Genomic DNA, 72,089 nt, shown 5'->3' on the forward strand with positions numbered 1-72,089 from the left:
GACTGATTGGTCGTCTGAGTAAAATGAGCCCGCCCCCTTGTCTCTATGACACTGTGATCCAGAGCTATGTTCAATACAAAATCCCTATGCCATTTCATTTCATGGGCCGTCCTACACCATTGTAAGTCAATGGGGGCAACTTTGGGCGGCTCCTGGCCCCCAGGGGTGCAACATTTACCCCATATTGAGGTATGCTCTTACAGAGCCTGCCAGACTCTTCAAATGTGGCAAATCACACGTTTCTGCGAAATCCTCGCTCGGAGCTGTGACGCGTCAAAGTTAGTCGCAATGTTAAGTCTATGGGATTTTTCGGCCGCTTTTTTGCCCCTGGGGCAAATACCGTACCCCCGATCGCTTATAAAAGTCATAGCACACGTGTCCTCAATAGGCCGTTCGATTTGACACCTCATTCGTGGGTCTACGCCAAACGGAGCGGGACGAGTTAGGTGCCGAAGTTTTGTACGGAGATATAAAAATAAAAGTAATAAAAATAAACTAGATAGGTACATTTCCTGAAGAAAATGTGAGTGGTGCTTGCCGTGGGAAAAGTCGTCAAATAGCATGCTTGAAAAGGACAAAAATTATGGTCATAAATAAATAAACCCAGAAGTCTGTACGATTTTCTGGTGCAGAAATATGTGATTTGTTACTAGGTTGCTAGGGTAAGCCCATGTGGTTGCTATGCAGTTACCAAGGTAATACAATACATGGCTCCTTTCCATCCTGAGTGAAATAAGTCAACCCGGAAGTCTGTAGTGTTTTCTGGTGCAGAGATATGTGATTTGTTACTCGGTTGCTAGGGTAACCCCATCTGGTTGCTAGGCAGTTACCATATTGATACTAATGAAGTGTCCTTGCCATCCTGGTTGAAATAAATCAACCCGGAAGTCTGTACTCTTTTCTGGTGCCGAGATATGTGATTTGTTTCTCGGTTGCTAGGGTAACCCCATCTGGTTGCTAGGCAGTTACCATAGTGATAGTAATAAAGTGTCCTTGCGATCCTGAGTGAAATAAATCAACCCGGAAGTCTGTACTCTTTTGTGGTGCCGAGATATGTGATTTGTTTCTTGGTTGCTAGGGTAACCCCATCTGGTTGCTAGGCAGTTACCATAGTGATAGTAATCAAGTGTCCTTGCGATGTTGAGTGAAATAAATGAACCCGGAAGTCAGTACTATTTTCTGGTGCAGAGATATGTGATTTGTTACTCGGTTGCTAGGGTAACCCCATCTGGTTGCTAGGCAGTTACCATAGTGATAGTAATCAAGTGTCCTTGCCATCCTGATTGAAATAAGTCAACCCAGAACTATCTACGTTTTTCTGATGCAGAGATATGTGATTTGTTACTCGGTTGCTAGGGTAACCCCATGTGGTTGCTAGTCAGTTACCATATTGATACTAATGAAGTGTCCTTGCCATCCTGGTTGAAATAAATCAACCTGGAAGTCTGTACTCTTTTCTGGTGCCGAGATATGTGATTTGTTTCTCGGTTGCTAGGGTAACCCCATCTGGTTGCTAGGCAGTTACCATAGTGATAGTAATGAAGTGTCCTTGCCATCCTGAGTGAAATAAATCAACCCGGAAGTCAGTACTATTTTCTGGTGCAGAGATATGTTATTTGTTACTCGGTTGCTAGGGTAAGCCCATCTGGTTGCTAGGCAGTAATCATAGTGATACTAATCAAGTGTCCTTGCCATCCTGATTGAAATAAGTCAACCCGGAAGTCTCTACGTTTTTCTGATGCAGAGATATGTGATTTGTTACTCGGTTGCTAGGGTAAGCTCATGTGGTTGCTAGGCAGTTACCATAGTGATACTAATGAAGTGTCCTTGCCATCCTGATTGAAATAAGTCAACCCGGAAGTCTCTACGTTTTTCTGATGCAGAGATATGTGATTTGTTACTCGGTTGCTAGGGTAACCCCATCTGGTTGCTAGGCAGTTAACATAGTGATACTTATCAAGTCTCCTTGCCATCCTGATTGAAATAAGTCAACCCGGAAGTCTCTATGTTTTTGTGATGCAGAGATATGTGATTTGTTACTCGGTTGCTAGGGTAAGCCCATCTGGTTGCTAGGCAGTTACCATAGTGATACTAATGAAGTGTCCTTGCCATCCTGATTGAAATAAGTCAACCCGGAAGTCTCTATGTTTTTCTGATGCAGAGATATGTGATTTGTTACTCGGTTGCTAGGGTAACCCCATCTGGTTGCTAGGCAGTTAACATAGTGATACTTATCAAGTCTCCTTGCCATCCTGATTGAAATAAATCAACCCAGAAGTCTCTCTGATTTTCTGGTGCAGAGATATAGTTACTGCTATACGGTTGCTAGGGTACTCTGTGTAGTTGCTAGGGAGTGGCTTGGCAGCTGCCAATCATGAATCTCCAAAGGCTGCTTGTCAGTATGAATGATATAAACCAACTCCCATGCCTCTGTGACATTCAGAATGGAAGATATCCCTCTATGGATTTTGGTTGTTAAGGTGCTCGACAATGGTTGCTAGGGAGGGGCTAGGAAGTGTTGAAGTGATGCATGATTGGCTGTTTGCTGTCCCGAGTCAAACGAGACCACCCTTGTGTTTCTATGACACTTCTATCCGGAGATATCCCTTTGATCTTTTTCAATAGAAGTCTATGGGACTTGTTGCTAAGGTGCTCTTAATGGTTGCTAGGGCGTGGCTTGATAGCTTCACAATGATCCAGAGAGACTGATTGGTTGTCTGAGTAAAATGAGCCCACCCCTCGTCTCTATGACACTGTGATCCAGAGCTATGTTCAATACAAATCCCTATGCCTTTTCATTTCATGGGCCGTCCTACACCATTATAAGTCAATTGGGGCATTTTTGGGCAGCTCCTGCCCCCAGGGGTGCAACTTTTACCCCATATTGAGGTATGCTCTTACAGAGCCTGCCAGCCTCTTCAAATGTGGCAAATCACACGTTTCTACGAAATCCTCGCTTGGAGCTGTGACGCGTCAAAGTTTGTCTCAATGTTAAGTCTATGGGATTTTTCGGCCGCTTTTTTGCCCCTGGGGCAAATACCGTACCCCGATCGCTTATAAAAGTCATAGCACACGTGTCCTCAATAGGCCGTTCGATTTGACACCTCATTCGTGGGTCTACGCCAAACGGTGCGGGACGAGTTAGGTGCCGAAGTTTTGTTAAGAGATATAAAAAATAAGAAAAATAAAAATAACTAGATAGGTACATTTCCTGAAGAAAATGTGAGTGGTGCTTGCCGTGGCAAAACTCGTCAAACAGCATGTTGTAACTTGAAAAGAAAAAAATTATGGTCATAAATAAATCAGCCCAGAAGTCTGTACGATTTTCTGGTGCAGAAATATGTGATTTTTTACTCGGTTGCTAGGGTAAGCCCATGTGGTTGCTATGCAGTTACCAAGGTAATACAATACATGGCTCCTTTCCATCCTGAGTGAAATAAGTCAACCCGGAAGTCTGTAGTGTTTTCTGGTGCAGAGATATGTGATTTGTTACTCGGTTGCTAGGGTAACCCCATCTGGTTGCTAGGCAGTTACCATATTGATAGTAATGAAGTGTCCTTGCCATCCTGGTTGAAATAAATCAACCTGGAAGTCTGTACTCTTTTCTGGTGCCGAGATATGTGATTTGTTTCTCGGTTGCTAGGGTAACCCCATCTGGTTGCTAGGCAGTTACCATAGTGATAGTAATCAAGTGTCCTTGCGATCCTGAGTGAAATAAATCAACCCGGAAGTCTGTACTCTTTTCTGGTGCCGAGATATGTGATTTGTTTCTCGGTTGCTAGGGTAACCCCATCTGGTTGCTAGGCAGTTACCATAGTGATAGTAATCAAGTGTCCTTGCGATCCTGAGTGAAATAAATCAACCCGGAAGTCAGTACTATTTTCTGGTGCAGAGATATGTGATTTGTTACTCGGTTGCTAGGGTAACCCCATCTGGTTGCTAGGCAGTTACCATAGTGATAGTAATCAAGTGTCCTTGCCATCCTGATTGAAATAAGTCAACCCAGAAGTATCTACGTTTTTCTGATGCAGAGATATGTGATTTGTTACTCGGTTGCTAGGGTAACCCCATGTGGTTGCTAGGCAGTTACCATATTGATACTAATGAAGTGTCCTTGCCATCCTGGTTGAAATAAATCAACCTGGAAGTCTGTACTCTTTTCTGGTGCCGAGATATGTGATTTGTTTCTCGGTTGCTAGGGTAACCCCATCTGGTTGCTAGGCAGTTACCATAGTGATAGTAATGAAGTGTCCTTGCCATCCTGAGTGAAATAAATCAACCCGGAAGTCAGTACTATTTTCTGGTGCAGAGATATGTGATTTGTTACTCGGTTGCTAGGGTAACCCCATCTGGTTGCTAGGCAGTAATCATAGTGATACTAATCAAGTGTCCTTGCCATCCTGATTGAAATAAGTCAACCCGGAAGTCTCTACGTTTTTCTGATGCAGAGATATGTGATTTGTTACTCGGTTGCTAGGGTAAGCTCATGTGGTTGCTAGGCAGTTACCATAGTGATACTAATGAAGTGTCCTTGCCATCCTGATTGAAATAAGTCAACCCGGAAGTCTCTACGTTTTTCTGATGCAGAGATATGTGATTTGTTACTCGGTTGCTAGGGTAACCCCATCTGGTTGCTAGGCAGTTAACATAGTGATACTTATCAAGTCTCCTTGCCATCCTGATTGAAATAAGTCAACCCGGAAGTCTCTATGTTTTTGTGATGCAGAGATATGTGATTTGTTACTCGGTTGCTAGGGTAAGCCCATCTGGTTGCTAGGCAGTTACCATAGTGATACTAATGAAGTGTCCTTGCCATCCTGATTGAAATAAGTCAACCCGGAAGTCTCTACGTTTTTCTGATGCAGAGATATGTGATTTGTTACTCGGTTGCTAGGGTAACCCCATCTGGTTGCTAGGCAGTTAACATAGTGATACTTATCAAGTCTCCTTGCCATCCTGATTGAAATAAATCAACCCAGAAGTCTCTCTGATTTTCTGGTGCAGAGATATAGTTACTGCTAAACGGTTGCTAGGGTACTCTGTGTAGTTGCTAGGGAGTGGCTTGGCAGCTGCCAATCATGAATCTCCAAAGGCTGCTTGTCAGTATGAATGATATAAACCAACTCCCATGCCTCTGTGACATTCAGAATGGAAGATATCCCTCTATGGATTTTGGTTGTTAAGGTGCTCGACAATGGTTGCTAGGGAGGGGCTAGGAAGTGTTGAAGTGATGCATGATTGGCTGTTTGCTGTCCCGAGTCAAACGAGACCACCCTTGTGTTTCTATGACACTTCTATCCGGAGATATCCCTTTGATCTTTTCAATAGAAGTCTATGGGACTTGTTGCTAAGGTGCTCTTAATGGTTGCTAGGGCGTGGCTTGATAGCTTCACAATGATCCAGAGAGACTGATTGGTTGTCTGAGTAAAATGAGCCCACCCCCTCGTCTCTATGACACTGTGATCCAGAGCTATGTTCAATACAAATCCCTATGCCTTTTCATTTCATGGGCCGTCCTACACCATTATAAGTCAATTGGGGCATTTTTGGGCAGCTCCTGCCCCCCAGGGGTGCAACTTTTACCCCATATTGAGGTATGCTCTTACAGAGCCTGCCAGCCTCTTCAAATGTGGCAAATCACACGTTTCTACGAAATCCTCGCTTGGAGCTGTGACGCGTCAAAGTTTGTCTCAATGTTAAGTCTATGGGATTTTTCGGCCGCTTTTTTGCCCCTGGGGCAAATACCGTACCCCCGATCGCTTATAAAAGTCATAGCACATGTGTCCTCAATAGGCCGTTCGATTTGACACCTCATTCGTGGGTCTACGCCAAACGGTGCGGGACGAGTTAGGTGCCGAAGTTTTGTTAAGAGATATAAAAATAAAAATAAAAATAAAAAGTATAATAAGTATGTGAGATTACAATAGTGATGCTTTGCAAGCACCACTAATAAAAATAACTAGATGGGTACATTTCCTGAAGAAAATGTGAGTGGTGCTTGCCGTGGCAAAACTCGTCAAACAACATGTTGTAACTGGAAAAGAACAAAAATTATGGTCATAAATAAACCAACCCAGAAGTCTGTACGATTTTCTGGTGCAGAAATATGTGATTTGTTACTCGGTTGCTAGGGAAAGCCCATGTGGTTGCTATGCAGTTACCAAGGTAATACAATACATGGCTCCTTTCCATCCTGAGTGAAATAAGTCAACCCGGAAGTCTGTAGTGTTTTCTGGTGCAGAGATATGTGATTTGTTACTCGGTTGCTAGGGTAACCCCATCTGGTTGCTAGGCAGTTAGCATAGTGATACTAATCAAGTGTCCTTGCCATCCTGATTGAAATAAGTCAACCCGGAAGTCTCTATGTTTTTCTGATGCAGAGATATGTGATTTGTTACTCGGTTGCTAGGGTAACCCCATCTGGTTGCTAGGCAGTTACCATAGTGATACTAATCAAGTCTCCTTGCCATCCTGATTGAAATAAGTCAACCCGGAAGTCTCTATGTTTTTCTGATGCAGAGATATGTGATTTGTTACTCGGTTGCTAGGGTAACCCCATCTGGTTGCTAGGCAGTTATCATAGTGATACTAATCAAGTCTCCTTGCCATCGTGATTGAAATAAGTCAACCCGGAAGTCTGTACGTTTTTGTGATGCAGAGATATGTGATTTGTTACTCGGTTGCTAGGGTAACCCCATCTGGTTGCTAGGCAGTTACCATAGTGATACTAATCAAGTGTCCTTGCCATCCTGATTGGAATAAGTCAACCCGGAAGTCTCTATGTTTTTCTGATGCAGAGATATGTGATTTGTTACTCGGTTGCTAGGGTAACCCCATCTGGTTGCTAGGCAGTTACCATAGTGATACTAATCAAGTCTCCTTGCCATCCTGATTGAAATAAGTCAACCCGGAAGTCTCTACGTTTTTCTGATGCAGAGATATGTGATTTGTTACTCGGTTGCTAGGGTAACCCCATCTGGTTGCTAGGCAGTTACCATAGTGATACTAATCAAGTCTCCTTGCCATCCTGATTGAAATAAATCAACCCGGAAGTCTGTACTCTTTTCTGGTGCCGAGATATGTGATTTGTTTCTCGGTTGCTAGGGTAACCCCATCTGGTTGCTAGGCAGTTACCATAGTGATACTAATCAAGTCTCCTTGCCATCCTGATTGAAATAAATCAACCCAGAAGTCTCTCTGATTTTCTGGTGCAGAGATATAGTTACTGCTAAACGGTTGCTAGGGTACTCTGTTTAGTTGCTAGGGAGTGGCTTGGCAGCTGCCAATCATGAATCTCCAAAGGCTGCTTGTCAGTATGAATGATATAAACCAACTCCCATGCCTCTGTGACATTCAGAATGGAAGATATCCCTCTATGGATTTTGGTTGTTAAGGTGCTCGACAATGGTTGCTAGGGAGGGGCTAGGAAGTGTTGATTTGATGCATGATTGGCTGTTTGCTGTCCCGAGTCAAACGAGACCACCCTTGTGTTTCTATGACACTTCTATCCGGAGATATCCCTTTGATCTGTTTCAATAGAAGTCTATGGGACTTGTTGCTAAGGTGCTCTTAATGGTTGCTAGGGCGTGGCTTGATAGCTTCACAATGATCCTGAGAGACTGATTGGTCGTCTGAGTAAAATGAGCCCACCCCCTCGTCTCTATGACACTGTGATCCAGAGCTATGTTCAATACAAATCCCTATGCCTTTTCATTTCATGGGCCGTCCTACACCATTATAAGTCAATTGGGGCATTTTTGGGCAGCTCCTGCCCCCAGGGGTGCAACTTTTACCCCATATTGAGGTATGCTCTTACAGAGCCTGCCAGCCTCTTCAAATGTGGCAAATCACACGTTTCTACTGAAATCCTCGCTTGGAGCTGTGACGCGTCAAAGTTTGTCTCAATGTTAAGTCTATGGGATTTTTCGGCCGCTTTTTTGCCCCTGGGGCAAATACCGTACCCGATCGCTTATAAAAGTCATAGCACACGTGTCCTCAATAGGCCGTTCGATTTGACACCTCATTCGTGGGTCTACGCCAAACAGTGCGGGACGAGTTAGGTGCCGAAGTTTTGTTAAGAGATATAAAAATAAAAATAAAAATAATAAGTATGTGAGATTACAATAGTGATGCTTTGCAAGCACCACTAATAAGTATGTGAGATTACAATAGTGATGCTTTGCAAGCACCACTAACTAGATGTGTACATTTCCTGAAGAAAATGTGAGTGGTGCTTGCCATGGCGAAACTCGTCAAACAGCATGTTGTAACTTGAAAAGAGCAAAAATCACGGTCGTAAATAAATCAACCCAGAAGTCTGTACGATTTTCTGGTGCAGAAATATGTGATTTGTTACTCAGTTGCTAGGGTAAGGCAGTGTGGTTGCTATGCAGTTACCAAGGTAATACAATACGCGGCTCCTTTCCATCCCGAGCGAATTAAGTCAACCCGGAAGTCTCTACGTTTTTCCGATGCAGAGATATGTGATTTGTTGCTCGGTTGCTAGGGTAACCCCATCTGGTTGCTAGGCAGTTACCATAGTGATACTAATGAAGTCTCCTTGCCATCCTGGTTGAAATAAATCAACCCAGAAGTCTGTAAGATTTTCTGGTGCAGAAATATGTGATTTGTTACTCGGTTGCTAGGGTACTCTGTTTAGTTGCTAGGGAGTGGCTTGACAGCTGCCAATCATGAATCTCCAAAGGCTGCTTGTCAGTATGAATGATATAAACCAACTCCCATGCCTCTGTGACATTCAGAATGGAAGATATCCCTCTATGGATTTTGGTTGCTAAGGTGCTCGACAATGGTTGCTAGGGAGGGGCTAGGAAGTGTTCAGGTGATTGATGATTGGCTGTTTGCTTCCCCGAGTCAAACGAGACCACCCTGGTGTTTCTATGACACTTCTATCCAGAGATATCCCTTTGATGTCTTTCATTAGAAGTCTATGGGACTTGTTGCTAAGGTGCTTTAAATTGTTGCTAGGGCGTGGCTTGATAGCTTCACAATGATCCTGAGAGACTGATTGGTCGTCTGAGTGAAATGAGCCTGCCCCCTTGTCTCTATGACACTGTGATCCAGAGCTATGTTCAATATAAAATCCCTATGAAATTTAATTTCATGGGCCGTCCTACACCATTGTAAGTCAATGGGGGCAACTTTGGGCAGCTCCTGCCCCCCAGGGGTGCAACATTTACCCCATATTGAGGTATGCTCTTACAGAGCCTGCCAGACTCTTCAAATGTGGCAAATCACACGTTTCTGCGAAATCCTCGCTCGGAGCTGTGACGCGTCAAAGTTTGACGCAATGTTAAGTCTATGGGATTTTTCGGCCGCTTTTTTGCCCCTGGGGCAAACACCGTACCCCCGATCGCTTATAAAAGTCATAGCACACGTGTCCTCAATAGGCCGTTCGATTTGACACCTCATTCGTGGGTCTACGCCAAACGGTGCGGGACGAGTTAGGTGCCGAAGTTTTGTACGGAGATATAATAATAAGAAGAAAAATAAGTATGTGAGATTACAATAGTGATGCTTTGCAAGCACCACTAACTAGATGGGTACATTTCCTGAAGAAAGTGTGAGTGGTGCTTGCCGTGGCAAAACTCGTCAAGCAGCATGTTGTAACTTGAAAAGAACAAAAATTATTGTCATAAATAAATCAACCCAGAAGTCTGTACGATTTTCTGGTGCAGGAATATGTGATTTGTTACTTGGTTGCTAGGGTAAGCCCATGTGGTTGCTATGCAGTTACCAAGGTAATACAATACATGGCTCCTTTCCATCCTGAGTGAAATAAGTCAACCCGGAAGTCTGTAGTGTTTTCTGGTGCAGAGATATGTGTTTTTTTACTCGGTTGCTAGGGTACCCCCATCTGGTTGCTAGGCAGTTACCATAGTGATATTTATCAAGTCTCCTTGCTATCCTGAGTAAAATCAGTCAACCCGGAAGTCTCTACGATGTTCTGATCCAGAGATATGTGATTTGTTACTTGGTTGCTAGGGTAACCTCTCCTTGTTGCTAGGCAGTTACCATAGTGATTCTAATCAAGTGTCTTTGCCATCCTGATTGAAATAAATCAACTCAGAAGTCTGTACTATTTTCTGGTGCAGAGATATGTGATTTGTTACTCAGTTGCTAGCGTAACCCCATGTGGTTGCTAGGCAGTTACCATAGTGATACTTGTCAAGTGTCCTTGCCATCCTGATTGAAATAAACCAACCCAGAATTCTCTACGATTTTCTGGTGCAGAGATATGTGATATGTTACTCGGTTGCTAGGGTAACCCCATCTGGTTGCTAGGCAGTTACCATAGTGATACTAATCAAGTCTCCTTGCCATCCTGTTTGAAATAAGTCAACCCGCAAGTGTCTACTATTTTGTGGTGCAAAGATATGTGATTTGTTACTCGGTTGCTAGGGTAACCCCATGTGGTTGCTAGGCAGTTAGCATACTGATAATAATCAAGTCTTCTTGCCATCCTGATTGAAATAATTCAACCCAGAAGTCTCTCTGATTTTCTGGGTCAGAGAAATGTGATTTGTTACTCGGTTGCTAGGGTAACCCCATCTGGTTGCTAGGCAGTTACCATAGTGATACTTATCAAGTGTCCTTGCCATCCTGATTGAAATAAGTCAACCCGGAGGTCTCTACGTTTTGCTGATGCAGAGATATGTGATTTGTTACTCTGTTGCTAGGGTAACCCCATGTGGTTGCTAGGCAGTTAGCATAGTGATACTAATCAAGTGTCCTTGCCGTCCTGATTGAAATAAGTCAACCCGGAAGTCTCTACGTTTCTCTGATGCAGAGATATGTGATTTGTTACTTGGTTGCTAGGGTAACCCCATCTGGTTGCTAGGCAGTTACCATAGAGATACTAATCAAGTCTCCTTGCCATCCTGATTGAAATAAATCAACCCAGAAGTCTCTCTGATTTTCTGGTGCAGAGATATGTGATTTTTTAGTCGGTTGCTAGGGTAACCCCATCTTGTTGCTAGGCAGTTACCATAGTGATACTAATGAAGTCTCCTTGCCATCCTGACTGAAATAAGTCAACCCGGAAGTCTCTACGTTTTTGTGATGCAGAGATATGTGATTTGCTAGTCGGTTGCTAGGGTAACCCCATGTGGTTGCTCGGCACTTACCATAGTGATACTAATGAAGTGTCCTTGCCATCCTGGTTGAAATAAGTCAACCCAGAAGTCTCTCTGATTTTCTGGGGCAGAGATATGTGATTTGTTACTCGGTTGCTAGGGTAACCCCATCTGGTTGCTAGGCAGTTACCATAGTGATAATAATCAAGTCTCCTTGTCATCCTGATTGAAATAAGTCAACCCGGAGGTCTCTACGTTTTTCTGATGCAGAGATATGTGATTTGTTACTCGGTTGCTAGGGTAACCCCATCTGGTTGCTAGGCAGTTACCATAGTGATACTAATCAAGTGTCCTTGCCATCCTGATTGAAATAAGTCAACCCGGAAGTCTCTACGTTTCTCTGATGCAGATATATGTGATTTGTTACTCGGTTGCTAGGGTAACCCCATCTGGTTGCTAGGCAGTTACCATAGAGATACTAATCAAGTCTCCTTGCCATCCTGATTGAAATAAATCAACCCAGAAGTCTCTCTGATTTTCTGGTGCAGAGATATGTGATTTTTTAGTCGGTTGCTAGGGTAACCCCATCTGGTTGCTAGGCAGTTACCATAGTGATACTAATGAAGTCTCCTTGCCTTCCTGACTGAAATAATTCAACCCGGAAGTCTCTACGTTTTTGTGATGCAGAGATATGTGATTTGCTAGTCGGTTGCTAGGGTAACCCCATGTGGTTGCTAGGCAGTTACCATAGTGATACTAATGAAGTGTCCTTGCTATCCTGAGTAAAATCAGTCAACCCGGAAGTCTCTACGATGTTCTGATCCAGAGATATGTGATTTGTTACTTGGTTGCTAGGGTACTCTGTTAAGTTGCTAGGGAGTGGCTTGGCAGCTGCCAATCATGAATCTCCAAAGGCTGCTTGTCAGTATGAATGATATAAACCAACTCCCATGCCTCTGTGACATTCAGAATGGAAGATATCCCTCTATGGATTTTGGTTGCTAAGGTGCTCGACAATGGTTGCTAGGGAGGGGCTAGGAAGTGCTGAGGTGATTCATGATTGGCTGTTTGCTGCCCCGAGTCAAACGAGACCACCCTGGTGTTTCTATGACACTTCTATCCGGAGATATCCCTTTGATGTCTTTCGTTAGAAGTCTATGGGACTTGTTGCTAAGATGCTTTAAATTGTTGCTAGGGCGTGGCTTGATAGCTTCACAATGATCCTGAGAGACTGATTGGTCGTCTGAGTGAAATGAGCCTGCCCCCTTGTCTCTATGACACTGTGATCCAGAGCTATGTTCAATATAAAATCCCTATGAAATTTAATTTCATGGGCCGTCCTACACCATTGTAAGTCAATGGGGGCAACTTTGGGCAGCTCCTGCCCCCCAGGGGTGCAACATTTACCCCATATTGAGGTATGCTCTTACAGAGCCTGCAAGACTCTTCAAATGTGGCAAATCACACATTTCTGTGAAATCCTTGCTCGGAGCTGTGACGCGTCAAAGTTTGATGCAATGTTAAGTCTATGGGATTTTTCGGCCGCTTTTTTGCCCCTGGGGCAAACACCGTACCCCCGATCGCTTATAAAAGTCATAGCACACGTGTCCTCAATAGGCCGTTCGATTTGACACCTCATTCGTGGGTCTACGCCAAACGGTGCGGGACGAGTTAGGTGCCGAAGTTTTGTACGGAGATATAATAATAAGAAGAAAAATAAGTATGTGAGATTACAATAGTGATGCTTTTCAAGCACCACTAACTAGATGGGTACATTTCCTGAAGAAAATGTGAGTGGTGCTTGCTGTGGCAAAACTCGTCAAACAGCATGTTGTAACTTGAAAAGAACAAAAATTATGGTCATAAATAAATCAACCCAGAAGTCTGCACGATTTTCTGGTGCAGGAATATGTGATTTGTTACTTGGTTGCTAGGGTAAGCCCATGTGGTTGCTATGCAGTTACCAAGGTAATACAATACATGGCTCCTTTCCATCCTGAGTGAAATAAGTCAACCCGGAAGTCTGTAGTGTTTTCTGGTGCAGATATATGTGTTTTTTTACTCGGTTGCTAGGGTACCCCCATCTGGTTGCTAGGCAGTTACCATAGTGATATTTATCAAGTCTCCTTGCTATCCTGAGTAAAATCAGTCAACCCGGAAGTCTCTACGATGTTCTGATCCAGAGATATGTGATTTGTTACTTGGTTGCTAGGGTAACCTCTCCTTGTTGCTAGGCAGTTACCATAGTGATTCTAATCAAGTGTCTTTGCCATCCTGATTGAAATAAATCAACCCAGAAGTCTGTACTATTTTCTGGTGCAGAGATATGTGATTTGTTACTAGGTTGCTAGGGTAACCCCATATGGTTGCTAGGCAGTTACCATAGTGATACTAATCAAGTGTCCTTGCCATCCTGAGTGAAATAAGTCAACCCGGAAGTCTCTAGTCTTTTGTGGTGCAAAGATATGTGATTTGTTACTTGGTTGCTAGGGTAACCCCATCTGGTTGCTAGGCAGTTACCATAGTGATACTAATCAAGTCTACTTGCCATCCTGAGTGAAATAAGTCAACCCGGAAGTCTGTACTATTTTGTCGTGCAGAGATATGTGATTTGTTACTCGGTTGCTAGGGTAACCCCATCTGGTTGCTAGGCAGTTACCATAGTGATACTAATCAAGTCTCCTTGCCATCCTGATTGAAATAAGTCAACCCGGAAGTCTGTACATTTTTCTGGGGCAGAGATATGTGATTTGTTACTCGGTTGCTAGGGTAACCCCATCTGGTTGCTAGGCAGTTACCATAGTGATACTAATCAAGTCTCCTTGCCATCCTGATTGAAATAAGTCAACCCGGAAGTCTCTACGTTTTTCTGATGCAGAGATATGTGATTTGTTACTCGGTTGCTAGGGTAACCCCATGTGGTTGCTAGGCAGTTACCATAGTGATAATAATCAAGTCTCCTTGCCATCCTGATTGAAATAAGTCAACCCGGAAGTCTCTACGTTTTTCTGATGCAGAGATATGTGATTTGATAATCGGTTGCTAGGGTAACCCCATCTGGTTGCTAGGCAGTTACTATAGTGATACTAATCAAGTCTCCTTGCCATCCTGATTGAAATAAATCAACCCAGAAGTCTGTACGATTTTCTGGTGCAGAAATATGTGATTTGTTACTCGGTTGCTAGGGTACCCCCATTTGGTTGCTAGGCAGTTACCATAGTGATACTAATCAAGTCTCCTTGCCATCGTGATTGAAATAAGTCAACCCGGAAGTCTCTACGTTTTTCTGATGCAGAGATATGTGATTTGTTACTCTGTTGCTAGGGTAACCCCATCTGGTTGCTAGGTTGTTACCATAGTGATACTTATGAAGTCTCCTTGCCATCCTGATTGAAATAAATCAAGCCAGAAGTCTCTCTGATTTTCTGGTGCAGAGATATAGTTACTGCTAAACGGTTGCTAGGGTACTCTGTTTAGTTGCTAGGGAGTGGCTTGGCAGCTGCCAATCATGAATCTCCAAAGGCTGCTTGTCAGTATGAATGATATAAACCAACTCCCATGCCTCTGTGACATTCAGAATGGAAGATATCCCTCTATGGATTTTGGTTGCTAAGGTGCTCGACAATGGTTGCTAGGGAGGGGCTAGGAAGTGTTGAGGTGATTCATGATTGGCTGTTTGCTGGCCCGAGTCAAACGAGACCACCCTTGTGTTTCTATGACACTTCTATCCGGAGATATCCCTTTGATCTGTTTCAATAGAAGTCTATGGGACTTGTTGCTAAGGTGCTCTAAATTGTTGCTACGGCGTGGCTTGATAGCTTCACAATGATCCTAAGAGACTGATTGGTCATCTGAGTAAAATGAGCTCGCCCCCTCGTCTCTATGACACTGTGATCCAGAGCTATGTTCAATACAAAATCCCTATTCCATTTCATTTCATGGGCCGTCCTACACCATTATAAGTCAATTGGGGCATTTTTGGGTAGCTCCTGCCCCCCAGGGGTGCAACTTTTACCCCATATTGAGGTATGCTCTTACAGAGCATGCCAGCCTCTTCAAATGTGGCAAATCACACGTTTCTGCGAAATCCTTGCTCGGAGCTGTGACGCGTCAAAGTTTGTCGCAATGTTAAGTCTATGGGATTTTTCGTACACCGCACCCCCGATCGCGTATAAAAGTCATAGCACACGTGTCCTCATTAGGCCGTTCGATTTGACACCTCATTCGTGGGTCTACGCCAAACGGTGCTTTGCAAGCACGACTAATAAGTATGTGAGATTACAATAGTGATGCTTTGCAAGCACCACTAATAATAAGTATGTGAGATTACAATAGTGATGCTTTGCAAGCACCACTAATAATAAATAATAAGTATGGCGAATAACAATAGTGATGCCTTGCCTTTGGCAAGCACCACTAATAAGTATGCAAGAGAACAATAGTGATGCCTTGCCTTTGGCAAGCACTACTAATAATAAGTTTAAATAGGATTTCAGTATGTTGGCTTTCTCAAGCCAACCTAATAATAATAATAATAATAAGTTTAAATAGGATTTCAGCATTTTTGCTTTCTCAAGCCAACCTAATAATAATTATAAGTCTAAAAAGGATTCCGTATGTTGGCTTTCTCAAGGCAACCTAACAATAATAATAATAATAATAATAAGTTTAAATCGAATTTCAGTATGTTGGCTTTCTCAAGCCAACCTAGTAATAATAAGTTTAAATAGGATTTCAGTAAGTTGGCTTTCTCAAGCCAATCTAATAATAATAATAATAAGTTTAAATAGGATTTCAGTAAGTTGGCTTTCTCAAGTCAACCTAATAATAATAATAATAACACGTTTAAATAGAATTTCAGTAAGTTGGCTTTCTCAAGCCAAACCCAATAACAAGTATAAATAGGATTTCAGTAAGTTGGCTTTCTCAAGCCAACCTAATTACAGTTGTAAAAATAGCTATTTCTTACCTTATAGCTCTGGGAAATTGATGAAAAATTGCATGTTGTTTCAGAGTCTTATCTTGTCACTGTGTTTTACATTTTGTTAAGTTTGAATTTTTCCCTCAAAATATACAGGCCAATTAGTACTTGTAGACCTCAACCAAAAACATATTAGATTATATATTTGGAAAGATTTGACATATCAAAATTCTTTGCTAACTTTTTTCAGGATGGTCTGCAGATGATGCATACCAAGTTTTGTGCAAATATGACAAATACCCTAGGACAACTTCGAAAAAGTAGGTTTTAAAAAAATATTTTCATGCAGAAACTGTCCCTATATACCTTGATGTCACCTTCGACAAAGAAACTGCATTCAAAGTCAGTCGGACCAACGGTTCCATAGTTTTTATACATTGGGCCAACAAGAAGCAGATGTTAGAAACAGTACAGTAAACTAGGATTAGCCTCTCTGTTAAGGTTGGTATGATCAAGATACGAGCATGTGGAGCAGAGAAATTGCTGCCCTCTCGAACATCACAGCACAAATCATTTTCCCAATAGAAATCTTTGGTCAAAAATCATAGTGCAATGAGCCCACATTGAGATGCAAAGGTACCAAATAATAATGGCCAAGAGAGAAATAGGCGTACCAAGTTTAGTTCCGATTGGCCTAATTTTACCCAACATAAAAGCATATTGGCTGATGGCAGCCATGTTTTAAAAAGATATGTGACTGTGCTCAAAGACCTTGATGGCAACTTGGACAAAGTGCAAGACAGGGCATGCAAAATTTCAAGTTGTTTGGACCAATGTTTCCATAGTTAGAGACATTTTAGTTTTTTTATTATAGCGCCACAAAGAGGTAAAGGTGTGCAAAAAATTTCCATTCACCAAATTTGGTGATAATAGCTCAACCCGTTCAAAACATAACAGTTTTAGTAAAATGGACACATCCACTACGAATCTTTCTGCACTGGTTTGATTCCGATCAGGCAAAACGACTAGGACGAATTCATTTTGATTTTGTTTTTCAAACAATCCAAAATAGCAGGAAAGCGAAGGGGCGGAGCAAAATTCTGGCAGGGGGTAAAACTCTTCAGCATGACGCAATGAATCAGAGGAAACAAAAAACTTGTTTCTTGCCCTTATGGTTCAAGATTTATGGCACAAAATTTGATCTTTGTTTTTTTTGTTCACAATAGTGCCAACTAGTATCTGAAGCATGTGTCTGTACGCCTGAGTAGTGGGGGGATTTGGAACCATCCTGCCAAGTTTGGAATCTCTACGACTTAAGGTCTCTGACGCCCAGACACTTTTAGTGCAGAAACGTTATTTTATAAAAATACAAATAATAATATGAAAATAGGAACAAATACAATAGGAACCCTGCTTGGACCCCTAAAATTTCAAAAGACATTGTCAGTATAAAAACTTTCTTCAAATAATTTTTTATGCATTGATATACTCATTAAAGCTATAGACGTAAAAGGATTTCTTATCCTGTGGCTCCCTCTGGTGGACAAAAATAGTATTACAGCTTTCATAAATCATAAATGGCTGATTATTTAAAATTTGCTGTTATCCCCCGTTCATCATAAATCAATGAAATGTATTATGATTCCTCAGAATGTCCTGTTTTCCGTATTTTTATAGTATTTTTTGTGCCAACAAGATACAGGACTATTAGTCATAATGGACCACATGGGTCAAATATATTGGATTGTATCTTCTAGACGATAACTTTTTATAGGCATGGTCTAGTGCTGACCTGGGAGTTTGGTGAAGATCTGATAAAAGCCCTAGGAGAAGTTAGAAAAAGCAGGGTTTTCAGTAAATTAGAATGGCAGAAATATCTTATAAAATGAAATAAAAATTAGATATACATGTTGTAGGACTTGACGCAAGGATTTAGTGGTAAAAAGCATTTTGATTTTAATATGCTCTGATGTGGAGTAATAAGCAAAAAGGTAAAAAAAAAAAAAAGCATAGCATAGCAATTTTCATCTTCATGGATCATACGGTTGCGGGGTTAAGAGCGTTTTTTTAGTTGTAGCGCCCCCTATGGGCAAAATGTTTCTCGACCTTGCGTGCACCCTCAGAATGTCTTGAGGATTCATTGGAAAAAATAATTTTTATCCTATCCTTTTCAGTTCCAAAGTTAAGACCACAAATGCAAAGGTGCTTATTATAGCGCTACCTAGTGTCCTACAGGCTTGTGTGTGGGTGTAGTGGGGGGATTTCTGACCATCCCACCAAGTTTTGTGTCTCTGCGACTTACGGTCTCTGACGCCCAGACACTTTTAGGGCAGAAAAAATTAATAAATAAGAAGAAGAAGAATAATAAGAAAATCGTAACAAATACAATAGGGTTCCCGAACCTTTGGGGCTTGACCCCTAATAAGAAAACTAACAGGAACAATAGGGGTCTTTTGCCCCTTCGGGGCTTGACCCCTAATAATAATAATAAATATATTAACATTGCTATTTCACTTTTGTCCAGTATATGGCACTTTTCTGAAACTGCTGAGGTATTATCTGGGCATGATGGTTATCATGCAAGGAAGCGTTAAAGAGTTATAAGCCAAAATAGCTATTATTCTATCTCCTGACCAGTAGAGGATAGTGTGCCAAAACGCTGCAGGTAACCTTGGGACTTAATGTTATAACACATATAGAAAGTTTCATCCCAATCCTTGAAAGCGTTGCAGAGATACAGCCTCAAGTTTAATTTTGAGCATTCTTGGTAGAATTCATTGAAGCGTCATTCGAAAACTGTATCGTTTATCAACATTTTGTGAATAATTCTTTGTCATGAGAGCCTTTAGATGATGCAGAACAATTCTCGTGCAAATCTGAGAAATAGTCTAGGAAGAGTTCGAAAAAGTAGCTTTACAAAAAAAGCTTGTCGGACAGGAAGTTAGCTCGATCGTGACATAACTGGTATCATTGTTCCTGGCATGAACCATGTTTTCTATCAAGATCCATCTCATTACACTAGGCAAAAGGAGTCAATCGCTATTAGCATTTATAGAATTAGCATTATAACATTTTTCAATTCCTTCAGAGCATGGTGCCAAAGACACATTCTGAGTTTCATAACGATACGCCAAGTCGTTGGTAAAATACACCATTTTATGACTAAAGTCAAAATGGCCAACAACCAAAATGGGCGACATAGGAAAATTTTGTATCGTTCAACTCAGTATGTAGCACTTGATCTAAAGAGACCATTTTCATTATCTTTCAGCAAAAGTGTTCAAATATTATAAGCCAAAAAAAAATTTTGAATACTGAAATGCAGGCAATTTTCATGCAAATTGTAGAAACAGTCTAGGAGGAGTTCGAAAAAAGTAGGTTTTCAAAACATTTAAATATGGCAGACAAGAAATTGGCTCAATCATGACATAATTGGTTTCATTGTTCTTTGCACATTGTTTCAATGTGTATGAACAACAGAATCCATCAAGACTAGATTCATGGGCCTAATGGTGATGACGTATACCGTTGTGTTGTCCCAATCCCTCAAAGTGCTATGGAGATACAGCCTCAAGTTCAATTTTGCGCATTCTTCGTCAAATTTGTTGAAGCGCAATTCAAAAACGGTATGGTTTATCAAAATTATGTGAATTGATTTTTGTTGTGCATGCCTCTAGATAATTCAGGCCAATTTTCATGCAAATCGGACAAACGGCCTAGGACGAGTTCGAAAAAGAAGGAGTTGAACGATACAAAATTTTTTCTATGTCGGCCATTTTGAATTTAGTCATAAAATGCTGTATTTCACCAACGACTTGGCGTATCGTTCCAAAACTCAGAATGTGTCTTTGGCACCATGCTCTGAAGGGACTCAAAAAGTTTTGGGACAGCGCCACCTTGTGGTCAAATCTTCCTGTCCGACACTTTTAAATGTTTTGAAAATCTACTTTTTCAAACTCCTCCTAGAATATTTCTCCAATTTGCACGAACATTATTCACAAAATGTGGATAAACAATACCATTTTCGAATGATGTTTCAATGAATTCTAGCAAGAATGTGCAAATTTAATCTTGAGGCTGTATCTCCGCAACGCTTTCAGGGCTTGAACCCCTAATAATAATAAATATAGCTGCTAGCAGCAATTAACAGGGTTCAAGCCTTTTAAGGACTTTCAAAGTATGCAAAAAAATGAATGTATTTGTATATATATATGTACTTTGTAAGTTACTGAATTTGCAAACTGGTGTTAAATATGACTGATGTCTTGTGTTCAACAATCCTGAAACAGGATAATTGTTATGGTGGTCATTTTTTTACTTTTTTACTGTTATAAATCCACAAAGCATTCAATCTCCAAAAAGGTTTTAGAAGCTTGATTATTTATTTTAGGAATTATAGACTTTTGGATACACGGTCAAACCCACATGATAAATGCAACCCCTAAATAACTAAATAAATAACTAAAGTTCAACTTTTCTTTGATAATTATTGACCTAAGGAGTCCTAGATGTAGTTCACAATAGCAGGTAACACTGGATAATATACAATAATTTACACACCATTTATACAGCCATTTTGCTGAAATATGATTGGCGGCTGGTGGCCAAGTTTTTCTTTGTCTGAGTCATATTGTAGAATATATAAGCATTATGCATTTGGCTCCTTCAAGAAGCATTCAAATTTTCAACTTTATTGATAATACAGTTGCGGATTTATGAGCATTTTTTAGTTATAGCACTCCCTATAGGCACATTTTTTCACGATTTTGTATGCAGACTCAAAATGTTCTGTTGTACATGTATATCGAGTTTTGTAACATTTGGCCTTATTGTTTGGTAGATATTGGTCAATACAAAAAAAATGGATGACACCTGACCAATTCGTTGGCTTATTTCTTCGTAACACTTTGACAAATCAAAATTTCTTTGATAAGGTTTTGTCAGGAGGGTTCATAGTAGACACACACCAATTTTTGTGAGAATGGGTTATATGCCCATGGAGTCCGAAAAAGTAGCTTTTTTAGAAAATTAGAATAGCGGAAACATTTTATAAAATACCATAAAAAGAAGATACAAAATTTGGAGAATAAAATAATTTTCAGATTATTCAAATCGGTTGCGGAGTTATTGGTTAAAATGTAAATGTCCTTGTTATAGTGCCACCTTGTGGCTTATTTTCATAAAACTTGGAACACAGCCAAATTCTAACACTGTCTATAAATATCTCAAGTTTCGTAATGGTCAGCCATTAATATTTGATGTTATTAGTTGCTGAAATTTGATTGGCTGCTGATGGCCATGTTTTATGTTTCGTCCGATTGATATTGTAGGATATGTTAGTCTTTTGGCCCCTAAAAGATTTTCAACTTTATTGATCATACAGTTGCAGAGTTAACAGTGTTTTTTTGTTGTAGCGCCCCCCTATTGGCAAAATGTTTTGTGACTTTGCGAGCATCCACAGAATGTCCTGTTGTCTATGTTTATCAAGTTTCGTAACATTTGGCCTTTTCGTTTGGTAGATATTGGTCAATACGTACAAAATGGACGATGCCTGACCAATTCCTTGGCTTATATCTTTGCAATGCATTGATGATTCAAAAGTCCTTTGCTAGCTTTTTGTCAGGAGTGTTCATAGTAGACACAATCCAGTTGTTGTGTGAACTGCACATAAGGCGTAGGAGGAAGTTCGAAAAAGTAGGTTTCGAACTCCCTTCGGGCTTGAACCCTAATAAAAATCTTTACAATTACAATAGGGATTCAGCCTTTCGGGCTTGAACCCCTAATAATAATAATAAAAAAAATCTTAGCAAAAACATCTAGGTTACGTATGTAACCTCCATACCCCGATGGAGGGAACGAGACGTTGTGTCAGAGAAGCGACACTAGGGGTCTCTCTTGAGTGCCGATATCCACCTCTGATCTATGAAAAAAGGCCAATGAGAAGTTGGCAGCCAGTATTTGCATATCCCGCCCCCGGACATACGGGTATTTAAGCGGTGCAAATACGGGAGTTCACTCAGGATTTTTCTGAGGATCCGGAAATGGTCCAGCTCAGCGACGTGGCGGGGAAGACACAATGTCTTGTTCCCTCCATCGGGGAACAGAGGTTACATAAGTAACCTAGACGTTCCCCTTCTGTCGCTCTCTCCACGTTTGTCAGAGAAGTGACACTACGGGTCCACTTATAAACGTGCCATGCGCTGAGCCGTGTACGTGAACTGCTGATACAGGAGCGAGCAGGTATTCTTACGTGCAGGACGACCAACTGTATCAGACTGCACATACCCTTCCCCAATGCCCCATTCAAGCCATCAGAATCCTTCTCGTTACCCTGGAGAGGGGAACAAGGTGAACGGGCCAGTGTGGCTGGGCCTCTTTTCTCTCTATGTTTCTCACATAGAGCAACTACGGCCGGGGCCCTTACACGCATTGAGGGAAGGGGTTTTTAGCCCTTCTTTCAGGGGGAGAAGACCCTGCAGAGGCCACACCTACCCCGCAGGGGAGGCAAAGGGTGGCAGATACCTCACATGGCCTGTTAGGACCTATGTGGAAAAGTTGGTGTGGTGGTAGATCCAACCTCGTAGAGGAGGGATAGCGTACAGCACGGCGACCGAGGCAGCTGTTACTGCCTAAGGGAGACACGGGAGTCCGCTTGTGAGGGGACAGTACCGCGGAATTACACACAGGGGGAGTCCGAACAGGAGGCCTTACCTGTGGAGCACCTATTCCAGTACAGGGTAGATTGGGTACCCGTAGTGGCTTGGGTCGGCGAGTTCCTCCGCTGAACTGCAGACCCAAAAGGGCTAGGGAGGAGTCAACCAGTGACCCGAAGATGGGATCTCCTGGGAACGGAGGCGTACTATTTTACCTCGGCTGAGGGAAAGGGCGCTAGGCGCAATCGATTCACCCGGTCAGATCGTCAGCGTGTTACCGAGTTCTACGGGCTCGGACCTGAGAAAACACGGGATGATACTGACTCAACTCGGAGATCGTAGAATCTCGAAAAAGTGTTAGGTGTTGCCCAGCCCGCTGCTCTGCAGATGTCTGCTAGGGAGGTGCCCCTGGCCAGTGCCCATGAGGATGCAATACCCCTGGTGGAGTGAGCTCGGACCCGCAAGGGGAGGCACGGCCTGGATGTGATAAGCCAATGAAATGGCGTCGACAACCCAGTGGGCAAGCCTCTGTTTGGAGACAGCGTTCCCTTTCCGCTGTCCCCCGAAGCAGACAAAGAGCTGCTCAGAGCGTCTAGTGCTCTGTGTGCGGTCCAGATAGAGACGCAAAGCACGTACTGGACACAGCAACGGAAGGGCTGGGTCTGCCTCCTCCCGGGTCAGCGCTTGCAGGTTCACTACCTGATCCTGAAGGGTGTGGTAGGAAACTTGGGCACATAGCCCGGTCGCGGTCTTAGGATCACGTATTTGTCTGCCGGACCGAACTCCAGGCAAGTGTCGCTAACAGAGAACGCTTGCAGGTCCCCGACCCTCTTGATGAAGGCGAGTGCGATCAGCAGGGCAGTCTTGAGAGAGAGGTCCCTGAGTCCAGCTGAATCTAGCGGCTCGTAGGGGGGTCTCTGGTGTCCCGTGAGGGCAATTGAGAGATCCCAGGAGGGAAACAGGTTAGGCCGGGAGGAAGTTAGCCTCCGGGCACCTTTTGGGAACCTGATAATTAAGTCGTGCTTACCTAGAGACTTGGAGTCTATCGTGTCGTGGTGTCCCCCTACACCTTGAGGGTGGAGGGGGACAGCCTCCTCTCCAGCCTCTCCTGTAGAAACACGAGCACTGACCTAACCACGCACTTCTGTGGGTCTTTAGCTCGGGAAGAACACCAGTCTGCGAACAGACGCCACTTTAGGACGTAAAGATGCCTGGTAGAGGGGGCTCTGGCTTGGTTGATAGTATCCATGACGGTCGATTGTAGGCCGGCTAGATCTTCCACATCCCGTCCAGGGACCAGACGTGGAGGTTCCAGAGGTCTGGGTGCGGGTGCCAGAGCGTGCCCCATCCCTGAGAAAGAAGGTCCTTCCTCAGGGGAATTCACCAATGAGGGGCTGTCGTGAGGAGCGTGAGGTCCGAGAAACAAGTCCGGGTGGGCCAGTAGGGGGCCACCAGAAAGACATGCTCTTCGTCCTCCCTGACCTTGCATAGCACCTGTGCAAGAAGGCTCACTGGGGGAAATGCGTACTTGCGCAGCCCCGTGGGCCAGCTGTGTGCCAAAGCATCTGCCCCAAGGGGAGCCTCTGTCCGGGCATACCAGAGCGGGTAGTGGGAGGTTTCTTGGGAGGCAAACAGGTCTACTTGGGCCTTGCCGAACCAGTCCCAAATCAGCTGGACCGACTGGGGGTGGAGCCTCCACTGTCCGCAGGGCAAGCTTTGTCTTGACAGTGCATCCGCTATCACATTGAGGTTGCCGGGGATGTGAGTGGCGCGCAGTGACTTGAGTCGCTGCTGACTCCAAAGGAGGAGACGACGGGCGAGCTGTGACATGTGGAGGGAGCATATTCCGCCTTGGCGATTTATGTAGGCTATGACCGTGGTGCTGTCTGTCCTGACTAGGACGTGCTTGCCCCGAATGAACAGAAGAAACTTCCTAAGGGCAAGGAAAACAGCCAGCAGCTCTAGGCAGTTAATGTGCCAACGCAGCGGGCCTCGGATCCACCGGCCTGCGGCTGCGTGCCCATTGCACACGGCGCCCCAACCAGGACCTTTGAATCTATTAACCAGCACTTTAACACACCCTGCCAACTCAGTTGACATGCCCATTATGTGGCAAAGAGACTCCCTAAGGTAATATTCAGCACACGTCTGCATTATCTTTTGAACTATAGGTGGTGCTGTCTCCAAACTGCTGAAGTAGCATCAGGACATAATGTTGATGAGGCATACCAATTTTCTTTTAAATCTGACAATGTATTAAAAAGCTATATCATAATTGTTTTTTAATATAGAGGTGAGCCAGTATGGTAGATATGGGTAAAACTGATATAGCTGAAATCTGCATGACCCAAGGAATCCACCAATCCCATAATGTTTGGACTTACGGTTTAAAAGTTACAGGCAAAAACAGCAATTTTTCTATTTCTTGACCCATATGTGTCACTGCAACCAAACTTTGCATGTGACCTCAGATTATGGTCCTCATGAAGCATACCAAGTTTTGTTTCGATATGACAAACCATTGATAAGATAAAGCATCGTATCGGGATTAACATCGAACTCATTAACTTTTAAACAAAGGCAACAATCAAAATGCTTATGTGTTCAATCTGTGCAGCTCAGTCTGGAAATTATTAAGACCTTGCTTGGCAGAATAGGGAAATTTTTTAAGGAATAGTAGCAAAAAACAAAAAAAAATAAGTATAATAATCCAAGAGTTTTAATGTGTAGGAGTCCATTTGAATCATCTGGAGGAGGATGCAAAAAAAAAGTGTTTCTAGAGGGGGTTCAAAGGGTTCAAAAGATATGCACAAATGAAAAGTAAGTTCTTGACATGGTGGTGGTGCTAAAGAGTAGGTCCGAGAGACCCCAAATTTTGTATGGGGGCTATATATGATAGTGTGCCAATTTTCATTATTTTCCTAATAATAGGGCTGCCATAGTCTCCTGGACAGAATAATAATAATAATGATAAATACAGCTGCAAGCAGCAACTACAGGAAAGACCACCAGTGCACTACTCAACAATCTTACAAAGCAAGCACAGATCACATTGTCCCTTGATGGATTTTAACCCACAACTTTCTGTCCCACAGTTCAGAGTGCTATCCACTGCACCACACAGCCACAACATTGCAGTCAACAAAGGGACATACCAATTTTAGATGAATAAGAGCCGAGCACAGCTGTTACAATGATCAGCTTTATTTTAATGTAATTTTTCAACAAATATGTAAATCAACATTTGATTGGGGAAAAACCCTGCCTCCATTCAGTAAGCACAACACAAAAATCTGAACTACACACATTTCAAACGCAAGACTTGGGGATTGAACCGAGAACTCTCCGTTTGACAATTTATGGCTCTAACCACTGCTTCACTCATCCACTGGGAAGCAGCCACCAAGAGGAACATACTATGCTAATATTATTTTTATAGCAAAACACATCTGTCAATATGATTGACTTTGTTTCATGTTACTTTTCAACAGAGCCTAGCAACCATTCATTAAGCTGATACAAAAATCACCAGAACTACAGAACATATTCAAGAGGTGGGGATTCAAATGTCAACTTCCTTGATGAATCATAATTGGCTGAAATTAGGCATGCATCCTCAAAATGTGTTTGGTTATGTTTAATCTTCAGACGATAAAGGACAATAGACTTATTATTACCATACCTAAACAATTTGACTCATTACTCTGAAGTGCTTTGACAAATCAAAATTATTTTGATCAGAGATATATATATATTAGGGCTGTCAATCGATTAAAATGTTTAATCAAATTAATTACATGGTGTCCCGATTAATTAATTGCGATTAATCGCATATACAAATATTTGCCGAGAAGGCCCCTCATATAACAATAATTCAATATATAATGATGAAATAATTATACATAGTTATCTTTAAATATAAAAAATTCTCTCTCTCTCTCTCTCTCTCTATATATATATGTAAATGTCACATATTCCTTGTTGTCTTTTGTTTTTGTGCTTTTATGTTGAAGTTCTTGTTTAGTTCCTGTTAGGTTTTTGTAGTTCTTTGTAGCAGACTTGGACGATTTTATGATTGGTTTTCCCCTGATTGTTTCCCATTCCCTGATTGTTTCCCCAGGTGTTCCTTGTTTTCCCTTGTGTATTTAAGCCCTTGTTTCCCCCAGTTTATTTGTCAGTTCTTGCATGTTTTGTTATGCTCTGTGTTAGGTTCCCTGTGTTTTTCTTTACTCTGTGTTTTCTTGTTTTTTTAATAAAGCTGCACTTAGATCCTCATTCCTCGCCTGCCTAGTCACAATAAAATAAAATAAAATTCAGATAATTAAAATGCATTACGTTCTTGTGGCAGAAGAGTTAATCATTGATAAGACCATTCAAAATGCGGCTTTAGAATACAATGTATTGTTTACTACCATATCATACGACAATCATTGGCATACAGTTCACAGCAATCCATTTCACAAGTGAATTTGTCAATCAGTTGGAGATTTATTATGAGGGCTTGTTTAAGGATCTGTCAATGTACAGCTGCGTCAGACACACCTCAACCGTACCAAAGACACACTCCAAGACATGAAATGCATATTGCGTCTATGTGTGAAAGTCAGCGTAATTGCGTAAAACTTGTTAGCGCCACTTGGTGTCCAATACTCTAACCCATACACATTGAATTCAAACAGGAATTATTCAATGTAGGACAGCCTTCGTAGTTCCAAGCTCAACTTAAAGACTAAGAGGTCAAAAGAAGTACACATTTAAAACAATTTTTTGTTTTGAACTTGAACTCACAACAGTTGGGTTATCTTTTTAACTCTATGTGGCACTGTCTCCAAACTGTTCAGGTATCATCAGGACATGATTTTGATTATTCATACCAATTTTCTTTAAAATCCAACAATTCTTTCAAAAGACATATCATTTAAATATATATCAGAAGAACAATAAGTTGATGAGGAACAGAAATGCTTGCAAGAAGAAAAGATCAGTGATAAGATATGCAACTCTTCAATTAGCACACTATTTCATATTTTTTTTTTAAACAAGCCAGGGGTACATAGTACACAATACTACAGATATATTTTACTATAATGCCAAGACATTATATTCATTACATAGTGCAATAGTTTTCAATGCTTTGGAGTTGTTGGAGGTACAAAGAGTATTTAAATAATATTTTAAGTCTTTACAAAAAAGTGCAAATAGGGGCTTTATAGACATAAATTTACACTTATTTATAAAAATCTTGGCAAGAAAAATAAACAGATTACTCAGAAAATATTAACTTAAAACTGTAAAACATATCTTTAAAACGTCTTTATAAAGCAAAGAAAAACTAAATGTTCTCCAAAATACTATAGCGTGGACACATTCCCAAAAAAGATGAGGGGCAAATTAATCTACAGCATTACAGAAGGAGCAAAGTGGATCTATTTCAGGGAGCATGTTTCTTAAATAAAGATTGACTGGGTAAAAACGGTGTAACAGTTTAAAGGACACCTCCTTAACCTTGTTGTAATTAAATATTTGTGAGGTAAAGACCATACGACCTGCGTCAGACATGCTTGTGTAGTGTCTTGTGTGTGTTGCGTCATAAAAGTAAAATGTTTAGGTCACTGTTTCAAGTTAAATATAATTTAATACTCAGTCTTTAAACACATCTTGAGATCCCTTAGTTTGCATTTGCGCTCCTTCAAGTGTTTTGAACGTAACGCACGTTTATGTTGTGTGTCCGCTGAAGAGTTGTTAATGTTTTGTTCACTGTAATAAACTGTGTGTTGCTCACACAGCTGAAATTTCACTTACTGCCCTCTGGAGTAAACAGGTGGTACTACAAGCTTGAATTTCTCAGTAAAGCATTGCAATTAAATGCGTTAAATTTTGATTAAATTTTTTTAACACGTTATTTTTTGTAAAATTAATCACACGTTATTAACGCGTTAAATCAACAGCCCTAATATATATTGGGGGGTCAAAATAGCAGAACATTTTGTATAAGTGAAAACATAAATATACTTATTATTTAATATGACTTAATATACTGAGTGACTGAAAATAACAAGATATTGTTTATGATTACTAATGTTTAATAACATATGTGCTCACAGCTTAAAAAAATAATTAATAGATTTATCAAAACATGCAATAAGTATTCATGATCAAATAATCAGATTAGATCCTATACAAATTATAATTTAAAAGATTACAGTACTGATTACAATTTCAATCGTGTAATGTCAAATCAGTAGCAAAATTTATTTTACAAGTAATCTACTTAGAACTGAGAGCACACATTTGACTTCTACAAATCTACAAAACTTTTCTACTTTTGGAAACAGGTAACAGCAATACAACTCCACCCCCACCCTGTTTGTACAATCTACACTAAATTAGTGTGTTAGAACTGTTCACTTTTAACAGTTGAATCATAACAGACTTTAAATGTTTGTCTGCTGAAATTACATTTTAAATAAATCATGCAATATTTATGCACATTTAATATGCACATAATACATTCGTAATATTCTATGAGTCACTTGAGTACCTGATTTTCTTTGAGAACCTTAAAACATTCTGAAATTCACAGAAAACATAGTATGTCACATTATAATTTAGGTGAGTTCTTAGTAGTTTACTGGCTCAGAAAACACACTCTTAAGACCGCAGCAGTCATTCAAACTGTCAACACCTGACTAGTTATTGTCAAGTACATAAATATGTGTGTTGTTGTGGATGGTCACAGGTGATCCAGACCATCAGTGCAGTGGATAAGGATGAGCAGCCCAGTGGCCATCGATTCTACTTCTCTCTTGCTCTCTCTGCCACCAACAACTTCACTATCAGAGATAACAGAGGTAAACTGGCCACACAATGATAGAGAATAACAGGTGCATGTTCATATGATTAAACACTGAGCAAGTGTGGACAATGACTTCAACACTTCTAATGGACTGTTAAATTGTTCATGACCAATTAACATAAAGTGTTATTTCTGTGCCACTAGTAGCACTAAATGGAAATACGAAAATGTTTTGGTCTGATTTGACCGACTGGTTCAACCAAGGTGTGAGTTTAGGGCAGGACTGTCTGTTTGCCAACCAATGGAAGAGAGGGGAAGTGTTGAGGACACCTGTTTTCTGTTTTGCATTTCTGTTTGGTGCCAGTAGTGGTGCAGTAACTAAACAATTCACCTTTAATACATTTAATTCAGTTATGACAACTATCAGAATAACATTTTATGTTATACAATAAGAGATTTTGATTTAACACATTAATTCAGTTTGTTGCACTTATCCTTAGATATAGAATAAGTTTAGAGTTAAGTAAAGTTTGTTTTTAGGGTTAAGGTTAAGGGTTAAGTTTGGTTCATGTAGCAGGATAATTAACCATACAAGAGAGGTTGTATAGTATGAAACAGTTGACATTTATTCAACAACTGAATATTTCATCTGTATTACTGGAAATGTGACACAACATTTATTCATCACAATTTTAGTTTGGATGTTGGCAATAAAATAAAAAATGTCCCATTCAATTGTCTTTCAATGAATTATGAGAAAAGTTTTTGTAATGGTCTTTTATAGGGTCTTATTCCTTTTATCCGGGTTGTAAAAATAAAGATAAATAAGACTGACCTTCCAGTAGGCTCATCTGTATTCATTTGCTTGAGATGCAATTGATGTCGTTCCAATGATGTTTTGACATTTAAAGCTTCACTTATTCACAACGCGTGCCATCTCATTCCGCAAGTTGTTTCTCACTCAATAAAAATTACATCTAAATATTGTCACTGTCTGTCTCCCTCGTGTTTCCTAGGACTCTTATTTTGAAGTGTTTCCCTCGGACTACATTACCCAGTATGTACTGCCCTCATTACTGGCATCTGTTCCTCATTGTTCTCACCTGTTTTCCATTCTCTCATTAGCTCTTAAATGTATAAATACCCTTTAGTTTTTGCATTCCTTTGTCTATTCCCATTTTTTGTTTCTGTCATCATTTTTACTATAGCCTCCATTACAGAAGAACTGACCCAACTTGGATCTGTCTGAATTCTGCTTCTTAAGCAAGTGGACCGTCCAGTTGAGGATCATGCCTGTGAGTTCTGTGCACACAAATTAAGTGCACTTTCCAGACCACGCTCTGGTGGTTTTCTTCTGGACTGGTCTGAATAGTGCATTGAAGACGCTCGGTGAATATGTTGAGAAGGCTCTGGAACTTTGCGTTTCCCCTTTCACAGTGGCTTATGGCAGGAACCCTTGGCTAAAACCTGGCTCCTTACTCCAAGCCTTCCACAGCTCCTTACTCCAAGACTTCCATGGCACCTTGCTCCAAGCCTTCCATGGCTCCTTGCTCCAAGCCTTCCATGGCTCCTTGCTCCAAGCCTTCCACGGCTCCTTTGTCCAAGCCTTCCACGCCTCCTTTGTCCAAGCCTTCCACGGCTCCTTTGTCCAAGCCTTCCACGCCTCCTTTGTCCAAGCCTTCTACAGCTCTTTTGTCCAAGCCTTCCACGGCTTCTTCGTCCAAGTCTGCCAGAGCCAATGAGCCAATGAGACTTCGGCTACACTACCAATACATCTTAATGTTTAGTCCACATACTACACTGCTTTTAATGTACAGTCAAATATTACAGCTATTATAGTTATTCTCTGCGCATAAATTAAGATGTTAGCCACCACCATTGATCTAGAATTAATATTCGCGTTTCAATGATAGCTAAGGTTTTTATTTTACTTTAGGAAACATTAACCACTTCATATCTCTGACTAATATTCATTGTTTTATTCAATTGGCTTGAAGGAGTTGCTAACTTTTTTTTATATGCTCCTCATTCCAAATCTGGAGAAATGCTGTCATCTACATCTACTGTGTCTGTGCATTTGTTTTGTTGGCTCTTAATTTAATAGCCAAAATATTTGGAAACATGTGAATGAGAAAAAAAAAAGTTGTTTCAGTAACAATGCACTTTATGAAATTAATTTAAAACGAATATATTCATCCAGTTTAAGTCCGGTATCAGTCAAACAGTGTGCATCCAAACTATGATCTGTAATAATTTTATTTACAATTAGTGCTTTGGTTGAAAAAGATCTAATGTTTTTTTTAAGTTTTACCTTAATACAATTATTTAGGGAGGGGCTTGTGTTTGGTAGTTTGGGGAACAGACACAGTTTCTTTGTGATATCTAGGTGATACTGTCTCTATGTGTTGTAGTTTATGTGACCTGTGTGACGTCTCAAGGCAGCTATCAGACATTTGGATTAGCCAGTTTGTCTGCTTCCTAACCTGGGCCCAGTTAGTCAAATACTATCACTATTAAGAAAATTGTCCCAATGATACTTTGCCAATGTGGTAGCTTTTTGATCTTAAGTTGGAAGATTATTCAATTGCTTGTCTTTAAACAATCCTTGACGAACTGTCTGTAATTGCCAGAACACCCCAAGTATGAACGAAGATCTTTCAAGCAACTCCTTCAAATGTAAGTTGCCAATGCACTTTTCCATGAGGTGCTGAAATGTGCTTGGCATCCTGCAAAATTAAAAAAACCTTAGGGGCACACAAAATCACTTTCAGTTTAGTAATAACCTAATTTAAGGTCCCTTACCATGAACCATTCGAAACCAGAAAGAGTGTAAAACACCTCCTCTACATTGGGCAACTTGTTAGCATCCTTGATGGTCTGTTAATTCAGCTTGTGATAGTCATCCCCATTCTTTTTCTTGACTACCACTATTTAGCATTTAGCTTTGTCACAATCTGATTCTTCCAGTCCTCCAACAAGGGTGAATCACCTAAATCAAACCTTATACTAGAACATGTAGCTGTGCTAGTTGACTGAGGAGACAGCCCACACCAGTAGTAAGGGAGTCAGGAAAGAAGAGTCTTCTTACACAAATTTAGTTATGTTCAGTTCTGCAGTGACACAATTAAGTGGTAGTGTAATGTCGTGCTCGGTTTCTTTTCTTACCCAAGCACGAAAAAATATTTTGGCCCTAATTAAATTCAACATCAATACATTTAGCTCATTTAATTAATAACATTTTTTTTTCCGATTTTAATAAAAAAATATAATTAGTTTTTATACATATCACATGTGTTTTGAACAAGTCATTTAGAAAAAAATAAGATGGTTTAATTTTAGGTCCTCTCTGTGCATGCATGACACATATGACACATGCGCAGTTTCCTTGGCGCCAGAGGGGAATTTCCAGTACCACGCCGTGCGAATAGAAGACATTTTACCTCCAGTCTCGGAGTTTTATTATTCCAACAATTTGCATGGTAAGTAAGATATGTCATATTATGCAGTACCATTCATTACAGGAAACGGTCTGTTGACACATTCTACGCATTCTATAATTAGCTATACGTTAAAGCATTCACATTGTAGGTTACGTTTTTTGCAGTAGTGAACATTGCATGTAAAGTTGCTCGTATTCTAGCACATTAAGACAAATGTTAACGTTTGAATGTTACCGAAAAACTATTAAGACTCGTGTTGCGAGTATGCATGATCCTGCAGTATGCAGTACTGTACATTGTCAGTCAATGCGTGTGTGTGCATGCACGCACTGTAATTGTTTTTAAACTATATGGCGAATTTACATGTTTTTTTTTACATTGGTAAAGTTCATAATACTGTGTTGGGATTTTTTTTATCTTTTCAGTGACACACAACAAGTTCACAACAGGGATTCTGTAATTAACGTGCATTAAAGAAAACAGCTTTACTTCCAGTGAGAGAATGTAGTGTCGAAAAGGCACCTTAGGAAGGTAGTCAGGATGAGGATGCAGAATAGCTTTGGCCATACCTGGGGAAAATTCTAAACAGGCTGGCAAAACAGACAGAGCCTGTAGATCCCCAATCCTCTTAAGAGAGGTAATCGCCATAAGAAAGACCATCTTGAGAGTCAGAAGTCTGTCAGACTCTAGAGGTTCAAAGGGGGTCTCAACCAGACCCTCCAGGACTATTGCTAAGTCCCATGAAAGGGGTTCTGGTCCTAGCAGGAGGCCTCAGTCGCATGGCTCCACGAATGAAGCGAGCGAGTAGAGGATGCCTCCCCAAAGGCACTCCGTCCATCAAGGCATGGCAAGCCGAAATGGTGGCCACATAAACCCTGAGAGTAGCGGGGCATATGCCTGTTGACAGTTTTTCCTGCAGAAAGTCCAGAACTGAAACAATTTGGCAGTTAACTGGATCTGCACCATGTGAACTGCACCAATTTTCAAAGACACCCCATTTATTGGTGTAGATTCTTCTAGCAGAGGGAGTCCTAGCACTAAGAATGGTCTCGATAACCTCAGGTGACAGTCCTGTGTCCCTCAGTTGGTACCCTTCAGGGGCCAAACATGAAGTTTCCACAATTCGGGCTGGGGATGAAATATCGTCCCCTGCGCCTGAGACAGAAGGTCCCTCCTGTCCGGAATCGCCCAAGGCGAGCCGTTGAGGAGAGATATTAGCTCCGAGAACCATACCCTGTTCGGCCAGCGCAGCGCTATCAGTAAGAGGCAAGACCCTTGCTGGCGAACTCTGTCCAAGACTCCCGGGAGCAGAGAAACCGGGAAAAAACGCATACAGACGCATTCAGGGCCATGTATGCACCATCACGTCCAGACCCAGGGGGGGCTGGGTGACTCAGGGAGAAGTAGAGGTGACATTGCGCTGTTCATAGAGGCGAAGAGATCCTAAGATCAGCCAGTCGTCTATGTAATTCAGAATGCGGATGCCCCGGAGCAGCCAGTGCTGCATCCATGCATTTCGTGAATGTGCGGGGTGATAGGGCTAGGCCGAATGGAAGAACCCGATACTGGAAGGCTTTGTCCCCGAAAGCGAACCTCAGGAACTTCCTGTGCTGTGGCAGAATTCCAATATAGAAATATGCGTCCATGAGATCGTCCACTCATAATGTTGGATCTGAGACACGACGGTCTTGACAGTTAGCATCTTGAACTTGAACACCCTGACCAAGCGGTTCAAGCCTCAAAGATCTAAAATCCCCACTAGCATGGAGGTAGTCCTGCATGGCTTAGTGGGGAGAGCGTGTTTCTTGAGTGATGATGCCGAACCCGGTGAGAGATAGCCCGCAATCGTCTCTTCGACCAGCGGCATCATTGAATACATGGGTGTCTCAGCACCCACGATAGTCGAGTATAAAGAAGTCGAGGGTACATGAACAAGGGAAGTATATGGGTTCCTCCATGAGTGAGAAAGCTCGTCATGGAGATCATCAAAGAAAGGAAGGGACTAATATAGCATTCCCTTTTTTTTATTATTATATATATATATATATATATTTGTTATGTTTTTTTTGGCCTGTCTTATAAAACAAATATTAAAATCTGTCTTATAGTTTGGAGCGTTTGTGGGGGGGGGGTCTCTTGTTCGCGTGGCCAGTCTAGCTGTAGTCTGGCCACAGCTCGTGGAACCACCTCGAGTAATTTCTCAGCCTCTTTATTATTATGCGTGAAATGTACAGAGGTTCAGCACCCCCTCATGAAACCAAGAGGTGCCGAGGCGCTCTTCAGCTTACGAGAAGGATCAGCTGGATCTGGGGAGAGAGCGAGCGATAGGGACGGACCCGTCTCTCGCTCCTCAGCCACATATATGCGAGAGCCCCACGATGAAAGAGTGGGCGCTGACTACCGGAAGCGAGGCGAAAGCGAAGCATTTCGCTCGAAAGTAGGTCGCAATACACGCACTCGCCCTGCCCCAATGCGAGAGCCGCATGCTCTTCCCCCAAACAAACAAAACTAAATTGATGCGTGTCCCTGACAGTCATAGAACATTGACAGGGAAACACGCATTGTTTGCTTTGCTTCTCCGACATTTTTCCACCTTTTTCTTTTCTATTATATATATATATATATATATATATATATATATATATATATATATATAAGAAAGAGGGAAAGGAGAAATGGTTCACTGCGCACTGCCTAACAAATTCTAAATCCTAGCAGAGGAAAGAAAGTTTCTGACAGGCTTGTGAAACACACAGCACAGTATGCTCTGAAGAAAACGGATCTGACGACTCGCTGGTGACGCGTCTATTTATAGCCTGGCCACAGATACATCTAATAATCTCACCAGCCGAGGCTATAAATTCAGGTCAATGTTCATTGACGTGTTACACACATATTCACAGCTGGTCACAATGCAGGATTATTCCCAAAAGCACTTAGCAAAGCACAGCATCATAGTGAAGCTTTTTGTAAAGGGAACTTGATACTTCTGGCTCAGTATCAATGAAATCCTTTGGTTATACTGACCTCAACATTCCCTAGGTATGTAACTGCTTGCCTATATGCACCCTTGACATCAAGCAATTGCAAAAGAGGCTGAATAGGTTGTTCAGCCAAATCATTTATTTATTTATTTTTTTGTAAAATGTAGATAGATAGATAGATAGATAGATAGATAGATAGATAGATGTTTAATAGAGAGGCAGAACTGTTTTGCTCCTCCCATAGTCTTTGTTTCTTCTTAAAATCTTTTCACTTCGACTCTACAAGTACAGGGTCAGATTCATTACAGCAAGAGGAGACAATGTGTCCATCCTCCCCAGAGTTAAAGCAATACCATAAACAAGGTTTTTTTTTGTTATTGGCCTGCCCTACAGACTACTGTACTGGGTTTTTTTGCAGCTTTATTATGTTAACTTGGTTTAGTCCTTGGAACAGCTTTTTGAGATGCTTCTTTCTTTGAATCCTTCAGACTGGCCACCTGAGCCTGAAATCTGCAAGCTGTTTTTTCATTTTCTTTGATACAGCAATGGATGACTCTGGAGTAAAAATTTGCATCTATTTCACATCAGCACAAATATCGTCCATCATGTGCAAGCTAGATTGTGCTTTTCTCGTGCAAATTCCAAGATGCTGTCTCGTTCGGGTTGACTTTTCAGCTTGTCTATCTCCATCAGTGCACAAGAGGAGTAAAAAGTCAGAAAATGAAGGACGATTTCCTTTCCTTTGCTCCAATTATAGGGTTGCAATTAAGCGATTGTTCCAGCAATCTCTGCAAAACTGCTTCAACAACTGCCTGTTCATGTCACTGCTAGCTATGCCACCTTTCTTACCATATGAACACCAACCATTTTGTAGATAGAAATTAGCTTTTTCACTGCTGGATGAAGCTTCAGCACCTATTTGAAGGGGAGATACAAGACTATCTGCAGTCTCAGCTTGTGTAGAATCCGCTACAGAATCAGTGATATTCTACAACTGATGAAGTCTGAAATTCAAGAACAGAACTGGTAGTTTTCACAATTCAGCCTATTGAGCCAAAATGTAGAAGTGTGTAATTTGGAATAACTCAATACAGTAACAATGTTGTGTAAATCAAATGCCAAAAGCAAATACTCCTGTCTGGCACACCAGTATTTGTGTATCAATTATCCTTAGATATAGAATAATTAACTAAACATATATACTGTATATTTAGGTTTGTGTGCAGGAGAATATACCATACAAGAGAGGCATTTGTTCCACAACCAAACATTTGCCAAAACATTTTTAAATCAAATTGTTTTTGTTTGGATGTTGACAATAAAACAAATATAAAAAATGAATACAAAAATCTAAATTTCCCCTTCAGATGTCTTTGAATTAATTTTGAGAAAATACTTTTTCCTTTTATCTGGGACGTTAAAATAAAGAAAAATAATACTGCATTCCCAAAAGGCTTATCTGTATTTCTTTGCTTGAAATGCAATTGATGTCAGTCCAATGGTGTTTTGACACTTGAAGCAGTCAGCCTCACTTCTTCAAAATGTCATATTAGGTGTGGAGTTTGTGCTAGGTAAGCTCGCCATCTCATTCCCCAAATTTTTTCTCACTCGATTAAAAAACAAAAACAAAAATCTTGTAATCAAATCAAAATAACCACAAAATTATTTTTATTACCATAGTTTTTGTTTTCCTGTATTAGTACTATGGTTTAACTATGAATATTAAGGTTAAAATATGGTTATTATAGTAAAACCATGGTATTGAACCATTTTATTGTAAGGGAACACAAATCTTTTGTGAGGGAACACAAATCTATTGCGAGGGCTGGCAAATCGTATTTTGAGCTAACACAAACTATTTAGAGGAAATGCAAAACTTATTGCAAGGGCACGCAAAACTATTTCAGAAAACAAATTCCAACACTGTCCTCTTAGGGGCTCTGTACCTGTAAGTATGCTCCTCCGTTAAAAATGATATTAGTAAACTTCAGAAAACATAACACCTCAAAAACAAAGCTCACATGGATGGCACTTTTACTAAAGTTTTGAATTTTAATCTGAAATTGAACTCTTTCTCTACCGCAGTGTTATCTCTCTCAAGTTTAGAATTAAAATGAGCTCTTACGCATACGCACCATTTTCTTTTTTTTAGTGTGGGCTACCCCAACAGGCCAAAAAAATTATATAATTTTAACTAATTCAATATTCCCATTTTTTATATGGGTTACTTGCACAATTAATTCCTTAAAAAATTGTGCAATAAAACGAATTTTTACGCTATTGATCATGTCCCCAAACAGTGATAAGGAATATTCCTACCATTGTAGCAATTCAAGACAGAAGTACCACCTGTTTTCAGCAGGGAGCAGTAAGCAAAACTCCAGCTATATAGACAACCTGCAGCTGTACAGACAACAAACCACACCATTGCGTGCTTGACACTAGCAATAGGACAAGATGAGAATGCGTTCTTGAGTTCAAAAACAGCTGAGCAGAGCACATTTCTGAATAAAGGGATCTCATGAAGCATTTTTGGAGTCACGTGATGCCATGCGAGGAGCAGACGTGTGAATGATGAGCTCTGCACACTTTGCTAATTTTATTGCTAATTTTATTACTATTTGTGTCATAAACCGGTGAGATTCGATACACCCGGATTCTTAACTGTTCTACAAAGACAATATGTAAAAAAAATTAAAATCCTCAGGCTCTGGAGATATTAAAAGACACTTACGTGCTCAAGCTGAAGCTCCTGAGCAACATGCCGAAAGCCCTGGACTCAATTCAGAAAAACTGAAAAAAAAAAAATACGGCGTGAATCGATGAATGCCAGTGCTGACAAAGGTGTTGCAGACTTGGAGGATCTTCTTGTAATACGTCAGTCAATTACTTCCATTGAGATTAAATTCTCTGAGTTAGTTAAAGATTGTTGGACGTCGAGAAACGGATCGATTATCTGGAGTCATCGGAGAGGGAATTAGAAAGACTTGGAACACATTTGGGAAAAACTGGAGAATTTGGATTATCATAATCCTTGAAACAATGTCTGAATTGTTGAAATTCATGAGCAAGAGGAAGGCAGATATATGGTAAACTTCCTGGAAGAGCTCTTCCCGAGTCTGCTTGACATAACAGGCCATAAGCTGGAAATTGATCAAGCTCACAGAGTCCTGGCTCGCAGATCCGCAGAGGGAGACAGGCCTGATCAATTCTGTCCACATTTCTGAGATCATCCGATAAAGATCTTGTATTACACGAGGCAAGAAGTAAAGGAAGGCTTTCTTGGAACAACCACAGCATTTTTTGTTCCCCGACTTTGTGAATTCAACAAGAGAGAAAAGTGATCGATTTAAGGAATCCAAGAATCTCTTGCATCCAACAGAATGTCACTTTTTTACCGATGATTCCGCCTAAACTGAGAACAGATACCAATGATGGCCGTAAAGTTTTTACATATCCCCAGCAAGCATTATCCTTCAGAAAGTGGTGGTGGCGTAGTGGGCTAAGTACATAACTTGTAATCAGAATGTCGCTGGTTCGATCCCCACAGCCACCACCATTGTGTCCTTGAGCAAGGCACTTAAATCCAGGTTTCTCTGGGGGATTGTCCCTGTAATTAGGACTCTGTAAGTGGCTTCTGCCAAATGCATAAATGTAAATGTAATGTATGTAAATGTGATTTTCATGTCTCATTAAACATACACTTGACTGTTCGAGGAAGCTAGGTGCCTTTTTTTGCTTCGCTTTGTGCTGGTTCCGCCTAGTGGCTGGAGTTTGTTTTGTGTAGAATAATTTCTACTGAACTGTTTAATCTGCTCGTTTTGGGTACTTATGCCTCCTGTTTGCTGGAATTGGTTTTGTGGCATATTTCTTCCAGGACATTGGAGTGAGTTTGACTGCCCAAAGAACTGAATGGCCTGTTTGTTTTTTTGTGCTGGTTCCGCTAGCGGATGGAGCTTATTTTGTGGAGGAACACACCTTCGAGAGTGTGTGTGTTTATTTCACTTACTGGCTGGAGTCTGTTTTATAGATTATCTTCTGTTGTGTAATTCTTTCTTACAAATTTGAAGTGGAATCCTCCACCTCCCCCCGAACCCTCGCGGCTGCCCGAGGCTTCCGTCCAGGGCCTGTAGGCTGACGTTGTCTCTGACGGCTAAAGCCTACAGTGCCGCTGGACACGCCGCCTCCGCCTTGCATGCCATGTTACTCCTGTAGGTTTACCAAGCCAAGGCACTTAGAGAACTACACGAGGGTAGTCCTGACCCAGGTCTAATGCAGGAGCTGCTTTCAGCGACCGACTTCGCCCTCCGGGCAACGAAGGTAACGGCGCGGGCTCTCGGGCAGGCGATGTCCACCTTGGTGGTCCAGGAGCACCACCTATGGCTCAACCTGGTCGAGTCGCGAGAGGCTGACAAGGTGCGTTTCCTTGACGCCCCCATCTCCCAGGTTGGGCTGTTTGGCGACACCATTGGAGACTTCGCCCAGCAGGTCTCAATGGTGAGGAGGCAGACGGAGGCGATACAGCACATCCTGCCCAGGCGGAGCTACAAACCCCGCACCCTGCCTGTCACCCTCGTCGCCCAGCGCGTCCCCCTGCGGTACCAACACCAGCCCCACCACAGCCTGCCCCTCGGGGGCAGCCCCAACGTGGAGCTACCCGCAGGACGGCGACGCCCCCCGCATCACGGCCGGCCGCCAAGAACCCTAAGAAGGCTTCGGAGCGCCCCCTGGGACTCAGGAAACTGCACTTCGGGAGCTGGTAAGCAGACCACTCCCTCCCCCGCTGGAGGGGCAGGTGGATAATCCTTATTTCCTTTTGAAGTTTATTTCGCTGCATGCCCAACGGGCTGCGGTACCCACATTTTCAAAAAAATTGCAGTTTCCTCAGCCCCCGGGCTCTACTTCCGGTCTCCCTGGCCATCTTTATCGTGACTGCTGGCCACCGGTTCTCTTTGGCAGGTACAGCGCCCTGGAACCATATCTTCCGCTTCCACGCGCCCAGCCATGGCACAACCCCAAGCCGACGGTCTCCGTGGGCTACAAGGACGAAATTCTTCCTCCCCCGTCCCAGGCTGTTCCGGGAGCGGTCAAAAGGAGCCAGGTAAGTGCTTCGATGTCCCTAGACTCAGCACCCCGGGCTCCGCCCCGTCACGAGGCCCCGCCTGCCGGTACGTCCGATGCTATAGTTCCCTTGGTCCCTCTCGCTCAGAGCTTGGAGGCGTGGCTCGTGCTAAACCAACCCATCGCGTTGGTTGATCAGGACCGTCCGAATCGGCTATGCGTTTCAGTTCGCCAGGCACCTGCCCAGGTTCAACGGCATCCGCCCCACCACGGTGAGAGGCAAGAACGCCGCTGCCTTGCATGCAGAAATCGCCTCCCTCCTACAGAAGGGCATGATAGAGCCTGTCCCTCCAGCCGAGATGAAGAAGGGGTTTTACAGCCCCTACTTCATCGTACCCAAAAAAGGCGGCGGGTTGCGGCCAATCCTTGACTTGCGAGTTCTGGACCGGGCTCTGCACAGACTCCCGTTCAAGATGCTCACACAGAGACGCATTCTAACGAGCGTCCGGCATCTGAATTGGTTCGCGGCGGTGGACCTGAAGGATGCGTACTTTCATGTCTCGATCCTTCCTCGGCACAGACCCTTTCTCCGGTTTGCCTTCGAGGGTCAGGCATATCAGTACAACGTCCTCCCCTTCGGCCTGTTCCTGTCCCCTCGCGCATTCACGAAGGTCGCAGAGGCAGCCCTTGCCCCACTGAGGGAAGCGGGCGTCCGCATCCTGTACTATCTCGACAACTGGCAAATCTTAGCTCACTCGTGAGACATGTTGTGTGCTCACAGGGACTTGGTGCTCAGGCACCTCAGCCGCTTGGGGCTTCGGGTCAACTGGGAAAAGAGCAAGCTCGTCCCGGTTCAGAGCATCTCTTTTCTCGGTATAGAGTTGGACAGGGTCTCAATGTTGGCGCGTCTCACCAGCGAACAGTCAGTGCTGAGCTGTCTGCGTATGTTCAGACGGAACACGTTGGTCCCACTGAAATCCTTTCAGAGGCTCCTGGGGCATATGGCATCATCAGCCACGGTTACACCGCTTGGGTTGATGCATATGAGACCACTCCAGCACTGGCTGCAGACCCGAGAGACGACAGACGAGCATGGCGCCACGGCACACACCGCGTCCTTGTCACACAGATGTGTTGCCGTTCTCTCAGCCCCTGGTCAGACGTAGCGTTCTTGCGGGCAGGAGTTCCCCTAGGCCAGGTCTCCAGGCACGTCGTAGTCACGACAGATGCCTCCCAACGGGGCTGGTGTGCCGTGTGCACCGAGCACTCTGTCGCCGGCCCTTGGATGGGCCCGCGACTACATTGGCACATCAACTGCCTCAAGTTGCCTGCAGTACTACTTGCCCTGAGGAGGCTTTTGCTGTTGATCTGGGGCAAGCATGTGTTGCTCCGGACGGACAACACAGCCGCGGCGGCATATATATCAACTGCCAAGGCAGTCTACGCTCTCGCCGCTTGTCACAACTCGCCCGCCGTCTCCTCCTTTGGAGTCAGCACCGACTGCGGTGGTAGACACGATCACTCAGGCGAGAGCCCCCTCAACAAGGCGTATATACAAAATATATAGTAGGTTGTATTGTGCTGCATTGTACATTTCAGGCTGTTAGTTGATAGTCAGTTGCCAGTGTGTTTTTAAGAGAGAATATAATTATGACAGTCCAGCATAAGATTAATAAAGTACAGTGCTGATGTATTTTGATCGTGAGAGATCAAGAGTTCAAAAGTTTGATTGCTTGGGGGAAGAAGCTGTCATGGAGTCGGCTGGTGCAGGTCCTGATGCTGCAATACTGCCTGCCTGATGGGAGCATTGAGAGCAGCCCATGGCTCGGGTGGCTGGAGTCTCTGATGATCATCTAATATTTCTCAAATAAGTTTTTCATTAATAAGATATATTCAAGTGAAGCTTTTCAAGACTTGTTTTAAAGCAAATTCACAGATCCACTCTTACTTAACTCGTCAATCCTCAGATTATCCTAAATTTCTCACTTGTAGAGGTCAATTTTTTATAATATTCAGGGGTACCAAATTAAGGAATGTTTATTCTCAACTGGCAAAAAAACTTTTATAAAATGTTACAAAAGATGCTGAAATGATCAGTTAATTTCTGCCTTGGACAACAATAAACAAGGAAAATCAGTTACATGTATTCATGTTTTAATTATTTCATTCAGAGTGCATGTATTATTAGTATTGTTCAGAAGTCATTACAGATGTATTCAATATCTCCTTTATAGACACTCATACACATACATATGTACAAACATTTTATAGAAGACTGTATGTGCATACCTGCACATTTTGTATGTGCAGGTATGCACATACAAAAACGATGTACATACACATGCACATATACACACAGACTACACATATAGAAGTATGTGGCAGCGGGGGCGTGGTCAAGCGCCCGTCCAGGAGAGAAAAGCGGTAAGGGCGCTCACACCTGAGCTAAATTATGTCTAACACCTGTCTCTAATTGCAGTAGCGTGAGGAGAGCGGATAAAAAGCCAGCAGCCACAGAGCATGGGCAGAGAGAGCCTGACACAATGCAAAGAATAGTTGTAAACTAAATTAAGTAAATTAACTGTAATAATAAAGCTTACCCCTTAAGCTGACATCTGTTTCCGTCCCTTCCTTGGTCCACTTCACACTGGTGCCGAAACCCAGGACTACAAGGAACATCTTTTTTCCCAAGTTATGGAGCAGAGTCGCCCCATAGAGTCCTCCCAGCTGGCGGAAGTCCTCCAGTCCCTCGCTACTCTCCATCAGGGACACCAACAGGCTCTGGTGGAGCTCCGACAGGACCAGGATCGCCGGTTCTTTGAAATAATGCGGGCTCAAGCAGAAGACCGGCTTGCCATCTGGAGCCTCCTCAGCCAGGAGGCTGCTCCAGATGCAGCCACGACCCCGGACCCCCGTGCCACACTGCCCCCACCCTCGCTACAGAAGATGGGGCCGGCAGATGATCCAGAGGCGTTCCTGGACCTCTTTGAACGCACGGCGGAAATTTGGGGTTGGCCGCGCGACCAGTGGGCAGCCCGCCTCGTCCCTCTCTTGTCCGGGGAAGCACAGCTCGCGGCACAACAGCTTCCGGCAGCAAGCCTCCTGGCTTATACCGACCTGAGGAGAGCCATCCTGCAACGGGTTGGTCGGAGTCCGGAAGAAAGTCGCCAGCTCTTCCGGGCCTTGAAACTGGATAAATCAGACCGTCCGTTTGCGTTCGCCCAGCGGCTCCGTGATGCCTGTCGGAGGTGGCTGTTTGCGGAGGACCGCAACGTCGAGGAGCTGGTCGATCAGGTGGTACTGGAGCAGTTTGTCCAGCGCTTGCCCCGGAAAACGGCAGAGTGGGTCCAGTGCCACCGCCCGGCGTCGCTGGAGGAAGCCGTACAGCTCGCGGCGATTCCCAGGGCGGATGAGCCCTCTCTCTCTCTCTCCCCTTCCCCTGTGTCTTCCCCTGTTTTTCTCCCCTCCCCTCTTCCCTCTCGTATTGCTCTCTCCCCAGGGTCCGTTCCTGCCTCCCGCAGGCGCGGAGGATTCACGAGACCAGCTTCCCAGCCGTGGGAAAACCCGCCAATCCCTTCCCCGTCCTTCAGCCGCTCTCCTCCTAAGGTGGGGGCGCCCGCCAGCACGGGTGCGGCCGTGGCGCCTGGGCCGGTCTGCTGGAGGTGCGGAGACCCGGACCACTTCCGGGATCAGTGTCCGCTGATAGAAATAGGGACGGTGGTGCGGGTCTCCGACTTCCCGCAGGCTGCCCCCGGTCGGGCTGGAGCATACCGTGTTCCGGTAAGGATCCAAGGGGGTACATACCAAGCATTGTTGGATACCGGCTGTAACCAGACCACCATCCACAAACGCTTGGTTCAACCCGGGGCTTTGGGTGTAGCTAAACTGGTGAGGGTGAGGTGTGTGCATGGGGATGTTCACAAGTATCCCATGGTGACCTTGGCGATTAAATTCAGGGGAAAAAACCATAGTGTGGAGGCAGCGGTTAGTCCCCGCCTCACCCATCCGCTAATCTTGGGTACTGATTGGCCGAATTTTAAAGATATTTTAGAGGGTATTTGTGCGGATGGGTCCTGCATAAAGAGGTGTGTGGTGTGCGATGCTTTGGCAGGGGAGGCAGAGTCGGGGCCGTCCTTGGCTGCTCTGAATGACGAGGGAAGGGGCGAGGTGGCCGCCCCTCCTCTCAGGGAATTCCCTGAGGGGGACTTTCCTCTGGAGCAGTCGCAGGACGAATCCCTTAAACATGCTCTTGACCAAGTGAGAGTAATTGATGGTCAACAGCTCTGGCCGGGCATCGCCATTTCATACCCATATTTTGCCATGATTAGAGATCGGTTATATAGAGTGACGCAGGACGCTCAAACAAAGGAGGAAGTAACGCAATTGTTGATTCCACGGAGCCGCCGGGAAATGGTCTTCCAGGCGGCTCACTATAATCCTATGGCCGGTCACCTAGGGGAACGGAAAACACTTCTCCGTCTAATAGCCCGTTTCTATTGGCCAGGCATTGGCGGTGACGTCCGCAGGTGGTGTGCGGCGTGCCGTGAATGTCAGCTGGTAAACCCACCGGCCACCCCAAAAGCGCCATTGCGCCCTCTACCATTAATCGAGGTCCCCTTCGAAAGAATTGGGATGGACCTCGTCGGGCCATTAGAACGGTCAGCACGCAGACATCGCTTGGTGTTAGTCCTAGTGGATTACGCGACGCGATATCCGGAAGCAGTGCCTCTGAGCAACATCTCAGCACGTAGTGTTGCAGGGGCACTCTTCAAGATAATCTCCCGGGTGGGGATTCCGAAAGAAATCCTCACCGATCAAGGCATGACTTTTATGTCACGAACACTTCGCGAACTTTACGAGCTCTTGGGCATTAAATCGATTCGCACTAGCGTTTACCACCCGCAGACTGATGGCCTAGTGGAGCGATTTAATAAAACGCTCAAGAACATGATTCAGTAAATTGCATACACGATGACGCTAGAAATTGGGATAAGTGGCTAGACCCCTGTTGTTTGCAGTACGAGAGGTCCCACAAGCCTCCACAGGGTTCTCCCCGTTTGAGCTACTGTACGGGTGACGCCCGCGGTGTCCTTGACGTCATCCGCGGCGTGGGAGGAGGGACCTTCTAATAGCAAAAATGAAATTCAGTTCGTTCTCGATCTTAGAGCAAAACTCCACACACTGGGGCGACTAACACAGGAGAATTTGCTCCAAGCTCAAGAACGCCAACGCCGGCTGTATGACGGGTGCTCGGCTACGGGAATTTGCACCGGGAGATAAGGTACTCGTATTACTCCCAACATCGAGCTCTAAATTACTCGCCAAGTGGCAAGGACCCTTTGAGGTCACACGACGGGTAGGGGATCTCAATTATGAAGTTAAACGTACTGATAGAGGGGGCGCACGTCAAATTTATCACCTCAACCTCCTGAAATTATGGAGAGAGGAGGCGGCCTCTGTGACGTTGGCCACGGTAGTTCTGGAGAGGGCGGAGCTCGGACCGGAGGTAAACAAAAACTACAATCTTAACACTCCGGTTACTTGTGGAGACCAACTCTCACCGCGGCAACTCACAGAGGTTTCTGGATTACAAAAGGAATTTGCGGATGTGTTTTCCCCTCTACCGGGCCGTACAACCATCATACAGCACCACATCGAGACCGAGCCGGGCGCGGTGGTGCGTTGCCGCCCCTATCGCTTACCCGAACATAAAAAGAAAATAGTATGGGAGGAATTAGATGCAATGCTTGATATGGGCGTAATAGAGGAATCCCACAGTGATTGGTCCAGCCCGGTTGTTCTTGTTCCCAAGAGTGATGGGTCTGTTCGATTCTGTGTGGATTACAGAAAAGTCAACGCGGTGTTTAAATTTGACGCGTACCCAATGCCCCGTGTTGATGAACTGCTCGATCGGTTAGGTACTGCTCGATTTTATTCGACCTTGGATTTAACAAAGGGTTATTGGCAGATCCCCTTGACACCAATGTCCCGTGAGAAAACAGCCTTCACTACGCCGTTTGGATTACACCAATTTGTGACGCTTCCTTTCGGTTTGTTTGGGGCCCCGGCCACGTTTCAGCGACTCATGGATCAGATCCTCAGACCGCACACCGCGTACGCCGCTGCCTATTTAGATGATATTGTCATTTATAGCAATGATTGGCAGCGGCACATGCAACATCTGAGGGCCGTCCTGAGATCGCTGCGGCGGGCGGGGGCTCACAGCAAACCCTAAGAAGTGGCGCGATTGGGCGTGTGGAGGTACGGTATCTGGGGTTCCACTTGGGTCATGCAGGTGCGTCCCCAAATTGATAAGACCACGGCGATTGCGACTTGCCCTAGACCTAAGACCAAAAAGGGGGTGAGGCAGTTCCTGGGGCTGGCTGGCTATTACAGAAGATTTGAGCCTAATTATTCGGACGTCACCAGCCCGCTGACTGACCTCACTAAAAAGGGGGCTCCAGATCCGGTCCAATGGTCAGAGCAGTGCCAACAGGTGTTTACACAGATTAAAGCTGCACTTTGTGGGGGGCCGCTTTTGCATGCACCTGACTTCTCTCTCCCTTTTGTTTTGCAGATGGACGCTTCAGACAGAGGGCTGGGGGCCGTACTCTGCAGGTGGTGGAGGGAGAGGAGCGCCCGGTGCTGTACATTAGCCGGAAGCTCTCCTTAAGGGAGACTAAGTACAGCACCGTAGAGAAGGAGTGTCTGGCCATTAAGTGGGCGGTCCTCACCCTCCGATACTACCTGCTGGGGCGGGCCTTCACCCTCTGCTCGGATCATGCCCCACTGCAGTGGCTCCACCGCATGAAAGATACGAACGCCCGGATCACCCGTTGGTATCTGGCCCTCCAGCCTTTTAAGTTCAAGGTGGGCCACAGACCGGGGGTGCAGATGGCTGCCGCTGACTTCCTCTCCAGAAATGGGGGGGAGTGGTAGGCAGGCCGGATGACGCCCCGGCCTGAGTCGGGCGGTGGGGGTATGTGGCAGCAGGGGCGTGGTCAAGCGCCCGTCCGGGAGAGAAAAGCGGTAAGGGCGCTCACACCTGAGCTAAATTATGTCTAACACCTGTCTCTAATTGCAGTAGCATGAGGAGAGCGGATAAAAAGCCAGCAGCCACAGAGCATGGGCAGAGAGAGCCTGACACGAAGCAAAGAATAGTTGTAAACTAAATTAAGTAAATTAACTGTAATAATAAAGCTTACCCCTTAAGCTGACATCTGTTTCCGTCCCTTCCTTGGTCCACTTCACAAAGTTATTTACTTATTTTTTGTTAATATATTTATATTTATTGTTGTTGTTGTGATGATACATATTTTGTGATATAGTCATTATTTTCTGTATGTTAATTTTGGGTTCTTTATTAACATTATGAAAATGTAACTTTATTTAGGTGGATTCTTTTTCTGCCTCTCCCTGTACTGTATATAAATTGTTATCTTTGCTATTTGCTTTTATTTTTTTGAAATCATGCAAATAAAAATGTCACCACTGCAAAAATGTTCTCCTCTGCCGCCTTCTCAAATTAGTAAAGGGGAAGATTTTCAGTGAATTATTAAATGATTGATTGATTTTGGTATGAATATGGTAATAAGCAAAAAATGTGATTGAAATAGAAGACTGCCCTATAGTTCTCAAATCTTGTTCTAATCTAAATTTTTTGCTTATTACCATATTTGTCCTAATGAGTTTAGAATATTTTTTCCTTCTCATTGTCATCTTCTCTGAAACTTCCCTACAGACAATTTATGTCTGCTCTTATTGCATTTACAAATATGAACAAATTGCCCAAAATACAACATTTTACTGTATTTTATTATTCCAGTCCAATTCTCGTGGTATGATTGTTTTGCTATCCTTCACATTCATGCATCCATTTATGTGATCTCCAATTAAAACATCCATTCTTTCATTCAGGAATCCATTTAAAATCAAGTTTTCGATCAGTCAGTCAACTACAAACAAATCACCATCTCCTAACCAGCTCCTTGCTGTTTGTTAACCACTCTTAATGATCTAATCTAATCTAGGACTTTTAACATGTTAATGTAATGTACTCTAAACTTTTTTCTTACCCTTGACCTTTGCCCCTCAGATAATACTGCATCAGTATTGACTAAGCGTACTGGTTTTCGGCGGCGTGAGCTGTCTCTTTATCTGTTGCCTGTGCTGATCGTGGACGGTGGCAGTCCAGCTCTGAGCAGCACTAACACACTCTCTGTCCACGTGTGTGACTGTAACAGTGACCGTGTTCCTCAAACCTGCGGTGCTGTGGCGTTCTCTCTCTCCACTGGTCTCAGCTCCAGTGCTCTACTCACTATACTGAGCTGCATCATCACTCTACTGGGCAACATCACAACATCAACAGCTTTGCATAAAGAAAATCCTCAAAGGATAATTCCCTTTCAAAAAGCTACACTTATGATGCTGCGCTGAGTTAGCGCTTTGGGAACAACTTCAGGTGTGACCAGCTGTGAATATGTCTGCAACACGTCAATAAACATTGACCGGAATTTATAGCCTCTGTCGGTGACATCATTGGATGCACCTGTAGCAGGGCTATAAATAGATGCGTCACAGATCGTCAGATCTTTTGTCTTCAGATCACGCTGTGTGTGTGTGCTTCATGAGCCTGTCAAAAACGTTCTACTTACTTCTGTTAGAATTAGAATTGTTAGGCAGTGCGCAGAAACCTTTCTCTTTCTCTTTTCTTTAAAAAAAAGAAGAAAAAGAATGACTGATAAACAAAGCAAGCAGTGTGTGTTCTCATGTTTACATTCTATGGCTGAAACAGACCAGTTTTGTTTTGTGTGTTTGGGGGAAGAGCATGCTGCTCTTGCGTTGCGGCAGGGCGGGTGCAGACATTGTGATCTGTTTACAGTCAAAATACTTCACACTCGTCTCCCTTAATTCCAAGAGCCAGCGCCCACTCTTTCATCATGGGGCTCTCGCATAGATCTGGCTGTGGAGCGAGAGACGGGTCCGTCCCTATCGCTCGCTCTCTCCCCAGATCCAGCTGATCCTTCTCGTAAGCCTGAAGAACCTCGGCACCTCTTCGTTCATGAGGGGGGCGCTGAACCTCTGTACATTCCACGCACAATAATAAAGAGGCTGAGGAATTATTCTAGGTTTTTAATCGGGCTGTGGCCAGACTATAGTTAGACTGGCCACGCGAACGAGAGACCCCCCCAAATGCTCCAAACTAGAAGACAGATTTCCAAAAATACGTGAAACATCCACCTGTACCCTCCCGATAGCCCCACGAAACTGCTACATTCCCGCCGCCTCTGGTGTTTCAGGAGTTAGCGGTTTCCAGTGAAATGTTGGGTGTTCCATGGCTTCCTGCCTTAGTCCAGGACATGGGACACTTGACATCCCCTCAATAGGAAGTGTCAGAATCGATACCCATCTCAGAGAACCTGGCAGCATGGGAACTACTGCCAGGTGATTCTATGTGTGTCCTGAGAACAGCAGAAAAAGGCTACAGAATTTAATTTGTTCGCCATCCTCCACGTTTCAACGGCGTGGTTCCCACTACCGTGAAACCGAGCAAGCATGTTTACTGTGGAAAGAACTGCAAAACCTCTTGATTAAAGGGGCCATAGAACATGTTCCCCTTCCAGAGAGAGAGTCAGGTTACTACAGCAGATATTTCCTGGTTCCCAAGAAGGATGGGGGGTTGTGTCTGATCTTTGACTTTCGAGGCTTGAATCACTCCGAGGGTGTTCAAGTTCAAGATGCTAACCGTCAAGAAGGTCGTGTCTCAAATCCAACATTGCGATTGGTTGGTCACGATCAATCTCAGGGACACGTTGTAACACTCCGCTTCCAGGTCAGTCACCAGCGTAATCCAATTTGTGAATGAGTGAAGTTTGATGATGTGCGTACTCGCAAATGAGCGCTGACAACCGGCATAGCGGTTCTTTAAATAGCAACTGAAAGTTAGTTCCTGTTTACGTGGCAGGAAAACACGTAGATGAATTAACAGAAATACAGGGGAAAGCAATATAACAAATAGGCAAAAATGACAAACATAATTAGCTTTGCGTAATTGAACCAGATATAAAACCTCCCCTTATGTGGCCACGCTACATAGATCCCCCCCCCCAGCCTTCGGCAAAGGAGGAGATCGTCCGTACCAGCGTTTCAACTTAACCACATTTATAATGTCTGTTTTACATGGGTCTCCCCAGCGAACGGTGTAATTTATTGGCCCCATTTTTTTTAATACTTCAGCTGGACCCTCCCATTTGGGTGCTAGCTTAGCAGAGTATTTATTCGAGGCAGACGAGAGAGGGTGAGTTCTAACCCAGACTAGATCTCCCGGCTGGAACTGCGCATCTTTCCGTCGGGCATTGTAGTATCTAGCTTGTCTAGATTGTTGCACACCTACTCGGTTCTTTACCTCCTCTGCCATGATGGTCTGTCTTTCAACTATATTATATGAGGTTTGGTCAGGTGTGGGGTTTTTGCAGATTAACCTCTCCAGTGGACCGTGTAGCTGTCTGCCCATCATTAATTCAGCAGGTGCTCTACCTGTAGTTTCCTGATGTGCGGTGTTGATGGCAAACCTTAATTCAGGCAACCACTGGTCCCATCTCTCATGATGTTGTCCCACATAGGACGCAATCATTGTTTTTAACGTCCTGTTAATTCTCTCCGTCAGGTTTGTCTGAGGGTGATAACTGGTTGTGAGTTTCTGAATACTTCCCCAGGATTTGCAGAGCTCAGCAAGCACATTGGAGGTGAATTGGGCCCCCCTGTCAGAGATGAGATATTTTGGGACCCCCATCGGGTAAAGATCTCTTCCCTGAGAATTTTGACAATCTTAGGGGTCTTACTGTCTCGAAGGGGAAACAACTCTACCCATTTGGTGTAATAATCCACAAACACCAGTAAGTAAGCGTTTCGTTTCTTACTGGTCGGGAAAGGTCCCATGAAATCCATCCCCCAAGTGTGACCTGGTTCTGTCACTTGTGTATGCTGTAGGAAACCGCTGGGTTTTGTATTGTCATGTTTGTATTTTTGACATGTTTCACATCCTTTTACGTACTCCCAGGCATCCTTATGGACAGTTGGCCACCACGCCACCTCCAAGAGCCTCAGCAGTGTTTTTAGTCGTCCCAGATGTCCTCCCAGTGGGTTATCATGTACGTAGTGCAAGAAACCAGGAATTAATGCCTGAGGAACAACCAGTTGGAATTTATTTCCATTGTTCTTGACAGGAACCCGGCGATATAGCACCCCCTGGTGGACCTCAAAGGTTATTTGGTTTTCTTGAACCTTTCTGGTTTTTTGGGCCAGTTGGAGGAGAGACACCGTATTATCATGACTTTGTGCTTGTGAGATTTCCTGTAACGTGTGGGGTATGTCAGAGGCACATTTTGGTTTTATTATGGCTAGACAGGGCACACCTTCACTTTCAGGAGCTTCACAGACTCGTGACAAGGCATCAGGTCCCAGGTTCAGACATCCTCTTCTGTGATGTACTTGGAAGATGAATTGCTGCAACCGAAGAGTCCACCGGGTCAGCCGAGAGGAGGTTTTAGGACTGTTGAAGGCCCAAGTTAAGGCAGCATGGTCACTATAGATGTCAAAGTGTCTTCCTTCCAGGTAATGTTTCCACTTTTCCACTGCCCAGACCACCGCCAGACACTCTTTTTCAGCCGTAGAATAATTCAGTTCAGGTCCACGCAATGTTCGTGATGCGTAAGCTATTACCCGTTCCCCCTCTGGAGTGTGTTGGGTAATGATGGCTCCTAAGCCCACATCACTGGCGTCTGTATGAACCTGGAACGGTTGATTGAGGTCAGGCTGCATCAATACAGGTGGGTCTTGTAACAGCTGTTTGATGTTTTCAAGGCTGGTTTGGCACTCAGGAGTCCAATCCCACTTAACTCCTTTCTTTTTAGATTGTTTAAGGGAGCTGTGATGTGGGCAAAATGGGGAATGAACTTGTGGTACCACCGGCTAATCCCAAGAAGCGTTGGAGGGCTTTAATGTCTTTGGGAGGAGGATATTCAGCTACCGCTCGGGTCTTTTCAGGGTCGACCTCCACCCCTTTCTCTGAGACTATATGTCCAAGAAACTTCAGCTGCTTCTTAAAGAAGTGACACTTCTTCATATTTAGTGTAAGTGAAGCTTGGTTTAGTCTCTGTAGAATGGTGTTCAGGTGTTGGACATGTTCTGTTAAAGACCTTGAATAGATTATGATGTCATCAATGTAGACTAAGCAAAACTTCCCTCTCAACTCTGCTAGGACCCTCTCCATCAGCCTCTGGAAGGTGGCAGCGGCATTCCGTAATCCATATGGCATGGAGCAGAATTGGAATAGTCCTTGGGAGGTGATGAAGGCTGTTTTGGCTTTGCTACTTTCCTCCATTTCAACCTGCCAATACCCTGACTGCAAATCCAATGTGCTGAACCAGGAGGCGCCTTCCATGGATTCTAAGATGTCATGAATGATTGGCATTGGATAAGCGTCAGGTACGGTCTTACTATTCAGTCTCCTATAGTCCACACAGAACCTGTAGGAACCATCAGGTTTGGGGACCAGGACTACAGGTGATGACCAGGGAGAGAAAGAAGGCTCGATGATATGGTCCCGTAGCATTTGTTCCACTTGTGCATCAATAATCTTTTTTTTGAATGGTGAGACCCTATAAGCTCTGGATCTCATGGGCATTTCATCGGACAGTGTAATTTTGTGTTGTTCCACAGATGTTTTTCCCAGGACTTGAGAGGTGGTATGAGGCCAATTTTCCATCAGCTTTTTCAATTCATCCTGATTGTCGGAGTCCCAGCTGGGAACAATTTGTGTGGGTAAGTCGTATGTGGCTGGATTCCAGGTTGGAGGTACGGCATAATAGAGAGTCACCGCAGCAGTCATGCCTAGGTTTTCACCCATTAGTCGTGAAGACAGTAGAGGATTTAGAAGTGCAGTTAGAAATGGATGATAAACATATCCTTTGCCCATTTTTAGACCATATCTCCAGTGTCCCACGTCCACTATGGCTTCAGCGGTCCTCAGGAAATCCAGACCAGCTACACGGGGAAAGGCCAGGTGAGCATCCTTCATTACATAGGTGTCCAACCTGCATACCTTTTCATGCCACTCATAACAGACTGATCTCTTGTTAATCGCCTGGTGCATCTTTCCATCAGCCATAATGAACCGTTGAAGAGGGGCTGAAGGGTCAGGTTTAGCTTCCCCTCCTAACTGTCTCCAGAGGCTCTCCTGCATAAGGGTGTATGTGCTCCCTGTATCCAGTACCGCCTTCACCTCTTGTCCTTTTATCGTCATAGGCACTACTAGAAGAGATGTCATAGGGTGGGGTTGAGCAATGGATACTCCTGCTAGATTTTTAGCAGTATGGCGTTCAGGTGGTCTTTTAGTTGTAGTCTCTTTGCTGTTCAATTTGCTCACTTTCTGCCAGTAATCTTTTGCTCCCATCCAGTCCTTCTCCACCATAGATCCCACCTTCACCAGCTGTTCCACTGATTTCACCGTCCCTCTCAGACAGCCCGCAACTCTTGGATTGATGTTGTTAAGAATGCGGCTCACCATCTCCTCTTCAGTGATAGCTGGCTTCCATTTGAGGCAGAGGGCTCGGTAATCATAGGCGAAATCTCTCAAACGCTGATTGGGTTGCTGCACCAGTGATCTTAACTTGTCCTCCACTTCAGTGAGGTAATCATCTGGAAGAAAAGCAGACATGAAAGCATCTTTGAAGGATTGCCAATCTGTTACCTTGTTTTTTTTCTGCCTTCCAACAGCTTAAAGCGGGTCCTTTGAGCACTGTACTCAGGGTGCCAACGAGCTCCACACTAGGTAGGGGTCTAATGGCCAGATAATTTTCGACCTGTTCGACGAAATGGAGTACGTCGGATGTCTCGCTAGACTCACCGAAGGAAGGGAATTCCAGGCGGATAGGAGGTTTCCCACAGAAAGATGACATACTGGGCATACATGAAGGGTGAGCCAGGTTTGATCTTTGTGCTCCAGCAGTGACGTCATAGGTAGCGTTGCCTCTATTTACAGGAGGGACTTTAAGTCTTGTAGCTGAGTACGGGAGTATTTAAGACATTAGCTGTAGATGGGGAAGGAGCAGGGTAAAAGGCTGTATTTGAGATCGAGAGGGGTACTGGTGAATCTTATTTTTTCATCTGATTTTCCCATCTTGCATCTCTCCACGAGGAAACAATCAACCACCGCTCTCTCCAACTTCTCTATAGACCTCTGGAAGTGATCTCCTAAGTCTGCTAAGCCAGCCCACTGACTCCGGAAACTAGTTTCCCTATTAAGGGAACTCTCTACAGACTGTTGTAATTCCTGTTCATTATGTTGTATTTTTGCATTTAGAGCCAATAAATCCACCTTAAGTTTATCAATCTCCATTTGCATTGTCTGTACAACATTTATATCCACCATTTCTTTTTCATCATCATCATCATCATCATCAGAATTATATAAAGAACTCAAAACAGATGCTATTTCATCTGTAGGGTTCCGTCTGGTAACAAACGGGCCCGCAGTGAAATCAGCATCCTCAGTCTCAACCGAGCTACACCTTAACTCATTCACATCAGTCTCAATTTCATAATTATGTACATTGATTATTCCACCATTTGCTTGTGTCATGTCTTCCATTTTTATAAACACACACAAAAAATCACTATCAACAAATAGAAACGGCACGTAGTTCCCCGTACGGGCCACCACTATGTAACACTCTCCAATATTTTAAAGAAGAGTTCACACTATTATGGGATCTTCAGTATTTATTTTCTCCATTTCATTACAACCTATCATTAGAAACAGTACTGAAGATCCCATAATAGTGTGAACTCTTCTTTAAAATATTGGAGAGTGTTACAACGTACTTTCATATAGAAAGTCTGTCACAACACTGGAAGTTCCAGAGGTTCACTTTCAGGGGTGAAGCTTTCCAATATCTGGTTCTTCCATTCGATCTAGCCTTATCACCCCTCACATTCACGGAATGCATGGATGCAGCACTGGCTCCTTTGCAACTCCGGGGCATCCGCATTCTGAATTACATAGACGACTGGCTCATACTAGCACAGTCACAAGAACTGGCATTACAGCACAGGGATACATTACATTACTTAGCTCATCTGGTTTCTCTGGGGTTGAGGCTCAACGCCAAGAAAAGTGTCCTCTCTACCACTCAGAAAACTACCTATCTGGGGATCGTATGGAATTCAATCACAATGCGGGCACAATTGTCTCCCGCTCTAATCGAGTCCATTCAGAACACCCTGAGCAAAGTCAGGCTAGGCCAAGGTTGCGCTGTTCATCAATATCAAGGACTACTAGGTCTCATGGCAACTGCATCCTCGGTGATCCCTTTGGGCCTTTTTGCAAATGAGACCATTTCAGTTGTGGCTCAAAGCCAGGGGATTTCATCCAAGGGCCAATCCCCTAGGCTGATAAGGGTTATGCGCCGCGTGCTACGTACCCTTTCTATGTGGTTCAGACCCCGGATCCTCACTTTGGGTCCCACTCTAGGTGCATCTTGCCATCGCAGGTTGCTAACGACAGACACCTCCCTGACGGGCTGGGTAGCGGTCTTAAGTGGTCATCCAGCTCAAGGGGAATGGGAGGGTCGTCAGCTCGATTGTCACATTAACTGTCTTGAGTTGATGGCCATATTTCTGGCCCTGAAATACTCCCTCCAGAGGCTGCCATGTCTTGGTGTGGGTGGACAACACAGCGGTCTCTTACATAAACCATCAAGGAGGTCTACGTTCACGCCAGCTGAACAGACTGGCATGGCAGATTCTCCTTTGGGCCGTTTTCAATGCCGGAGCAGGAAAGTCTTCACAGACTTTATCCAGCTTTCTCCCTTCAGACTTATGTCCACCGCACTAGCCAGTGGAGTAAGTCAGGGCAAGTATTCGTTTGCCACGGGGGCCGCAACAGGGGGGCGGCCGCCACCAAGCAGACTGTCACATTGGGTGAGGGACGCTATTGCCCTGGCCTATGAGGTGCACGGTCAAGCTTCGCCAGTAGGTATCAGGGCTCACTCTACCAGAGGGGTTGCCTCCTCTAAAGCCTTGGCTAGAGGTGTCCCTTTGCAGCATGTTTGTGATGCGGCAGGCTGGTCCTCTCTGCACACATTCATTAGATTTTATAGTTTGTATGTTCATGCCACTCCGGGCTCTTATGTCCTTGAGTCGACATCACAAGCTCATGTCTGAGACCTCTCGCACTCTTGTGAGCACACTACACAACCGTAAGTGGTCCGGACATCCACATTGCGGCGGCGTGGGTATTTTCGTTCCCAAAGCGCTAACTCAGCGCAGCATCATAAGTGTAGCTTTTTGAAAGGGAACGTCTCGGGTTACTTGACTGTAACCCTTGTTCCCTGATAAAAGCAGAACGATATGCTGCGCTTCATTGCTGCACTGGGATGCCCCAGGACTGCTCTTCAGACAAAATACCTGACGATGCACCTGTGACGCATCAATTTATAGCCCTGCAACAATGATATTACCGGCAGAGGCTATATATTCCGGTCAATGTTCATTGACGTGTTGTACACATATTCACAGCTGGTCACACCTAAAGTTGTTCCCAAAGCGCTAACTCCGCGCAGCATCTCGTTCCGCTTTTATCAGGGAACAAGGGTTACAGTCAAGTAACCCGAGACGTTCTCCCACAAATGACAAATCCGTCATTATCTATTTACCCTAATGTTGTTCGAAAACCATACAAACTCCTAAGATGTTAATGCATTGTAAACATTGCCAATGACTTATCATTAAGAGCATTCCTCCTAATCATTTATTTAGTTTTTCCACTCAAACACACACACAAATCATACTTGTTCTTACATGTGCTCACTGCTTAAAAACAATCATCAAACTGGTCTCATAAAACCACATTTTTATATGTAAATATTTCGCAGTAGTTTCCTGGTGAAATGAACACTATAGGTGTTGTATATGTACAAAAATAATGACTTTTATTCACTTTCAAACACATCACAAAAAAAAGGGCAGATTATCAGTTCATAAACATTTACGTTTTGCCCTGTTCCGCACACAATCTTATTTTATGAAATCTAAACAGATACTATAGCGCATTACTTATTTATTAACTTTGGGGCCCTTTGAGTTATTTTGGATGAAATGTTTTACTTTTTCCAATCTTCATAGTATTCTAAACAGTGGAGGTCAAGACAAGCACAGGAGTGCAGGTTTTATCTCTCTAAGTGGTCCCCTCTCTGAGAAATGGAGAACTAACCTGCAATGTATACAATACAAAAATATACATGGTTGTTGGACAGTAGATTTTTGAGAATTTGAAGGGTGCGTGTTGTTTTGAGGGAGTCACATAGTCACCTAAATATATTTTTGTCAATATTTTGAGTAAGGACTTTGTAAACATTTTATGTAAATGTAAATGTAAATGTAAATACATTGGGAATTGGATGGATCCTCATACAATTGTAGAGTATGAACGGAAAATCACGAACTCATTAATGCTGAATGCAATGCACACATTCTTGCAAGGGCCCTAAAACCCCCACACACTGTTACTCTCCCCACACCCCCCTCCTTAGATGAGAAAGGAATGTGAGATTTTCTTAGACACACGTTCCTTTCATTTAAAACCCAGAAATAGCTTATTTTTAAGGAAATATGCTTTATTCCCGTATGCTTGGGTATTTCTGCTGTTATATCAAACTAGTTAAGATTGTTTAGTTGTGTAGTTAAACTCTGAGGGCTTATATAAAGAATCTAAGAATATATATTCACTTTTAAGTGTACCAAATACAAGTTTCTTGGTATCAAATTAAACCTTACGACTCGCCCTAGCTGAATATATATATAAGGTTACAGTAAAATGTATTCTGCTATGTTTTACCATCTTTTGAGTGACTCAAACCACATCCGGACCCTGTCATAAATTAGGCAAATGACTAGCCTTGACAAGACAAAGGGAACCATCTCGCGCCAAAACTGAGGCGCCTCATTGGGTCATTCCTCCCAAAGGAGGTGTGACCTCCCTACCTTAAAAGTCAGGATCTGGTGTTGAATCGTCCTCTTTTGCTCTCTTTTGTCTTCACTTGTCCTCTTGTTCTTTTATCTCTCTTCAAGCTCTCTTGCTTTTTCTTCCCTTTTTGTGTTACTCTCGTCAGACATGTCTTTTGTTTTATTTGGCGTTTATCTCAGTCTTTTTCTTGTCTTCGGACAAAGCTCAACACTCTACGTTTTTGGAGCAGTCCGATATCCTCCGGGTGAAAGGACTCTCTCTCAGTTTCAACCATTACTCCTAAGATGCTTTGAACTTCCCGCGAGCGATCCACGCTCGAGAAGCACCAAGAGAAATCCTCCATCTCATGGACGCAACGAGGACATTCACGCACACACGCAGTCTTGTTCAGCGACACAAAGGTCCATTTTGCAAGTATTATCCCATCTAAATTCAAATGCGTTAAAGTGTGTAAGTCCCTTGCTGGCTCTTAAGGTTTAACTGTTGTAACAAGTTTGCTATCATTTTCCTTACTATTTTACTTTGTTTGTTCTATGTTAAATGTTCTATGTTAAATGTGATCTATGTTTGTTTAAGTGTAGTGATATATCCTAGTTCCTTGTATTAAACCCAATTATACGCTTGATTGTCTGTTTTTGTTGGTCATAAAGCAAAGCCTCTTTAATGTGCGATCTAAAGCTACGAGCTGATATTATCAAAGTAAGTTAATGTGCTTTGATTAAGTAAGCTTATACTAAGAATAAACCTTCTGGAGAATTGATCAAGAGTGTCGAGCAAAGTGGTTCGGTGGACGAACTGATTGGTTGCGGTACGGGTTAATTCCATTAAGGTGTTCTGAAAATTAATACAGCCTGTCTGCATATGATGTATATTCCTAATTAATTATAATTCATTGTGTTAATTATCTATATATATCTGAGGCAGACTTTTGGGCTATATAACCCCTGTTTTGGGGCAATTTAGAATGTATTGGTATCTCGTTCAAACCGTATGATTAATCATTGATTACAATCATTAATATTAATTGTACATTCCCCAAACCTGAACCAAGGAACCCTACACAATGTATTTGTCAAAACATTGTCAAAAATACATGGATGGTAGACATTTGACTTATAAACATTTTATTAGTCTTGACATTAAACTTGATTGATTAAACCATGTGTATGGCATTCAGTGTGCTCCATAGAGCCATTCATATTACCAACATTTCATATTTTTGTACAATTTGCTTAAAGAGCAACATGCAGGTTGGACACCCCTGTATAGCATAGTGTATGTTGATGATAAAACAACTAGATTTTCTGAACTGGAGTAATATATATTTAGCCATTAACGATATTTTGAGATAAATTGTGATAAAATAACTTCCGCGTCTATAAAGCACTAACCGGAAGTGACGATGGGCTGAGGAGTCTGGTCAAGTTCAAGCTCAGGTTACAATGGATGCGAATGAAGAAACCGAGTTCTCCGGTGTGGACGAACATGCCTATGATGGCCCACAGGCCTATAATTATGAGCAAATTAAGAGTTAAAATAATTTAAAGTAAGACTTACTCTGCTAAGTCCTCGTTTTCGTTGCACAGTATGTCTGCTAACGTTAGCACTTTGTCCTCCAGTCCAGCCCGCGCCAAAATCCGGTGTAAACTTTGACGGTGGACTTGATTCCATCGAGTGCACCGAGGGAACAGCATCAGTAATCAGCCTCACGTGGTCCTTATTCCGAACTCCCATCCGAGACTCCAACAAATCTCCAGGTCGATAATTCTCCGGAGTGAAATGTGCGCCACAAATGACCGAGTGTGTGGTAACAGACGCGGCAGTGAAGTCTGCTCTCTTCACCTGCACAAAACGCACTCAAGACCGAAAAGCCTTGTTTTTTCTAGAAGGAAAATGATGGACACGATGTCCTGACAGGCTGGAATTCGTGCAACCAGCACAAACACAATAATTTACCATTATGGCTTCTCTAAAACTTTCTGTACTGCTCTAACTACATCAACACCCACAATGAGAGCAGCTGACCGCGAGCTCTTTTGTTTGCCTCGCCCTACGTCATATGACGCGTTGATAGCGGGAAAGGCGTATTCCAGAGCCTAGCACATTTTCATCAAAATCTCTACATCAAATGAGATTTCATTAGTAATTTCTACATATGTGTTTTTAAAAGACCTCTGCAGACAATATAAAGTATTAATTCAGTTATAAATTCAACCTGCATGTTGCTCTTTAATAAATTACTGTCCATAAAGCATGTATTTGCTTTATATACATTGCAACTGGGATCTTCCTGAATGACTTTGACTTTTTCTTTAAATATTATACTATTTTTTAATGTAACCACTTTAAGGGTACTTATGCATTAAACTAGAACTCATTTACACTCACCTAAAGGATTATTAGGAACACCTGTTCAATTTCTCATTAATGCAATTATCTAATCAACCAATCACATGGCAGTTGCTTCAATGCATTTAGGGGTGTGGTGCTGGGCAAGACAATCTCCTGAACTCCAAACTGAATGTCAGAATGGGAAAGAAAGGTGATTTAATAATTTTGAGCGTGGCATGGTTGTTGGTGCCAGACGGGCCGGTCTGAGTATTTCACAATCTGCTCAGTTACTGGGATTTTCACGCACAACCATTTCTAGGGTTTACAAAGAATGGTGTGAAAAGGGAAAAACATCCAGTATGCGGCAGTCCTGTGGGTGAAAATGCCTTGTTGATGCTAGAGGTCAGAGGAGAATGGGCCGACTGATTCAAGCTGATAGAAGAGCAACTTTGCCTGAAATAACCACTCATTACAACCGAGGTATGCAGCAAAGCATTTGTGAAGCCACAACACGCACAACCTTGAGGCGGATGGGCTACAACAGCAGAAGACCCCACCGGGTACCACTCATCTCCACTACAAATAGGAAAAAGAGGCTACAATTTGCAAGAGCTCACCAAAATTGGACAGTTGAAGACTGGAAAAATGTTGCCTGGTCTGATGAGTCTCGATTTCTGTTGAGACATTTAGATGGTAGAGTCAGAATTTGGCGTAAACAGAATGAGAATATGGATCCATCATGCCTTGTTACCACTGTGCAGGCTGCTGGTGGTGGTGTAATGGTGTGGGGGATGTTTTCTTGGCACACTTTAGGCCCCTTAGTGCCAATTGGGCATCATTTAAATGCCACGGCCTACCTGAGCATTGTTTCTGACCATGTCCATCCCTTTATGGCCACCATGTACCAATCCTCTGATGGCTACTTCCAGCAGGATAATGCACCATGTCACAAAGCTCGAATCATTTCAAATTGGTTTCTTGAACATGACAATGAGTTCACTGTACTAAAATGGCCCCCACAGTCACCAGATCTCAACCCAATAGAGCATCTTTGGGATGTGGTAGAACGGGAGCTTCGTGCCCTGGATGTGCATCCCACAAATCTCCATCAACTGCAAGATGCTATCCTATCAATATGGGCCAACTTTTCTAAAGAATGCTTTCAGCACCTTGTTGAATCAATGCCACGTAGAATTAAGGCAATTCTGAAGGCGAAAGGGGGTCAAACACAGTATTAGTATGGTGTTCCTAATAATCCTTTAGGTGAGTGTATATAAATGAATGCATTTTGTGGCCATTACATACATTGCAACTCGGACTTCCTGTATTTTTGCACATTATATTAAGTCATACAGGAAGATTCCAGATGCAATGTACATAATGGCCTCCAATTACTTGGTTTATGAACATTAATTTAAATGTATTTAATGAATATTTGTATGAAATATTATTGATTGAACAACCTTTTTACCACTCAGGGCATACAAATAAACATATATACATTTACAGTCATAATAATTTCTACTTAACGTAATAAATGAGTGTCCACAGACCATGTATTTGGTGGCCATTACATAAATTGTAGCTGGGACTTCTTGCATGACAATATACCCTTAAAATTAGTGCAAACACCTAGGAGCTTTGAATACTTATTCATTGAGCCCTCATGAACAACATATTGACATTTTATTTAGATCGGTGAAGGGCAAGTACTTGGAAAACAAATCTGGAAAAATATTCTAGAAAAATAACTGTTACTTTTCACTTAACCCATTTAATACCACTGGTCACAATTGTGACCACAATTTTTCCTTGCATATTTTAGTGTGCAATCAAAAAGTAACTCGTATTATGAAGCACATGTTCATATATAATGAAAATGTAAGATGTCTATATGAGTTTATGGCAGGTCTAACATGATTGGTTTGTTTAGTCATGTGACCACACACATTTATTTCCTGGTGCTGCCATCTTAATGGAAGGATGACATCAAAGCTCAGGTAAGAATACTAAGTTCCTTTTTGAATAGCTCATACATTTTTTGCACATATCATCATGAAAGGGTTATCTATACATACACATTGAAATTAAATGAATACGTGCTTTATTCTGTTGTGAATGTTGGTTACAATTGTGACCGGTGGTATAACACAGGGAGTCTATGTTCCCCATATGTAATTCTGTGTTATTTTTATGAACTCTCTTTCAGATTGACTTTAAGTCAAGTTATGGATTTACTTGACACTGATGATCCAGAGCCTGCAATTTTTAATATAGCAGTGGTCCCTAAGATAGAGAAGGATGCAATAGAAAGCGACTGTGATAGCGATGCATCTGACATGGATTTTACTGGTGACTCAGCTCACATACCATCAAGAATTTTGAATTCTACTGCAGAACTGTTTGGATCTGATCATTTTGAGGAAATTGAACCTGAATGCGAGGACCAACCAAAACTCACAATTCAAACAAGAAATCTCTCAAAAAAACTTGAAGCTGCTTCATCATATTTATTGCCATCTTCAGACGCTACCACTGCCACCATGCTAGTGCCCTTGGCAGAAAACATCCATGAACCTGCCTGCGGCGACCAACCAAAACTAACAATCCGAACAAGAAATCGTACAAAACAACTTGAAGCTGCTTCATCATCTGTATTGCCATCTTCAGATGCTACTACTGCCACCATATCAGTGCCCTTGGCAGAAAGCACCCCTGCTCAGCTGATTAAAAGGAACAACAAGAGTAGGTGTTTCAGAAAGTCTAAAAAACCAGCAAAAAGCAATTTGCCTGACTACATTGTGTATGAACCAACAGCAGCACAATGTCTAAAAGCAACAAATCCGAATCCATTGGATGTGTTTTTAGCAATGTACTTCCCATCTCTGAGAGATCTTACCATAGAAATGTCAAATCTCTACTCTGTTCAGAACAAATACAAACCTCTTAATTTAAGCATGGATGAACTACTTGTATTCTATGGTGTGCTCCTCGCCTTTGGATATTGTACTGTTCCTCGACGGCATTTGCTCTGGTCACTAGATGGTGATGTCCACAACAGCAGCTTCTCCAATGCTATGAGAAGAAACAGATTTGATTAAATTATGGCTTCCATCCATGTTATGGACAACACAAAGTGCAACAATGACCCCTTCTTTAAGGTGAGGCCAATCTTCCAGGAGCTCAATAATGCATATACAAAATTCTGCCATGCAGTAAATGGCTGTCAGTTGATGAGAGTATGATTCCCTACTATGGGCGCCACGGGTACAAGCAGTTCATAAAGGGAAAACCAATCCGCTATGGCTATAAGGTTTGGAGCCTGGCGTCCTCAGGGGGTTACCTCTACCACATGGAGCCTTATGCTGGCGTGCATACCCTTCTTCCAGAGACTGGGTTAGGTCATGGGCCCAGTGTAGTGCTGGGTTTGGCTGAACAAGCTGGTGTTCCAGGAGGATGCAACTTCACGCATGACAACCTTTTCACCACATTATCCCTGATTGATGAGATGACAAAGCGAGGATATGGGTGCACTGGGGCCATGCGGCAAAACCAGTTGTTTGATGTGCCATTCAAGGAATTCCAAAAGTTACAGAGGGGCTTCACAGAAGTTCTGTCTGAAGGAGAAAAGCTACTGGTGAGGTGGAGGGATAACAGTGTGGTCACTGTTGCAAGCAATGTGGAAAAGGTCTACTCTGAGTTACCAGTTAGGAGATGGAACAAGGAAAGAAAGGCATATGACTACCTCCAGCAACCTCAAATAATCCACTCTTACAACCAGCAAATGGGAGGAGTAGATCTACATGATCTTCAGGTGTCCCGTTACCACAGCACAATAAGATCAAAAAAGTGGTGGTGGCCAATTTATGCCTGGACTCTTCACAGTGCTGTGGTCAACAGTTGGCTGTTCCACAGAGATGTCATGAATGGTGACTATGATCTCCTTGGATTTCAGCGAGTAGTTGCCCAAAGTCTCCTGAAAAAATTTGGTACTGCACCAAAAGGACAAGGGAGGCCATCCTCAATGTTAGACTTAGACTCCCTGTGTTCTACCACCGGTCACAATTGTGACCAGAGATAAAACTCATTTTTTCTTGGACTTTTGAAATATTTTTTTACATTATTGACATTGATTGTTTAATATACTTACAAATACCACACAAACTCATATATGTCATCTCTGGGAAAAATTTGGGATTAAATGGGTTAAGTCAGCCAATTGAGCACTTAACCAACTCATTCAGACATCAAACTTTGCACACTCTCTAGGGGACACCTGAGAAGATATAGATTTAATATTGGAGTCGTTTGGAGGTTTCGTAGTGGTTTCCATAAACAGAGTATAGAAATTAATTGTATACATTGCATGTGGATGAATGTGCATGTGTTTCCCCACAGCATACAAAGAGCTGCTCAGAATGTCTGAAGCTCTGCGTGCGGTCCAGATAGGTACGCAAACCACGTACCGGACACAGCAACGAAGGGGCTGGGTCTGCCTCTTCCCGGGGCGTGGTAGGAACCTTGGGCATGTAGCCCGGTCGGGGTCTTAGGATCACATGAGTGTCTGCAGGACCAAACTCCAGGCAAGTGTCGCTGACAGAGAACGCTTGCAGGTCCCCGACCATCTTGATGGAAGCAAGCGCGATCAGCAGGGCAGTCTTAAGAGAGAGGGCCCTGAGTCCAACTGATTCCAGCGGTTTGAAGGGAGGTCTCTGGAGGCCCGCGAGGACTACCGAGAGATCCCAGGAGGGGAACAGGCTTGGCCGGAAGGGATTTAACCTCCGGGCGCCTCTTAGGAACCTGATGATGAAGTCGTGCTTACCAAGGGACTTGCCGTCTACTGCGTTGTGGTGAGCTGCGATAGCAGCAACATACACCTTTAGGGTGGAAGGGGACAGCCTCCCCTCTAGCCTCTCTTGCAGGAATATGAGCACTGACCACTGACACCTCTGTGGGTCTTCAGCCCGGGAAGATCACCAATCTGCAAACAAGCGCCACTTCAGGGCATAGAGCTGCCTAGTAGAAGGGGCTCTGGCTTGGTTGATCGTGTCTATGATGGTAGGTGGTAGACCAGCTAGATCTTCCGCGTATCGTCCAGGGACCAGACATGAAGTTTCCAGAGGTCTGGATGCGGATGCCAGATGGTGCCCTGCCCCTGAGAAAGAAGGTCCTTCCTCAGGGAAATTTGCCAGGGAGGGCTGTCGTGAGGAGTACAAGGTCCGAGAACCAGGCCTGAGTGGGCCAATAGGGAGCCACTAGTGTGACTTGTTCCTCATCCTCCCTGACCTTGCACAGCACCTGTGCAAGAAGGCTCACTTGAGGGAATGCGTACTTGCGTAACCCCGTGGGCCAGCTGTGTGCCAGTGCGTCTGGCCCAATGGGAGCCTCTGTTCGGGCGTACCAGAGCGGACAATGGGAGGTTTCTCGGGAGGCAAACAGGTCTACCTGGGCTCTGCCGAATCGTTCCCAAATCAGCTGGACCGACTGGGAGAGAAGCTTCCACTCTCCGCTGGGCAAGCGTTGTCGTGACAGTAAGTCCTCTATCACATTGAGTTTGCCAGGGATGTGAGTGGCACGCAGCGACCTGAGTCCAAAGGAGGAGACAACGGGCGAGTCATGACATGTGCCTGGAGCATAAGCCACCTTGGTGATTTATGTACGCTACCGCAGTGGTGCTGTCTGACCTGATTAGGACATGTTTGTCTCAAATTAACGGGAGAAACTTCTGCTGGGCAAAGAAGACAGTTACCAGCTCTAGGCAATTGATATGCCAGTGCAGTGGGGCCCCTCTCCAAAGGCCTGCAGCTGCGTGCCCTTTGTACATGGCACCCCCAACCCAATCTGGAGGCATCGGTAGTGACCAGGACGTGTCGGGAAACCTGCTGCAGGGGCACACCTGCAGCGGTCTGTCCAGGGTTTTAGTGTTTTGTGGCAGGAGGGGGTGATTGTCACACGGCGCGTGCCGCGGCCCCATGCTCGTCTCGGGACTCGAGTCTGAAGCCAGTGCTGAAGCAGTCTCATATGCATCAACCCCAGAGCCTCTGGAAGAGTTTTATATGGACCGTTGTGCGTATAAACGCCTGAACGCGTTGTGTTTATACGCCTGAATTTGGCGAGGCATCTCAGCACCGACTGCGCACACTCGTTGGTGAGACGTGCAGACATTGAGACTGAGTCTAACTCCATGCTGAGAAAGGAGATGCTCTGAACCGGGGTGAGCTTGCTCTTTTCTCGGTTGACCTGAAGCCCCAAGTGGCTGAGGTGCCTGAGCACCTGGTCTCTGTGAGCGCATAGTAACTCTCGGGAGTGGGCCAGTATGAGCCAGTCGTCGAGGTAATTGAGTATGCGGATGCCGGCTTCTCGGTGCGGGGCAAGAGCTGCCTCTGTGACTTTCGAGAAGATGCGACGGGACAGAGACATGCCGAAGGGGAGGACTTTGTACTGGAACGCCTGGCCGTGGAACGCGAACCGTAGGAAGGATCGGTGTCGGGCAGAATTGAGACGTGGAAGTACGCGTCCTTCAGGTCTACCACTGCGAACCAATCTAGGTGCTGGACGCATGTCAAGATAAACTTGTGCGTGAGCATTTTGAACGGGAGTTTGAGCAGCGCTCGGTTGAAAACTTGCAGGTCCAAGATCGGTCGTAAGCCACCACCTTTCTTGGGTACAATGAAGTAAGGGCTGTAGAAACCCTTCTTCATTTTGGTTGTAGGGATAGGCTCTATCGCGTCTTTGACTAGAAGAGTAGCGATCTCTGCATGCAGGAATTTGGCATGTTGGCCGCGCACTGCGGTAAAGTGGACGCCCGCGAAGGGGGGCGGGGGCCTGGCAAACTGAATTGCGTAACCGAGTCGGATGGTCCGGGCCAGCCAGCGTGACGGGTTGGGAAGTGAGAGCCACGCATCCAATCTCCACGCTAGGGGCACCAAGGAGACGAGTATTTTTTACGTACCCAGCGAGGCGGAGCAGCGGGGCGGAGCAGGTAGTACGCCATCGGGAGGCGAGGACGATTATCGATGCAGCAGTGATTATCGTTATCCAATTCCTGGAGCTCAAGAGACCGGCAGGTCGGCCGCGAAGCGGGCCGCACTCATCCCGAGCTCAGATGGGAGCAAGCAAGCGTGCCGGGGAGGCGGGTGGTTCGCGGGGATTTACCTGCCGAACACAGCCCATCATTTTCCCCAAATCGCCTCCATCGCCCGCGGCGCCTGCCTCAATCCCGTAGTAAATTGGCGAGGCGCGGGGCAGCTGAAGTGGCTTTCTCTCATGACAAAAGAAGCCACGACCGCAATGCTGCCACAACTATGTTCTCGCACTGAGAACATAACCCATTGCAGAGAAATCGCTCATCCTAAGCTTGGACGGAAGCCAGCAAGCGTGCCCGGGGAGGCGGGTGGTTCGCGGGGATTTACCCGGTGAACACAGCCCGTCATTGTCCCCAAATCGCCTTCATCGCCCACGGCGCCTGCCCCAATCCCGTGGGAAAGAGGCGAGGCGCAGGGGGCGGCTGAATTGGCTTTCTCTCATGACAAAAGAAAGCCTGCGACCGCAATGCTGACATGGCTATGTTCTCGCCCTGAAAAAGTAGACCATTCATAAATGCTAGATACACGCTGCCTGCATGTAATCGCAACCCAGGTATGCCAGGCAGTTTTTATGACTGTCAGAGGTGGGGACAAATCAACCACATCCAGAAACTACACAGAGGTGGAAACACGTCTTTAAAAAGACGCATCCTGAAAAGGACGTTCAACGGCGCTGTGTATTGCTCTTTTAGAGAAAATCACTCTTTTAAATAACTCTCTTAGAGTTTGGGTTTCTGCACTGTCGAAGTGCCCAGGGGCAATTTGCACTGCCGTGCAAGAAAGAGAAATCGCCGCTGTAATGCGCCTTCAATCCAACAGCATGCAGAGCATCAGAGGAATACTGGAACTGGTGTGATTTCACACGAACAGCGTGCACAACCACCGGCTCCGAAGAAATTTTCTGAATGAACTCTAGTATTTCCTCATCTTTATACCCATAGGTCTGGGGGCGGGGTATGCAAATACTGGCTGCCAACTTCTCACTGGCCTTTTTGTCATAGATCAGAGGTATATTCAGTGCTCAAGAGAGACCCCTGGTGTCGCTTCTCCGACACAACGTCAAAGAGAGCGACAGACGGGGAACAATTTTTTTTTGTGAAGATTTTTATTATTATAATTATTATTATTCCGCCATAAAACTGATTGGGCAGAGCAAACCGTAAGACCGTAGAGACTTGAAACTTGGTCAGATGGTAACAGTATTGCTCGATACTCAGAAACTGGACTTGGCCAAATCGGTCAATAGGGGGCGCTACAGCAATCAAAAATGCGTAACTGCTCATAACTCCTAGACCGTTTGTCGTAGACTCAAGTGCTTTATATCATTGGAATCCTTGGCATATATATCTGATTTCATTTCCATCTCTAAAAATGTTCCGCCATCTTGGATTTTTTGTGAAACCTACATTTGCAAACTAGTCTTAGGACATAACTAGTGCCAAACGTTTTTATGGAGTCTCATTATCAAAGTTATCTAAAAAAGTTTGAACTTGAGATGGCTATGGTATGCGAAAACATCGGAAGTTGGAGTGGCTAATTTTACGTAAATGGCTATAACTCTTGAAGGAAATTAGATATCTGCACCAAACTCAGCATGCTTATGTAAGTGGTCAATCTTTGGTCGCCCAAAAAAGTTGCCGCGGTTTTACCACATGGTGGCGCTATAATACCAAAAAACCTGAAATTGACAGTAACTATTGAGTTAAAAATCGGCATGCAGTGTCTTTGTCCAAGGAGCCATGATTGTCCATGAGGACATTAGCGTATCTAAAAAAACATGGCCGTCATTGGCCAATGAAGTTTGAGCACCTGTTAGACAAGGTTATCGGAGGCCGTTTGTTACAAAACTTGGTGGGCTTGTTTGACTCCTGGCCCTAGACGTCTGTGATAAATCTGAAAGAAATCGGACACAGAGTGGCGCTAACGAGTTTTACGTCTCAGTAATCATGCTGACTTTCACACATAGACAAAATATGCATATCATTTCTTAGATCTCCTCATTCTGAACAACATTACTGCTGTCAATCAAATCGTTTATTAAATATTCTCGATTATGTAAAAAATATACTTTTGCAAACTAGTCCTAGGTATTTAGATCAAAGTCAATAAAACTTATGCAGTACAAATCTCTTGAGTCTCTACGTCAATAGTTATCAAAGAAAATTGGAACTTTACCCTTTGTGAAGCTATAACAAGAAATGTAGAAAATGGGCCTATAAATCCTAAACAAAAAGTCAAAATTTCATGAAAATTAGTGAGCACATGCAACATATTATTCTAAAGAAGAATACAAACGTGTATGGAGATTGGACAATAGGAGGTGCTATAACTGTTAAAATGCTTTTAAAACCATTTATTTCTATAGTAAATTACCTGTATTTGCTGTAAATTGACTTTTCCATCTATGATCTAGGTGGTTACATAAAACTAATAACTTTTTACGCATGTGGGTAAAGGCCTTAAACTGTTTGAACCCCGTTAATTGTTGCAAGCAGCTATATTTTTTTATATAACCACTTTAACCCTCTGGGGTCTGAGGGTGCTTTGAGCCCTGGAGAAGTTTTGACATGCCTTGACATTTGTGCTTTTTTCAGTTGCTTAAAAACATATTAATGGCTAAAGTCTGATAACACTGTATTCAGCACAAACTGGGCTAAAACAATATGTGAGCAACATGTGTGAACATGTTTGTATTTTTGAGAAAATAACATTTATACATGGTTTTTGAAAAAACTAAAATGTTATGTCATTGAAATAAGGCCATATAACACATAAATATTTCTCCACAAGACTTTTGAGAACTGGATCTTGTAGCCTTGAGTTTTTGCTACAAAATTATGTGAAAACCATCCTGATCACTCATTCATACAAAACAATATAGTAATTGAACTTTTGTAAGACAATTTTTGTGTTGAAAGGTCATATGCGAGGAGGCGTGAACTATCATGAATATTGAAGTGATTTACACCTGAGAAGATAAAAGACCCCTCCCTTGGGCCTTGCAAAGAGAATGAATGTGAGGAGACTTGATGATCAAAATCAAGTTTTAAGTTAAAATAAGTAATCTGACTATACATTTTCTGACTTTATTTACATAAAGACTTTACTTAATTTTATACCTACACTACCATTTAAAATAAGTCTCTTTTGCTCACCAAGACTGCATTTATTTGATCCAAAATACAGTAAAAACATTGTGTGAACTCTTTTTACAAATTACAAGAACACTTTTCTATTTGAACATGTTGTAAAACTCAATTTGTGATCAAAGCTGAATTTTCAGCATCATTACTGCAGTCTTCAGTGTCACATGATCCTTCAGAAATCATTATAAGATGGTGATTTTCTAATATGGGCATATTTAAAATGCATTTTACTCATTTAACCTGAACAGATATTTGCAAGCACAAGCTTTGTTGATGATAATGAGGCAGCATAAACGCTAGTTAAAATATAATCTAAACATTCATATTATTTTTATATCATATTACATATCATATTTATATCATTTCATATATATATATATATATATATATATATATATATATATATATATATATATATATATATATATATATATATTGCATACAATTTAAATACCTGCTTTAGCCGAAACAGCATTTACATGTAACTAAAACTTGCTTATTAGGATATATTTCAAATGTCAATACTCTGAATTCTGGATGGCAAGTGTGAAAAC

Source organism: Xyrauchen texanus, chromosome 41 (genome assembly GCF_025860055.1).
Source record: "Xyrauchen texanus isolate HMW12.3.18 chromosome 41, RBS_HiC_50CHRs, whole genome shotgun sequence".
NCBI lineage: Eukaryota > Metazoa > Chordata > Actinopteri > Cypriniformes > Catostomidae > Xyrauchen > Xyrauchen texanus.